General features: G+C 44.0%; 2 long non-coding RNA genes and 1 pseudogene across 2 annotated transcripts; 2 read left to right on the top strand and 1 right to left on the bottom strand.

Moving 5' to 3' along the window:
- Positions 1-28,305: 28,305 nt before the first annotated feature.
- On the bottom strand, positions 28,306-32,696 carry LOC123331548. The gene is made up of 3 exons (XR_006548240.2): positions 31,067-32,696; positions 30,449-30,580; positions 28,306-29,140 (listed from the first exon to the last, which is right to left on the bottom strand). It is a non-coding gene; the product is annotated as an uncharacterized LOC123331548 (long non-coding RNA).
- A 19,064-nt stretch (positions 32,697-51,760) lies between these two features.
- Positions 51,761-51,853, top strand: LOC112581917 (annotated as a pseudogene).
- A 1,051-nt stretch (positions 51,854-52,904) lies between these two features.
- Positions 52,905-67,496, top strand: LOC123465338. Its single transcript, XR_006640565.1, has 4 exons — positions 52,905-53,452; positions 63,543-63,679; positions 66,031-66,163; positions 67,334-67,496. It is a non-coding gene; the product is annotated as an uncharacterized LOC123465338 (long non-coding RNA).
- The last annotated feature ends 4,593 nt before the right edge of the window (positions 67,497-72,089 follow it).

The raw sequence follows: 72,089 nt of genomic DNA, 5'->3' as shown, positions 1-72,089 counted from the left end.
GTCTTCTCCAAAAGCTACCACCTTGGATGCTGTGTCTGCATTCCAGGGATTTACTTGAAGAGTACTTATAAACAGAAGATCTTAAAGAACATTTTACCTGTTTTTGAATTGATGGGAAAATTAGGCTTTCTAGTAAATTATTAGTCAAGTCAATCACTTTATTGAGTTGTAAATGCTGCTATTTATGTTATGCTTCTCCCCTGGCACATACTTGGCCATCATCATTTTATGGAAGTTGGCTCTTATGGTTCTGCTCTTCATGAGAAAAGGAGCTGCCGAAAACAAGGTTCCACACTGTATAATTTCTATGGCTTGTATTAATGCAGACAGTATAGTCACCATAAAGAAGAAAAATTACCAGTGGAAGATAAAACTAAAATACTAGTTGCATTACAATCGCATTCTAGTGCTGCAATAAATTGAGTGAAGCCAATAAAGCAAAACTAACTGAAGATATTTGGCACAAACCAAAAATGAAATGAGAGTCATTACACTGTCTGCTACAGGGACATGCCTCGATGTAGTTAAAGCAATAAACTACCTGGGAGTAATCTTTACTTATTTTAAATTGGATATTCCAATTGCTAAGCTGTTTCTGGCATTTTTGCCACACTTAACTTTACAGAGTTAAGGAAAGAATTACATGTCTGAATAAGTCATGTTCTGCTAAATGTACTTCCTATCTCCAGGAACTCATACCTTACTTGAGTCCTAATATTGTTTATTCTAAGATTAATCATGGTGGTCTTCTCTAAATTAGCTCTTCTCCAACAGACTGGAAGTGAATTGATCCTGAACTCGAATAACTACTTATTTTATCAGTAGCTTCCAGTCTTTCTTACTATGCGCTCAGTTGCTTAGTTGTGTCCGACTCTTTGTGACCCCATGAACCGTAGCCCACCAGGCTCCACTGAATCTGCTTGGAGTGCAGGAGACCCAAGTTTGATCCCTGGGTTGGGAAGATCTCCTGGAGAAGGGAATGGCAACCCACTCCAGTATTCTTGCCTGGAGAATTCTATGGACAGTGGAGCCTGGAAGGTTACAGTCCATGGGGTCACAAAGAGTCAAATATGACTGAGTGACTAGCACTTTAACTTTTCAGGCTCCACTGTCCATGGGATTTTCCAGGCAAGAATACTGGAGTGGGTTGCCATTTCCTTCCTTACTGATCCTGGGCTTTTTAGGTTTTCAGGATCAATGAGCTTTTCTTTGGACTAAAGGAACTCAAATAGGTCAAACCTATTGGGATTTTAGAAGTGAACTTTGGGCTTCCCTAGTAGCTCAGTTGGTAAAGAATCCGCCTGCAATGCAGGAGACCCTGGTTTGATTCCTGGGTTGGCAAGATCTGCTGGAGAATGGATAGGCTACCCACCCCAGTATTCTTGGGCTTCCCTGGTGGCTCAGCTTTTTAAGAATCTGCCTGCAATGAAGGAGACCTGGGTTTGATCCCAGGGTTGGGAAGATCCCCTGGAGAAGAGAAAGGCTACCCATGCCAGTATTCTGGGCTGGAGAATTCCATGGACTGTATAGTCCATGGGGTCGCAAAGAGTCGGACATGACTGAGCGGACCTTTTCACTTTCACTTTTACACAGTTTTAAGTAGTTTCCCTGGGAGACAGACTATCTGAGCAGATGGGTGATTTGCCCAGGTGTACTGTTCTTTTATATGTTAATAGATCTTTTACTTTCAAAGAAATGCTCTCTTAAGTCAGCAACCTAGAAAGTAATCCTGTCTTTTAAAGGATAAGAATTTACAAAGTCAGATAAAATCTGGTCAGTGGATTACCTCAGCAGTAGGAGGTGGGCACCATCCTTTCCTGGATAAACCAATGACAGTTAGGGCAGTTCTCCTGCAGTGCTGAGAATAGAAGGAGCCTGGGGAGTTCCTGAAAGGTGAGCAAGCCCTGTAGAGAGAACAGAATAAACTTATTCTTGCTCTTACTTAGTTATATTTTGACGGTTCAAATGTATTAACAGAACTGTTTGCATTCAGTCATTGAGCAGCTTTTTGTTCTTTGTCTTTGAAGAGAGTGTCCTCATACATTGCTAGTGGGAGTATAAAATCAGTGCATCCTTTGTGGAGGTCATTTTGTCAACATTCATTAAAAGTCTTAAAAATAACATGTGATTTGGCCCAATAGTTACACCTAGGAGTTTATACTAGGGAGATCATCATGACCAGGCTAAATAAGTTTGTACAAAAAGCATGGTTTGTAGCAGCAATAAGTTAAAAACCACCTTGGCATCTCAGAATTGGAGAGTGTTTGAATAAGTTCTCATAAATGCACGAAGGAGAATATCATACCTACAGCCACTAAATGAGCTATCAGGGGACCTGGAGGGGAAAACTCAACTTTGGGAAAAGGTGAGTGAAATATTACCTGAGAAGCAGGTTACAGAATAGCAAGAACAGGATGATGTCTTTTTTTGCTATTAAAATATGCATATTTACATAAAACAAGTTCATGTATCAGACTGTTAAGTGTGGTTGTGTCTGGTGGTGGTATTGTGACTTGCTTTCTTCCCTTGTATGTTTTGCAAGTCTATTACAATGAATATGTATTACTTTTGTAACGAGATAAAAATATGGCTTGAGAAAAATCTTTAATGAAATTCATATATTACAATGATTATTCCAATGTGAAATATTATCCTTCCTTCCATCTTTAGGCTAGAAGTAGACTGAGTCTTGGACAGCCCCGGTTCTCTTCTCCTGGGCTTCCCTTCTTTACCCTGGCCTGGGAAGAACCACTGTCTGTGCATCTTTGGGGTTGAGGGTCATTTGATCTTTGGGGTTGGGAGTCTCTGATTCCGTAGGGATCATATCAGCTGCCTTTGTGGAGTGTATATATGGGGGGTGGGTTCATTGAGAAGTTGTGAAACATCTTTTGATACTCTAATCCTTTCTGAAATTCACTTCTTTGTTGCCTTGGAAGTTTTATGGATGTTGGGGAGCATGTCTTCTGATGACCTTCATGCCCCTTTGAGAGAGGCAGTCTTTGAATAATGTGAAGAACTGCTCTGAAGTCAAAGGCATATGGATTCACTTGTGTCTCTGTGTGCCCTTGGGCAGCTCAACTTCTCTGCACCTTGTTTCCTCATCAGTGAAACAGGTCTAATAAGAGTCCCTACCCCCAAAGCAGCATTTCTCATTTTATCTCCTTTGATTTGGATGGTGCCCCAAGTGTGTAAAGGCGGTTTAGGAGGTTAGAATATGTCACTCCAGAACACACCATTTGGGCATATTGATTACTTTAAAGGCACTTTGAAGAGCAGCAGATGCAAGAAGGGCATTCTGACCTTCCTTTCTTTTCTTGAAAGCAGGAGATAAAACTCCCCAGTGCAAGGTGCCCTCTCTGTACCAGGAGGAAAGAAATATTCTTATCACCAGAGACGGGCAATCAAGGAGAAGAGAAATCTGTACACACAGACCTTGTTAAACTAGCCTTTGTGTTCCTGGTTACTTTTCTGTAATTAACCATGCCAGCCCAAACCTGTTTGTCTTGCCATGTTTTTACCATTTACTACTTTTCTTCCAACCTGGTAAATATGCTTTGGGCCATACCTACTTCATTGGGTCTTCATGTTTCTTGTGAAAGCTCCCAGGTATATGTAAAAATTACTAAATAAATTTGTATGCGTTTATACTGTTGATCTATTTTATGTCAGTTTAATTCTTAAGGTCACCCAGAGACCCTTCATAGGTCTAAGAGAAATGACACCTTTCCAAGTGCAGCCACTGAGAAGTGTTTGCTAATTATTTACAAGAAGGGCTAGTTATTGACGTCCGACATCTTTGCAGGCCCTGTACTGGGTGTAATAGCCGTCCTCTCACCTAATATCCTCTATAGGGAAAGCCTTGCCTTTATTTTTCCACTTTCCAGATAATGAACTTGAGACCAGTCACCCACAACTTCATAGCTATTGAGTGGCTTTTAATCCCTGCTCTGTTTTGTCTTCGGTCTCTGAAATCAATTGCAAGATTTAAAATTGTTTGTTGACACTCAAGATTTAGAATTAATTTCTCTTCTAATTACTCATCTCAAGGTCAAAATTATCAACAGTTCTTAGCTGCCCACAAGGTGCAGGACACCATGCTGGGCATGTGTAAAAAGGACTAGAAGAAAGTGTTCTTTGCTAGGTTCAAGATTCCTGATTTCAATCTGTCACTTAACTAATAACTGAAAATGGATACATTTGCATGAAAAGTATCTTCTGAATTGAACGCAAAAGAGTTCAGTGGTGACACATTGTGTTTTTCGTGCTGTGGTCAGCCGTCACTGGCATTAACTAGTTATATTTTCTTTCTTTCCTTGCAAGGTAACTGCCCTTAAATTTTTGTACAAAGAGAGCTAATTCCATTGTGCTTCCATGAAATGTCATCCTTTAAATAGGTGGGATTTGTTTTTGCTGATGTTTTTACAAACCTTGTAATTTTGCCTAAACATTCCTTTCTGTTTGGCCTGGCATGTTCATCAAGTTTTCTCAGAAAGTCTGTGACATCACAACGGGTATATGTATCACCTTAGCTTCCTTCTCGGAGAAGGCAATGGCACCCCACTCCAGTACTCTTGCCTGGAAAATCCCATGGACAGAGAAGCCTGGTGGGCTGCAGTCCATGGGGTCGCAAAGAGTCGGACACGACTGAGCAACTTCACTTTCATTTTTCCCTTTCATGCACTGGAGAAGGAAATGGCAACCCACTCCAGCATTCTTGCCTGGACAATCCCAGGGATGGCGGAGCCTGGTGGGCTGTCGTCTATGGGGTCGCACAGAGTCGGACACGACTGAAGCAACTTAGCAGCAACAGCAGCAGCACCAGCTTCCTTCTGGAGTCCTTCCAGGTGTTAGGAAAGGCATGTTTTCTGCAAAGATGGGACAAAATCACAGCTGTGAGACTGACTTTTCCTCTCAAAAGGAGGGTTTAAAAATGCCAGCCATCTGAAAAAAACTGTGAATAAAAAGATATAACTGACTCATTTTTCTCCCCCTTTTAAGCCAGCCTCCTTTTTCCTGAAGTCGTAAACCAGTGACAAAATGAATTGATTCAATGTTTTATTACTCATTTACTGTAAAATATTACACAGTCTTGGCAAGTTGATGAGTGACTATATAACTAAAAACATTGCTCCGATAATTCAAGAAACTTAGTTGTATGATACGAAATTACGACATACATGAAACTAAGTACGCGTACATTACTATACTATTACTATAGTATTACCACTACAAGTTAACATTTGTTTGAGGACTTAGTATGTGCCAGGCGTATCATTCATTTCTCATAATTATCCTACTGTGAGGTACTATATCCAAACACTTTTTTTAAAAGCCTCATTTTACGGATGAGGAAATGGAGGTTGTAAGAGGTTGGGTAAATTGTCCAAGATTATACTGCTTGTCAGTATTGAAACCAAGATCCGTACCTCGTGCGTCTGTCATTTGTCAATGCCTGTCTTCATGACCATCTTGTTATACTGCCTCTTCAAATGATTTCTAATTACTTTTCATGTTTCTGCTAACTTATACTACATAGCTTTGTTCAGCCATCATTTAAGAGTAATTATAAAATCGTCACACTCATAGCTCATGGTACCAATTTTACCTAGGACACATGAAGTTCATTTGGAGGGAGCACATTCGTATTTCAAGGCTGAAATGAAAGGTGGGTGGAATTTTTGGAATGTCACGTAATCATTTTTGAAAGGGCTTTGTGTTGAGAGAAATCTATCGTCGTGTTTGATATGTTTTCGAACTGAAAGTAGCAGTGGGGAGATTGCCATTCCAGGGCATTTCAAATACAGCAGCATTGAAGAGCACTTGGATGGCTCACACATACTCGCTTCTGTAAATTCCATCCTCTGCATTCTTACCTTCCAATCCCATAACACACACATTGCTACTCAGATATAATCATTGCTTAGGTTCCCATAGTTCTTTGCTTTTATTCTATTATATAATTTAAATTTCATAATAAAATTCTTACTGTCTTTTTTTTTTTTTTTTTTGTCTTCTTTATGCCATAGTCAGCTCCTTGGGACCAGGGACTATACTTCATTCATTGTTATTTTTCAAGAGCTTGGCTTAACAGTTTGTGTTCATTAAATGTTTGTGGTTTTTTGAATTGGATATGTTATGGCTAATATTCAGATTAACTAGCTAATTAAACTGAACAAGTATTTATTGAGCACCAGATAAGTTCTTGGCAGTTTAATAGGTGCTGACTGTGAGGAATACAAAATGAGTATCCTATTTAAAAATTTCTCTGGGTTTATAATGTCACTGAAACAGTGCTTGGTGGTTATGCTGATGTGTTTGTGGTAGGAGATTGGATCTGGGGGTGGGGAGGGGGTCCTACTTTGGTATTTTGGGCAGGCAACATCAGCAGTCCAGAATTTGGATTAAGGTATCAGGAAAAGAAATATTTGTTCAGAAAAACAAAAAGAAATAAATATTACAGAAACAAAAAGCCAAGGTAACTAACTCTTTCTATGTCTCCTCTTAAAAGGGAAATGACAGGCTCCAAGGCCCTGCAGCTTACCTGCCTTGCTATATTTATGCTGGCAAAGGCAGCTTATGTGTGTTGTATAATAAAGAACTTGTCTGGTCTTTGTCTTAGGTTCCCGGCACAGAGCTTCTAAAACTGGAATTTCCCACATGATGAGTGACTTTTTTTTAACTCATGAACCCCCCATTATACCTGAGCTTGTGCTAATATAATAACTAGGTGACTCCTAGTTAACCCCTAGATAGCTTCAAGATGGGGGCTGATCCCCAGAAAGTCTGGCCATATGATTAGAGCATTCGACTTTGAGCCAGCCTCACCTCTAGGCAGCAAGGGAATTGGAGATGGAGTTCAGTCACATGGCCAGTGATTTAATCAGTTGTGTCAACACAATGAAACCCCAAAGCTCTGCACACCAGCACTCAGTGGAGCATCCTCAGTGTACTTAGAGAGAGAAGTGCCTTGATTCCACAGGGAGAAAGTGTGGAAGCTTTGCACTGGGGACCCTCCCAGACCTTATCCTGTGTGTCTCTTCATTTGACTAGTTGGGATTTGTATCCCTTGTAATAAAGCTGTCATCATAAGCATAACACTTTCTGGAGTTCTGTGAGTCATTCTAACAAATTATCAAGGCTGTCATAGGAACATACAGATTTACAGTCAGTCAAAAGCATAGGTGGTCTGAGAAACCCTGAAGCACAATTGGCATTGGAAGTGAGGACAGCCTTACAGAGGACTGAGCCTTAACTAGTGGGTCTGTACTCACTGCAGGTGGTAACACTAGAATCGAATTGCGGGAGCCAGTTAGAGTTGGAACAGAATATCTGCACCACCAGTGAGTGAATACACGAGTATCAAGGGTTGAATTCCAGACCTGATGTCACAGAAAAATGATATTTGAGGAGCTCATCTCTTAACCTTCTTCAAATCACAGTTTGTGGGTTTCTTGCTACTTATATCATGGGGAAGGCAGGTGGGTGGGTGCTATAGACAGAATGTTTGTGTCTTCCCCCAAATTCATATGCTACCTTCCAGTTAAGCAGTCTGATTGTATTAGGAGGTGTGGGCTTTGGAAGGTGATTAGGTCATGAGGGCAGAACTCTCATGAATGGGATTAGTGAGTGTCCTTATAAAAGAGACCTCAGAGAGCTCCCTTTCCCCTTCCACCATGTGAGGGTACAGTGAGAAGATAGCTCTCTAGACTTGCCTGGTAGTCCTGTGGTTAAGAATCTGCCTTGCAATGCAGTGTATGTGGGTTCGATCCTTGGTCAGGGCACTAAGATCCCACGTGCCACAGAACTAAGAGTGTGTGTGCCACAACAAAAATCCTGAGTGCCACGACAGACCCAACACAGCCAAATAGATATTAAAAAAAAAAAAAAAAGACTAGGACAGTTATCTGTGAACCGGAACGTGGATTCTGGCCAGACCCTGAGTCATTGGATCTGTATTACTCTGTTGATGGACGCCTCAGGCTTTGGGGACTGCAGCCTGTGGGGCCCTCCTATTCAGTGCCTTATATAGGAAGGTTCATAATTCTTAATGGCCATGGTGTATGTGTGCATGCTTGGTCGTGGCCCACTCTGTGGCCCTCTGGACTGTAGACCGCCCAGCGCCTCTGTCCATGGAATTTTTCCGGCAAGAATACTAGAGCAGGTGGCCATTTCCTACTCCAGGGGATCTTCCCAAGCCAGGAATCAAACCTGCGTCTCATGTGTCTCCTGCATTGGCAGGTGGATTCTTTACCACTGAGTCACCTGGGAAGTCGTGGTAGTAGGTGTTTATTTTTTTTCTTCTTTAAAGGTAAATGTTATTGATATTGATACCCAAATGCTGTGTTGCTGAAAATAATTGCATTGCCAAAATCTAGCTTTATGCTGACAGATCTAATTCTGACTGAACGTAATTTCCAAGTCAATAAACTGTTATTATCTAAAGTTCCATGCCAGGATCTGAACACTGCCCTAATTTAATATGACTTAACACAGTTCTATAATACATTTCTACCCTTGTTCTGTCAGCTCAAAGAAAATACAACTGTGTTTGAGGTGGTGACACCCAGGGTTACACAGGTCTGACTCCTTTGGGTGTGATTTTTTTGGAGACAGAGTTGCAGAGTAAGAAAATATGCACATGTAGCCTCTTGGTCTGGTTTTCACTCTGTTTTCCACCTGGGCTTTAGCTCCCATAAGACCTTCCTTTGTCAGGAGAACAGCCACCTTCCAGCCAGAAATAGCCCATAATGGTGGTGCCTTTTCCAAGGGCATCTGCCTTTTAGCAAAAAACCCTTGAACTCCTAAAAGTCATCAAGGTGCAAAGGCAAGTGTTTGTTGGAGTCTGCTGGGTAGAAAAATGCCCCTGGAGCAGAGATACAGCACAGGCCCAACATCAGCAAGGCCTGGGTTCAGGTTTCAGTTCTGCTGCCCTCTTACTTCATAACCTTAGTCAAGTTTTTAACTCTTCTGGGGTGCAGTATCTTTGCCTCTAACACCTTGGGAAGGTAGAACTATCATTTGCTGTGTGTTTATACAATGATCTCATTTAGTCCTGTCCACAGGCTTCCCTGGGGGCTCAGTGGTAAAGAATCCACCTACCAATGCGGGAGAGGAAGGTTGGATTGCTGGGTTGGGAAGATTCCCTGGAGGAGGAAATGTCAACCCACTCTAGTATTCTTGCCTGGCAAATTCCATGCACAGAGAAGCCTGGAGGGCTATAGTCCAGGAGTTGCAAAAGAATTCAGATATAACTTAGTGAGTAAACAAAAACAACAACCTTATATGCTTATTCCCATTTTACAGGAGAGAAAATAGGCTCAGAGTAAATATAGAAATTACCCAAGAACATGGATCTTGCAGTAAATGAGAGAGCTTCTGGATGTTTCTGAAACTAGTTGAGTTGTCCCCATGTCATGATGAACTGTCCTGACTCCCTACACCACACCCTGCCTAAGGGGGCTTGGGTAGCACTGAACGGTTCTGGCAAGAGGTGGGAAGGCAGGCTTCCATCAGCTCCTCAGGGGAAGAAGAGATACAGGAATTGAATGACACCTAATCCAATGTCATTTGTTCACTGACCATTCTTCCTTTCTCCTTGATAACAGGACCCACCCTTGTTCAGATCACAGGAGGCAGCTGTGGTCATCCCATTCGCCTCTGGTAGATGTGTACTTGCCCAGCAGCTCTCCTTACTGGTAGGTATGACCATCGGTCCGAATTCTAGACATTGAGACCCACTAGTCGGTCTGCTGGGGGACTTCTGGTAAGATAATTTCCTCTAATGAAAATAAATATAGGCAGAGGCTCTCTTCCTTCCTGTCTTCTGAGTGGTGTTGTGGGAAGACCTGTGTTTAGAATGACTGTAGTCATATTGTGACCGAGAGATCAAGGCGAGGAGAGTCACAGAGATGCTAAAACATAGGGGTAGAGCTTCTTTCCAGGTCTCTAGTTAGATGAGTATTAAATAATTACATGTCTCTATCATCACTCTTGGTCCCATATTCTCTCTCTTTTTAAAAAATTAACTGATTTATTTTTTTCTGCACTGGGTCTTCATTGTTCCACGCAGGCTTTCTCTAGTTGCAGTGAGCAGGGGCTGCTCTCTAGTTGCAGTGCGCAGGCTTCTCCTTGCGATGCCGTCTCTTTATTTCAGAGCATGGGCTCTAGGCATGCAGGCTTCAATGGTTGCAGGCTGTGGGCTCTAGAGCATGGGCTTCATTAGTTGTGGCACATGGGCTTAGTTGCTCCAAGGCATGTGGATTCTTCCTGGATAATGGATCCACCCTGGGTCCCCTGCATTCGCAGGTGGATTCTTAACCGCTGTACCACCAGAGAAGTTCTCTTGGTCCCATACTCTGTTACCTGCAGCTGAAGGCATCCTCTCTGATAGTCCTGATCTGCAGATGTCAGCGTCCTCCCCAACCTTCTGCCTCTGAGTGTCCTCTCCTAGGGACTTCTGTGTGCTAAGGATGGCACTATCAATATTCAGGCTAGAATTTCCCAGTGGGTGGGACCCTTCGAGATACACATATCTTTTAGCAGATAGGAGTGCCCAGAGAAAAGCTATCCTATCCCTTATCTGTAGGGAATGAAGGACAGGAGAGCAGAGCTACTCTATGGACTGTAGCCCTCCAGGCTCCTCTGTCCATGGGATTTCCCAGGCAAGAATACTGGAGGGTGTTGCCATTTCCTTCTTCAGGAAATCTTCCCAATCCAGGGATCAAACCCACGTCTCCTGCACTGGCAGGTGGATTCTTTACTGCTGACCCACCAGGGCAGGCCAAATGCAAAATAAAAATCTGGCACCTCTTATTCAAAAATTATAGAGAATTTCAAGGCAGTAACAAACAGAGCATTCAACCAAGTGTGAGGCCCTTCTGAGCACAGGGCATTGTATGACTGTTAAGGTCATTTGTTCATGAAGCCGTCCTTGCAAAGAGCGGGAGTTGAGAGTTGCTGGCTCCTGGCCAGAATCCAGCCACATGGCTCTCTACTGGTGAGGAAGGAGGTTTCTAGTGTTTTTCAATTGCCACTGGGTTGTTTGCTACTCGGTTTTCTGGTAAGACTATCTCTTTGGAGCTTAAGTTTTCTTGGCCTGGGTCCCTTAATTTTGGCGTATTTGTTCTGATATGTTCCTACTCCAAATTACTACAGGAGGAAAAGGAACTAAAAAAGTCCCTTTTGTATCAAGCACTTGCATGTGTATTATCTCTTTTATCATCACATCCTTTAGTTGTTGTTCAATGTCCGACTCTTTGTGACTCCATGAATGGCAGCACACCAGGCTCTTCTTTACTTCACTGCCTCCTGGAGTTGGCTCAAATTCAAGTCCATTAAATCCATGATGGTATCTAACCATCTCGTCCTCTGCTGCCCACTTCTTTTGCCTTCAATCTTTCCCAGCATCAAGGTCTTTTCCAATGAGTCAGCTCTTCACATCAGGTGGCCAAAGTATTGGAGCTTCAGCATCAGTCCATCCAATGAATATTCAGGGTTGATTTCCTTTAGAAGTGACTGGTTTGATCTCCCTGCAGTCCAGGGGACTCTCAAGAGTCTTCTCCAGCACTACAGTTCAAAAGCATCAATTCTTCAGTGCTCAGCCTTCCTTATGGTCCAGCTCTCACATTGTACATGACCACTGGAAAATCTATAGCTTTGACTATACGCACCTTTGTCAGCAAAGTCGGCCAAGTGACATCTCTGCTTTTTAATACGCCGTCTAGGTTTGTCATAGCTTTCCTTCCAAGAAGCAAGTGTCTTTTAATTTCATGGCTGCAGTCGCCATCTGAAGTGATTTTGGAGCTCAAGAAAATAAAATCAGTCACTGCTTCCACTTTTCCCCCTTTTGTTTGCCATGAAGTGATGGGACTGGATGCCATGATCACATTTTAGAGGAAAAGTGTTTTACGACCCTGTTTTATAGCTGAACAAATCAAGATTCAGAGGTGTAAAGTGATGGGAGGTGTGGTTGGGGTTTCAGCCTTAGCTACTTTATTTCCAAAATTTGAACTCTTTCTTTCCTATCAGACTGAATCTTTTTCCTCTCTTGGTTACCCCTTCCTACCCCGTAAAACTCCAATAACACTCTTAGTTTCCATGAGCCAGTCCCCTCCCTCCCAAGTGAAGTAGGATCATTGCATCTTGTTCAGCCTTCTCTGTCCACAGCAGGGGATGTTTTAGCAATTACTTTACACTCTGTTTAATCCCATAGGAGTCATTACTGTTGGAGGGTAACAATAAAACAGGCTCATTGGAATTTCCTGAAGGTAAGGCTCTCCTCTAAACAGTTTCATTGTGCTAAACCATAATGGCAGAGGCTGTTCCTCTCCATGACAACTTTGACTGGCAGGGAAATCCAGACTGCAGGCTGGAGCCAAACAGTCTCTTCTTTTGTCACAGGGGTTGGGCCATGTTCTGGGCACCATTCCAGTATGAGAGCCAAAGCTGATAAATGCCCTTGATAATCACCTTCCCACAAATTTCCAATCTATCCCTTTGCGTTTCATAAATATTTCTTGAGTGTCCACTCTAACTGCTGTGCTGCCTTAGGGCTAGAGAGTCAAGACGAATTCTCTGCCTTGACAACGTTCACTATATAGTAAGACAGAAAGACAAGTTAATACATATAGTACAGTACAACAGTGAAAGTGTGTTGAGGAGGAGGGGCAGATTACTTTTCTGTAGGGAATCCAAGAAGGCTTTCCAGAAAAGGGGATACTCAGATTGGATTTTGAGAGATTAGTAACAGTTTCCAAGTAAGATAAGAGAGGGTAGAGGGTTTCCTAATCAGAGGGAACAGCATGTACACAGGCATGAAAGAGCATATATGTGTAATAGTTAGCTATCACTGTGTAACAAATCACCGCAAAACTCAGTGGTTTCAAATGATAATCATTTCTCATGAGTTTGCCAGTATACTGGAAGATTTAGCCTAGATTTAGAACTGGCTCCGTTTCTCTCACTCTCCTTCTGGTACTAAACCTCCAGCATGTTGATCACAGCACCAGAAGAGGTGCAAAAGAACAAGTGGAAACATGTACTCTGTCAATTCTGCTACATTCAGTTGACCAAAGCAGATCACATGACCGAGCTCAGAGTTAAGGGATAGTGAATGAAGCCCTCCCCATGATGGGTGAGCATAGTAAACTTAAAGGGCTGAGGGAATAGAGAGAGGGACAGATGAAAATTTGGGGCCATTAATGCAATTTACCAAGGAGGAGTTTCTCAACAATGACAGTATTGACATTTTGGGCTGGATTAATATTTCCTGTGGGCAACTGCCCTGTGTACAGTAGGATGTTTAGCAGCATCCCAGTTTCTACCTGTAGATGCTTAGAATAGCTCGCTTTGCTTGTGACAATCAAAAATGTCATCAGAGTTTCTGAATGTACAGGTGTGTATGTGTGTATGTGTGTGTGTGTGTGTGTGTATGGCAAAATTGCCCCCATTTGAGAACCACTGTTCAGAAGATTCAAAATATTCTAAAATTGTTGGAATGTGAGGTGTAAAGTAAGGAAATAAGGGGACAGGGAAAGAGGAGTGAAACGGGCTAAAGATGCAGTTGCAGAGGTAGGTAGCGGCTGATTTTGGGGGGATCCCGTGTGCTAAAATTAGGAACTTAGGTTTTATCGAAGGACATCAGATTTGGGTTTTGGGAAGTTGACTCTAGTATGTGGTGACCCCCATCAGCTGACTCCATCATTATCTATGTCAGTCAGTCTTGGCCAGTCTTGGGGCAGGGCTCTTTTTGGGGTACAGATGCTTAGTAGGGACTTCCCAGGGGGCACAGTGCTAAAGAATCTGCCTGCCAATACAGGAGACTCAGGAGGCAGAAGTTTGATCCCTGAGTTGGGAAAATCCCCTGGAGGAGGAAATGGCAACCCGCTCCAGTATTCTTGCCTGAGAAATCCCATGGACAGAGGAGCCTGGTGGGCTATGGTCCATAGGATCACAAAGAGTTAGACACGACTGAGTGACTGAGCACAGCACAGCACATGCTTAGCACTGGCAGCTCTCTTGGCCCCTGAGGGGTGTCAAGAGGGAAAGCATTCATAGGAAGGCTCACAGCTCTGTGTGCTTCACGTGGCACAGAGCAGTGGTTTATCTCCACAATCTCCTAAAGGTTAATGACAGCCTTTTTCTGAAACATTTTGCTCCTGGGTCTCAAGGAATACATTGTTCCAATAATTTCTTTGATTTTTCTCATCAGGGGATGATGCAGCTGAGTAATAGCGTTCATATAAATACTTTTTGCCTTTCAGAGAGCATACACCCTTCTGAATTACACACTGCAATTTAGAAATTACACTTACATGTGGAATAATATGGTTTGGTATACTTATTAGGGAGGCTGGCATCCGTCCTTCAGTTGTTAAAGATCCCTGGGTATTTCTATTATGGTGTAAATTAGCTAGTATTTTTCTGAGTTCATTATTGCTATTTTTATGTCCATTATTTATTTATAAGGTATTAGAGGTACACCCAGGTTCATGGCCTTACAAGAGAAATGCCTTCTGGTTAACTTGGCATTGCAGGGCTTAGCACAGCAGCACAATTTCTGTGGGATCAAAATTCTTTCAAGTTGATTTGATGGTGATGGTTCAGAGCACAAACACATAGAGAGTGTGTCTTCTTTCTTTTTGAATTTTTGTTAAAAGGGGCAGAATCCTGTGAGAAGGTAATGCTTCCCAAATGGTATAGACAACTGGTTTCATTTTATAGTGAAGTGAAAGTCGCTCAGTCGTGTCCGACTCTTTGCAGCCCCATGGACTATACAGTCCATGGAATTCTCCAGGTTAGAACACTGGAGTAGGTAGCCTTTCCCTTTTCCAGGGGATCTTCCCAACCCAGGGATCAAACCCAGGTCTCCCACATTGCAGGCAGATTCTTTACCAGCTGAGCCATCAGGGAAGCCTAAGAATACTGGAGTGGGTAGTCTATCCCTTCTCCAGCAGATCTTTGCAACCCAGGAATTGAACTGGGGTCTCTTGCATTGCAGGCAGATTCTTTACCAACTAAGCTATCAGGGAAGCCCTACATTTTATAGTGGGGGCTTCATAATGCCTTGTAGGACTGTACTGTTTCTGTGTGAAATGATTAGTTCTTGGGAGGTATGAGATTTGGGTTGTGTAGAGTTTCTAAGCCTTCCAGGGCATTGTTTCCCAAACTTGTTGGATCCCATGAAATACCTGACAGACTTGTTCAACATTCTGATAGTAGGGTTCCATCTTAGGATAGAGAGCCCTGGGAATCTGAACGTTCACGAAGTCCTACAAGTACCTCTTCCGACTTTGTCTGCTATTATATCATTTTTTTCTGTGGCCATGCCTCACTCAGTTCTCCAACCGGGAATTGAACCCATGGCCCCTGCAGTGAAAGTGCAGTTTTAACCACTGGACTGCCAAGGAAGTCCCAAATTTGCCTAGAACCATGCTTGGGGTGTAGTAGATGCTCAATAAATTTTAGTTTAATGAAAGAAATCTTAATATAGCATGCTTCTGAGAGCTTCTTGTCTATTGCCTTGTTTTCTTCTGCTCTTTCTCAGATGCTGTAAGCATCAGATTGAGCATACTTCCTCCCCTGGGGTTTTTCTTAAGGAAGAAATGTGCATTTAACTGAGCTAATATGCATTTGTTCAGCTAGGGACTTAGGAGGGTCAACGTTTCCATATATGATGGGAAAATATTGGACTAGCGATACAGGGTTTCCAAAAATAAAGCAAACCCCAAACAAAGGCTTTCTTCTTTTCTCCTCCATATGCTTGATCTAGAAAGATCTCCTAGGACCTACCCTATTTCTGTTTATTATCTAATTACTCTGCATGGAAACTGCTCTCAGGGGAAGAAGAGGAACAGACTCTCAGGATCCAGCCAGTAACTTTGGGCAAAACACCTTATTTCGCCTCATCTGTGAAATGGAGATGGCACCTACTCCACAGGGTTGTGATGAGAATAAAGGGAAAGGGTTTGAAAGCCTTTAGTAAAGTGTAAAATGTACACAAAGTATGTGTATACTTATAAAAAAATTAATATCACTGCTGTTAGGAGATAGTGTATGATTATAGAGCTCAGGTTTTAGTGTCAGACCGTATTCAAATCTGGCTATGCCACCCACTTCCAAGCTCTGAGATGCTCTGAGCCTTGGCTTCCTGTATGGGCAGTTTAAAAGATGAAAAGATTGAATGAGGTAATGCAAGTGGAGAATCAGATTATAGAGGAGATACCCTCATGGGGATATAGGCAATCAGTCTGCTTCTAAGATGCTTAGACACCAGTAACTCCAGACTGAAGGACACTTCCTGTTATCACTGACTTCCTCATGTCTGCATGAGGGGAGAGGGTGGAGGCAAGTTATTGTTAATTGCAGTTTAAAAAATTGTGGTAAAATGCACATATGAAATTCACTGTTTTAAAGTACTGGGAGTTCCTGGTGGTCTGGCAGTTCGGATATGGCACTTTCACTGCTGAGGGCCTGGGTTCAGTCCCTGGTCGGGGAACTGAGGTTGTGCAAGCTGTGTGGCAGAGCCAAAAACAAACAAACAAACAAAAGTGTACAATTCACTGGAATTTAGTACATTCACAGGGCTGTGCAACCAAGCACCGCTATCCAGTTCTGGGACATCTTCATTACCCTTAAAGGAAACCCTGTACCCATTAAAGCAATCACTCCCATTCTTCACAGCCCCTGGTACCACTAATCTGCTCTATGTCTCTGTGGATTGCCTACCCTGGACATTCATACAAAAGGAATCATGTAATATGTAGTCTTTTGTGAATGGCTGCTTTCCTATAAGGTTTTCAAGGTTTATCTGTGCTGTGTATTAAACGCTCTTTACTGCTGAGGAAATCGAGGCTCTAAGGAGGTGGGTAGCTTGTCTGAGGTCATGGAGCCCAAGCTCTTTGGTTTGGCCCACTCCTCATTTTTATGCTCTCCTGACTACTGTATAGACTGCCCTATAGAAAAAGCATCTCATCATGGCCCTACTTCGGTGATCACTGCCATTCAGCGTTCTCAGTTGAATTCAGTTCTATGTACTATGAGATAAGTCAGGCTCTGGGCTTGTCCAAACTTCTAAAAATAATCCATATTTCTGGGTCAGCAGCTGTGAGAGTGACACTGAACAATGACGATGCCTTGGACACATTTAGCCCCAAAGCTTTCATCCTGTCCTCTATGGCGTCCTTAGTTAAAACATTATTTTCCCAAGGCTCTGATCCTGGGCCCATTTTAGACCTATGATGTATGGACCTGGGGATCTGACTGTTTAAGTGTGCCAGCTGATCGTTAGGTAAGAAGGCATGATCAGGGAATACGAATTCTTTACTGCAGATAGGGAAACCGAGACCCAGCAGAGGGCTGACCTCCCCATGGCTTTTGGATTTGGTCTGTTTGGCTTCTAATGAAGAATAGAGGTCTGAGACATTAGAGTATGAGTCTCAATATATATTTATGTTTTATTACCTACTTGGCTCTTTGAGAAATGGTTCCATCAAAGGTCTATTAATCTATGAGCTCCTGGAGGACAAGGACAGATTGTTGGAGTGCCCTCCTAGCATGTTAAAAATTAGTGACGACGATAATGATGCTGATGACAATGATGATTAGACTCAGTGCTCGGGCCTGGATCCAGTCCCTTAACTTCTCAGGATGAAGTGTCTTCCTTTGTTAAATCAGGATAATGAGACTCTCCTGCTGTTGTTTTGTGAGGCCAATTAACTACTGTCTTGGAAGGACTCAGACCTATAAACACTTTGTAATCTATTCAAATGTAAAAAGCTTGTTGATGAGGACTTTAGTTTGTGAACTTAAGCATACAAAAGCCAGAAAATGCAAATATTCAGGTCTGTCTGGTGAAGTCAGTCTGCCAACCCTATTTGCCGGTAATAGCTTTTCTAGTAATTCAAACCCTAGTAATTCAGAGTATAAAACAAGCAACTAATGGTCTGTACTACAAATAAACAAACAAAACCCTGTATGGAATTAGTATGAATTGGACTTCATCAGGAAATTTTTTCCAGTTATAAATAATGGTTTGAGGGAGGTGTGTGTGTGTGTGTGTTTATGTTATGACTGTTACTGTTTTGGAGCTTTTTTCCCCCATGATATCAAGGCTAAAATAGTTATACAGCAGATCTGCTTTTGGAAATTATGTAAATTCAAAATAATTTGTAACAAAAAGTCCTTTCTTAGTTTATTGGGGCTGCTAAAACAGAATACCATAGACTGTGTGACTTGTCAACAACAGAAATTTGTTTCTCAGGATTTTGGAGGCTGGCAAGTCCCAAATCAAGGCACTGATAGAATCAGTGTCTTATGCAGGCCCACTTCCTGATTCATAGATGGCTGTCTTCTTGCTACAGTTTTGCATGGTGGAGCGCATAAATGAGCTCTCTGGGTCCCCCTCATAAGGACACTAATCCCATTCATGAGGATTCATCTCTCCTGATCTAATCACCTTCCAAAATCACCACCTCCTACTATCACACTGGAGACTAGAATGTAGTATACAAATTTTTCTTGGGAGTGGAGGGACACAAGACTTCAGTCTATAGCAATTCCCAAAACAGAAATTCTGTTTTGTTTGTACTTAGCAATAGACCTGTGTATGTATGTGTGTGTATATTAGTTGCTCAGTCGTGTCTGACTCTTTGGGACCTCATGGACTCTAACCCACCAGGCTCCTCTATTCATGGGATTCTCCAGGCAAGAATACTGGAGTGGATAGCCATTCCTTCTCTAGGCAATCTTCCTGACCCAGGGATGGAACCTGGGTCTCCTGCATTGTAGGCAGATTCTTTACCATCTGAGCCATCAGGGAAGCCCGATTCTTTGGCCGCCTGATGCAAAGCGCTGACTCATTGGAGAAGATCCTGATGCTGGGAAAAATTGAAGGCAAAAGGAGAAGGGGGATACAGAGGATGAGATGATTGGATGGCATCATGGATTCAGTGGACATGAGTTTGAGCAAACTCCGGGAGATAGTGAAGGACAGGGAAGCCTGGCGTGCTGCAGCCTGTGGGATCACAAAGAGTTGGACCTGACTTAACTACTGATCAACAACAACAAGACACACTTCCTGCATGTCTGTCCTTGTGCTAAGCTACTGATGTGCTAGTAAAGCCTAGGGGTTGAGTGTGAGGTTTGAAATCCTGTTTTTCCTACTTACCAAGTTATTTAATGGTTCTCATGCCTTAGTTTTCTCTTCTGTTAAAAAAAATAAATAACCACAACAGTGTGTTCCTCATAGAGGGATTGTGAGGATTAAATGAGTTAATACATAGACAATTCTTACAAGCACTTACACCAGGGGTAGTCCCAAGGTCACACATGTTTGAAATATGCATCCAAGTCCCTCCAGAGCCTGTGCTCTTAAACCACTGACCTTTTCGCCCTTGAGACTACATACTTGTAAGTGCCAGCACACCAAGGCTCTGATATCATCCATCTGTTCCTTCAAACATTTCCGTGTGTGCCAAGCCAAGCAAAATGCCTGGAATAAGGTCTCGCCATAAGTAAGATGCTACCCTGGCTGTGGGGCATGCAATGTGGGGTTTGATGGCTTCAGTAGGAAAGGGCATTGTGGCAATACTGTGTGATTGGTACCATGATGGCAGGAAGCCTAGGAGACGGGGGGCCCTGAGAGAGGCCCACGACCCAGCCTTGAGCTGAGTCCTGAGGATGGGCCAAAGGCCAGGAGTGGAGAGAGGCCTCGTGGAGAGAGCAGGGAAAGGAGAGAGGGGAGCAGGGGATGCTGCTGAGAGCAGAGACTGGAGAGGGTACGAAGGCCGGATTTGGAGGGCCTGGCACCCCATCCTTGGACTGTCAGCCGAAGGCAGTGTGCTTCTGTCAGATACATGTCTAGGGTGGATTGGTGTCTGTCGTCTGGAGAGCAGAGGAAATGGGCCGAGGGGTGCCAAACAGAAGCAGGGAGACGAGCTGCCTCTGCCTCTTTGTTACAGAAACGGGGCAGTGGGGAAGATGAAGGGGTCTGAGTGGAGGGGATAGTATTGATGGTGGGGGCTGGAGAGAGGGGCTTGGATTCCAGCACCCTCTCATGTGGCTAGAACACTCCACTTAACGTGTGTGCGTGTGTGTGCTTAGTCGCTCAGTCGTGTCTGACTCGTGACCCCATGGACTGTACCCTACCAGGCTCCTCTGTCCATGGGGAACCAGGCCTGGGGAACCAGGCAAGAATACTGGAGTGGGTTGAAAAGGCCTAGTCAGCTCCCTTTCGGTGACTTCCTCTGTCCTTATATTATAGTTAGCCAGGTGTCTTGACAGAAACCTGTTTGATGTGAACTGATGAGGCATGGGTTGGGGATTGTCCATAGGATTCTGGCAGACCCTGACAACATATCTCTGGGAACTTCATTTAACCCCGAAGCTAACATCTTTGTAGGTGCCTGGGTAACAGCAGAAGATGTACTGCTGCCCTAAAGAAGGCTCTTCTTTTTTTTTTGGACTGCAAGGTGTGGCATGGCATGTGGGATCCTTGTTCCCAGACTAGGGATCAAACCCATGTCCCTTGCAATGGATGTGCAGAGTCTTAACCACTGGACCAGCAGGGAAGTCTCAAGAAGACTCCTCAAACAACCAGAGTTGGATAGAGTTTGGAGATCCCGAGGACACCAAGAGCTTTAATGCAGGGCATTTGAGGTCTAGGTGCCATCCCAGGCCTAGCATCACAAAAGCCAGAGGTGGTAAGGAAGATGGATGGAAGAGACTTTTACGGCCTGAGTATCGCCTTGGTGAGGGAGGCACTTCAAAGTCAAGTGGCCCTACTTGAAGGAGAGAGGCCAGCTCTCAGCTTAGCAGGCGGCTGCTTTCCAGAGTCCTGACCTGGAAGAGCTGATCCATAGAGAGCACTTGCCAGTTTCCATGGCACAAATAATCCCACCATGTATGACTGCAGAGTGCTCATGTGACATGACCAAACCCAGAGTTGGGCGGAGATGTGCAGTAGCCCACCATCCATAGCATCTCTACACTGTTGGTCTAACACACGCCAGTGGCCTCAGGGGCATAGATTGAGGTAACAGCCATGATGCTCAGTCTTGTCCGACTCTTTGCGGCCCCACGGACTGCAGCCCGCCAGGCTCGTCTGTCCATGGGATTTTCCAGGCAAGAATACTGGAGTGGGTTGCCATTTCCTCCTCCACGGGATCTTCCTGACCCAGGAATTGAACCTACATCTCTTGTATCTCCTGCATTGGCAGGCAGACTCTTTCCACTGCACAATCTGGGAACCCCATAGTAACAGTAAAATGTAGTAAAATAATTAGCATGTGATAAGTTTTAAATAGTCTTCACCTTTGTTTTTAATATAGTTTGTCTACTTGTAAGTTTATATAATTTATTTTTTAATAAAGCCTGGGCAACATTCCTGTTAAGAGCTGGCTTCAGGACCCCAATAGCTGTAAGGCAAGCCTTGGTCACATTTATCCATTTTTTGTTCTGTCACCTTGTGGGCTGTGTTTATATCCTGGGGTTGGGCTGGATTTGCTGCTCCAGACTTCAGCATAATACTGTTTTCCCATAGGCCTGTGTTCAGAGAGCTTCTGTGCTGCTTTCCTCTCATGTCAGGCTTTACCCTTCCATTCGCTTGTTTTCTGGGAGCCTGGATTTGGGCCCTAGCACTGTCATTTTCTTTTTCCTCCTGGGTCACATCTGGCAGTTCTGACTCCGATTCCGGGGACTTCACCCCCAGGTTCAGACAATCATCAAATCCCCATCCTCCCTGCAGTTTCTCCTCTGCAGATTCCCGGCCCCACCTGCACCTCTTCCTGCTGTAGCCCGACATCCGTCAGGCTCCGGCTGCTTCTCAGCTGTCGGTGGCAGTGTCTGCCCTGGTTGTCCTTCCTTCTTCTTCGCTCCTTCTCCACTCCGCCAGCCCATGCAGCGGAGTCCCCATCACTATTCTGATCATGTTCCCTCTCTGTTTAAGATTCCGCGGTGGGCCCGGCTCCTTATCAGATCACTTTGGGCTCCCTGTTCTTTTTTCGGCCACTGTACTTTATGCCCTACTGCCATGTGGCAGGGGTGGGGGGGGGTGGGGGGAAGAACAACACCCCCAGGCCCAAGGTCCTCTGTTCTTATTGCACCAAGGCCACCCTGATGTGTTCACTGGCACACGGCATTTTTGGTTGGTCAGACTGCTTGACAGACTCCCCGCCCTAAACCATTTTGGTAACATGTCTTCTCCTACTGATTTGACTTACCTCTTGGGGAAATTTTAAAATTGTAATCAGCAGCACAGAAGGAGAGAGAGCGAGGGAGAGAGAGAGGTGTGGAAACCACGGTTTCAGCCAAGATGAGCCCAGGCGGATTCAAGTTTGAATTGAAGGTCTCTTTTGGGACACAAGCTGAGTCCTTGTTCTGAGAGGCAGGGGTGGGGTAACCGTCAGGACCACTGGCTGAGAGAAAAACATTGAACCAGGCCGATGGTTTGGGCATTTCTTAGGCAAACAAGTGAGGAGGATCAGCGTTGCTGATGGATGAAATTAAACACTGTACTATGAAGTGCACATGGGTGGTGCATGGATGTCGTGCAAGAGGTGAGAAAAATTTCTCACTGAAAAAACAACCAACCAACCAAACCACTAACTGTAACTGCTTAAAAAGCTGAAGCAAAATCAGTGAGTTCTAAATTGTTTTAATTTTTCATATTTTTTCCCCTGGGTGTAGACAGTGACCAAACTAGAACAGAAAGCTAAGGAGAAATCAGTTATGTTCATGGGAGGAGCGGAGCCCTTTGAGTGAAGATGTTGAGCTGCTCGTGCCCCCCTCTTCCTCCACCATCCCCTCCCACCCCCTGTCCCCCAGGGCCTCCCACCACCTGGCAGAATCCCCATCAGCTGGCTTCCAACAAATCCTTTCTCTCATTGCAGAGGAGGCTGATGTCTCAGATGGGGAACAACTTGCCTGAAGTTGAGCTGATGTAAACAGTTTTTTGGACAGAATGTTTTCCCCAAAACTTCTTTCAAAAAGTGATATATGGAGCATAAGTGTCATAATAATTTTAATTTAAAAAGAGTGAAAATACTTACTATTTACCAGGTCCTCGGCATTAGGTTAGGCTTCCCTAGTGACTCAGACAGTAAAGAATCTGCCTGCAATACAAGAGACCCGAGTTCAACCCCTGGGTCAGCAAGATCCCCTGGAGAAGGGTATGGCTAGCCACTTCAGGATTCTTGCCTGGAGAATCCCATGGACAGAGGAGCCTGATGGGCTACAGTCTATAGGGTTGCAAAGAGTCAGGCACAATTGAGCGACTAACACACACACACAGGCACTAGGCGAAGTATTTTATAATGTCTCAGTTAATTATCACAAGTTTTGGGATAGAAGTAGGGTAGATAGGGGAATTCCTTGGTTGGCTAGTGGTTAGGACTCGTTGCTTCTCCTGCAGGGGGCCTGGGTTTGATCCCTGGTCAGGGAACTAAGATCCCACATCCCACTTGCCATGTGGCACGACCAAAAAAAAAAAGAGTAGCGTGGATATTAAAAGCATTTAACAACTAGTCCAGCAATAACCATTTCATTACAAGGTGATGGTGGAGTTCTGAGGGATTAAGGGGGAGGCAGGGCCACTCGGGGGGTTGAGGTAACTTCTATTTATTGATTGGTATAGAAGTATGTTAACAAGTGGTATGATTACACAGTTACATACTGTCTGATTATCAGCCCTCAGAGGTAGGTACCATGAATGTACTCATCTGAAAAATGAGGTATATTATTAAAGATTAGGTTTGACTTTGATTAATAGAAAATGCAGAATCTCAGTAGCCTAAAACAGATACTTACTTCTCACAGAGATGGTGGATATACTGAGAAAGTTTACTGAGGGCTACATTGTTGTGGTTATGGGAGAAAGCATTATTTTGGGGACATAAAAATAGGTAGGACTTTATGTCAGTGGATGAACAGATAAATAAAATATGATGCATACATAGAGCAGAAAATTATTCAGTCTTAAAAAGCAAGGAGATTCTGACACATCCTACAACATGGACATTATGCTCAGTGAAATATGCCAGATGCAAAAAGACACTACTTATCTTCACCATGAAGCCTAAAAGTTGTGACTTTCTTGGCTTCTCTGAAGCTAGGGTAGCCATGTAGCAAGGTCTGGCCAAAGAGTGAGCGAAACCTGCTGAGGGATTTGGCAGGGAAAGATCTTCTTTAAAAAGAGAAGCCAAAATGATGGCATGCTTTACATTCTTTTTGTGCTCTGGTGGTAGAGGTGATGTCTAGAGCTATGGAAACCATCTTGTGACCGTGCAGGAAAGAGTAAGAGAATGACAGAGATGTCATTTCTGAAGTCATTGAGATGCTGGACCAATACCAACTGCCACCTGTCTTGGGATGTCTTTTTTTTTTAATTGGAGGATAATTGCTTTACAACGTTGTGTTGGTCTCTGGTGTACAAGGCGATCAGCCCTCCGTGTACATATATCCCCGCCTCCTGAGCCTTCCTCCTGCCTACGCCCCATCCACTCCTGTAGACCATCAGAGCACTGAGCTGAGCTCCCTGTGCTATACACAAGCTTCCTGCTAACTGTCTATTTTACACATTTATGTTAATGCTACTCTTTCAGTTCATCCCACCCTCCCCTTCTCCCAGTGTCCACAAGTCCATTTTCAACTTCTGCATCTCTATTCCTGCAAATAGGATCATCAGTACCATTTTTGTAGATTCCGTATAAATGCATTAATATACAATATTTGTTTTTCTCTTTCTGACTCACTTCACCCTGTATAACAGACTCTGGGTTCATCCACCTTACTTCAACTGACTCAAATTTGTTCTTTTTTATGGCTGAGTAATATTCTATTATGTACCACAACTTTGGATTTCTTATTATATGAAAAAAAATAGACCCCCTAGTTAAGCTATTTAATGTAGGTGAAAGCATTCCTAGCTGATACAGATATGCCTAGGTAATTCTTAATAGGTTTTCAGGGAGTCAGTGTAGAGATACTTTCAGTCAATGTAGAAGACACCTTATTTGATCTAAAAATATTTGTTGAATGCATATATTGTGCCAGGGTCTGTGCATCTGAGGCTTTGATGACTTTCAGGAAGTCTTCCTGACCTCCTAAGACTGAGTGAGACGTTCCCTCTCTGTGGTTATGTAGCAGCTTGTCCTGATGCCTCTCACAGCATTGACTACCTGTCTTGTCATTGACATGTATAAATGCTCTTTTTGTTGGTAATTTCCTCAAGGACCAAGATCCCGTGTCTGAGTCATTTCTACATCTCCAGTGCAGAGGGCAGTGTCTGACACACACAAGAGCACCCAATTAGTTGGATATATTCCTGAATTTCAGGCCAATCCAGGATCTGAAAAGCACGAGAGCTTCATTTGTTATCAATTGCTTCTTGGTATATTGAGGACTATGTCTCTCTCATACACACAAACACATAAACACACATGCACACTTGCAGGCACTGCACATACTTATTCCAGTGGATAGAGCTTTGGCAGTGATTACTGTCATGATCTCACCTGAATCAGGCACATGGAATGGGGATGGGGAGCCAAGGCCCTTTATAAAATTAATTATGAACAGGCTCTGAGAAGCCGCTGCAGAGATGCTGGCAGCCGGGTTCTTAGCCTTTTGGCTGCAGGGATTGGACCCTGCTGGGAGGAGCAGCGTAGGTAAAAATAAGCTAATTAGGCCTGGCGTGTGGCTGTGCTTTGAGAGTGTCCCGTGTTCCCCGGGTATGTTTGCTGTCTCTGCAAACTGGAGAGAGGTCATGCCCCTGGACTGGGCAGCCCTGAGCTGTTGCCACACAGGGGAGGGAATCACGGAGTAGGACAGGGATTTGGGTAGTTCTAGTGGAACACATTGGTTGAAAGCACAGACTGGCGGCTCAAGCAAGGAGAAATGCCCCTCTCTCTGAACTGAAGCTTGCTTAACAGTTTTTCCATAAGACCCAGCATCTGGGAAACAGGAGGCCGCACTGGACAGACCTCTCCTACTTATGAGTGAGTGAGTGAGTGAAAGTTGCTGAGTTGTGTCTGACTCTTTGCAACCCCATGGACTATACAATCCATGGAATTCTCTAGGCCAGAACACTGGAGTGGGTAGCCTTTCCCTTCTCCAGGGGATCTTGCCAACCCAGGGATCAAACCCAGGCCTCCCACACTGCAGGCAGATTCTTTACCAGCTGAGCCATGAGGAAAGCCCAAGAATACTGGAGTGAGTAGCCTATCCCGTTTCCAGTGGATCTTCCCAACCCAGGAATTGAACCGGGGTCTCCTGTATTGCGGGCAGATTCTTCGCCAACTGAGCTATCAGGGAAGCCCCAAATGTGAAGTGAAAGTGAAAGTTGCTCAGTCGTGTCCGACTCTATGTGACCCCATGGACTATATAATCCATAGAATTCTCTAGGCCAGAATACTGGAGTGGGTAGCCTTTCCCTTCTCCAGGGGATCTTCCCAACCTAGGGATCGAACCCAGGTCTCCCATTCCTACTTACACTTAGCAGGTTTTCTCTCTAAGAAGAAAGGTCATACAGCGTAGTGATAAGAACCTGGACATGGGCGTGAGGCAGCCCAGATAGTGAACTCTGGGGTCTGCCAATAACTGCTATGTACTCAGAGGTCAGTTGCTTCTCTTCTCAAATCTGAACTAGGACCCTGTCATCCCCTCAAAGGCTGCTGTGAACCTGAAAAGAGTGTAGATAAAATGCTTAGAACAGTGCCTGACATGTAGTAAGGGCTCAATTTGTGGTAGCCGTATTACCATTATCATGGTTGTTGTTCAGTCACTCAGTTTTTTCTGACCCCATGGACTGCACGCCAAGCCTCCCTGTCGTTCACCATCTCCTGGAGTTTGCTGAAACTCATGTCCATTGAGTCAGTGATGTCATCCAACCATCTCATCCTCTGTCATCCCCTTCTCCTGCCCTCAATCTTTCCCAGCATCAGGGTCTTTTCCAATGAGTCAGCTCTTCGCATCAGGTGGCCAGAGTATTGGAGCTTCAGCTTCAGCATCCGTTCTTCTAATGAATATTCAGGATTGATTTCCTTCAGGATTGACTGGTTTGGTTATTATGGTAATCTTTGTTTATTCCAAGGAATACAAAAAGAATACAGGCTAACTGTGTGTGTGTGTGTGTATGTGTGTGTGTGTAGAAAACATACGCACATGCATCCCTTTTTGAACATCCAGATTTGAAGTACCTGCAGATGGAGATTTAGTCTGGATAATCTTCAGGTCTCCCCTCAGCTGTGTGTTTTAGTTACTAATCTGAGTTTACAGTTACTGAGGCAAGCACATGCCTCCTCTCATTAAATCTTCACAAACAACCCTATCAAACTGGTACAATCTCTTTGTTCTTGAGGACACCAAGATCTAGGGATTCTCACATTTGTCCGAGGCCCTGCAGGACTCATTTCCCAGCAAGGATTCATTCCCCCCACCCCTCCCCGCAGGCATCCTGCCTCCCCAAAAGATAGTACGTCTTGTTGACTAGGCAGCCTTCTTCCTTTGTAACTTCATCTGAACTGTTGACTCTGCTGGCTTGTTATGTTGCTCTCTTTCGTTGAGATCAGCTTGTTCTTTTTCCAACGCCACAGACCTATTTGCACAAAAGCACTAAGGAGCCCAAAGATTGCTGAATATTTAACATTTGCAGGCAATGTGCCACAGTAACCAAAAACACTTGAAACGCGACCCACACGAGGGGGTGGGAGAAGGAGAGGGTTGGAAGAAGAGGCCCCACAGATTTCTGGCCAGTGAAGGTGTCATTCAGGCACTTTTCATAATCAGGAGGAATCCACAGATTGGTTAGGTCAGAGAAACGCTAGCCAACTCTGCTGTCATTCACATCTGCCAACGGTAACTGCCTTGACAGCAGAGTTTGCAAAACTCCAAACAAAAGAACTATTGATGGAGATCAGCCTCCGGGTAAATGTGTAAATGGCAGTAACGTGTTTGGACAGGTAGTGTCTTGGAGTTAGGGCTCAGGGTTGCAATTCAACTACTTAACTAGTGGCCCTTGAATTTCCCCTTCATAAGAAAGTATGAAATCCCCCAATGTGAGGGGCAAGGGAGAAGGAATACTTGGCTGGGGCAGAAAACACTCAGAGAAGGGCAGCTCTTTCCTTCTGATCTGACTTTTGAATCTTCGCTTGCTGGGAGTTTTCATTTAATCCAGCTACATACATTTTTCTTCCTGCTGTAAGATGTAGGGGGTACATGGACCATATTTCCTTCTTAATTGAGAACTGAGAGGTACAAATGCACTGAATGGAAATGTAATGCTTGGGGATTGAATCGAATTGGGTTGTCAAGTTACATTGAAGAAAGTGTTCTTTAGTGGGGAGCAGGTACAGAAGGCCAGAGTTCTTGGCTGGAAAGGCGAAAACACGGGGGAGTGGAAATGCCAGGTGTATGACATTGCTGAGGCTGGCAGCTGTGTAAGCCAGACAAATAAAATAGCTTGTGTGCTGGGGAGGGAAATGCTATTTAGAAATAGAGCACCATTCAGGTGACAACTCAAACCTATGAGGGAATGAAAAGAATAAAGACCAATCTTGGTATAATTTAATTTTGCGTATTTTAATATAGGAAAGAAGAGTACCTTTGATTAACTCTAAGAAACACTTCCATGATTATTTCCTCTAACTAGGAAGCACTCCAGCTCTTTTCTACTTTGGAGTGAGAAGTAGTATATCCAAAATTAACTTAAAGTTAGACTTGAAATCAGTAACCAGATTTGATGAATTAGATTGTAGGGGGGATGGAGTGAGGGCAGAGGGTCAGGAGTCCTCTCTGTGAGACTTCTCAGCTCTGTGTGTGATTCATTCATAAGCTCAGGCTCTGGTTTATGAATGGGATGGGGTCATGGAGCCTCTGAGAAGAGGAGGTTCTTCCACTGTGGGAGGAAGCCTTGAGCTGAACACAATTCACAGTACACTTATCAATGAGGTAGGTCCCATGGCACCTGTATGAGTCACGCATTTTCACCACCATTGATCTGTTTTGCGATGTCACAAGAATTCTGTCGTTGGCTTCTCTTAGGTTTAGGATTTTGGAATGGGTGATGGTGACTTCACAGCTTCTTCAGCTTCTCAAGTGTGATGATGCCAGAGATTATCTTGTACAGAGATTGTACCTCCCAGCTTCCCTGCTTGGAGAGAAACAAGTGTAGAAATGGAGCAGCAGAAGGTAGGCATATGGTCTGGGGCTGGAGAGACCTTGTCATGGAGATACTTTCTCCCCAGATCAGCTTTTGGTCTTTACACAAGGTCAGACTGGGTAAGATTTTTCTGAGTGGTATTTTAAGACATTCATCCTAAAGAGCATCCTGGAGATACAGGACAGGAGCAGTGGCCATCAGCCTGATCTGATTTCTGCACTGGGTGGAACTGTTTAACTCCATCCACACACAGATTTTGGAGCTCTGGGTTGATAGCTAAGCTCACAAATTGCAAGTTGCCTGAAGGATTGGGGATGGGTGGGAACCTATTGCTGTGTGACATTGCCCCTTGGTATAGGTGAGCGACTGAATGATTGGTCTCCCAGAAATCACCATTGCAAGAGTTTTTAAAATAATGTTGGACCAGCCAGCCATTACTTGTATGAATGAGCTCTGAGTTAGCAGGGTTGATGGCTTGTCCACAAGAAACAAGTGCAGAGATGGCTCAATATCTCTAGTTTCTCCAATAAGAAAGAAAGGTTTGAAGGTCAGAATCAAAAGTTCAAGGCCCTGCTTTTAACAGGCATTCCAGTAACTGCTCTCAATTTTTAACCAAATACTTATGCCTGGCAAAGAACCAGTTCATGGGAACATGAGGCAGTGTTTCCATCAACCCGAAGGAAGGTATGGGCAGCTGGAGGACAGGCATCCTTGGTGAGGACGCCTTGTCTTATTTTGCAGTGCCTCTTCGAGGATCTAGAAGAGATCTAAGCAGATGCTTCTGGAGAAATCTCTTAGAGATAGAAGCCGGCAGAGTTGAGACTGTATACCCAGCTGGAGACCAGCTTCGTGCTAGGTAATACATAACATGCATCTCTTTCAGGCCAAGTGAATTGAGTGGTGGGAAGACACACCAGGTAGACAGGTTTGGCTTGTGGACTGAGCCAAGGTGAGGTGCTGGTCTGACTCAGAACTCCTGGACAGCCCGCTCTGCTTCTGTCATGGCTGAACTTCACCTTCTGGTGGGCAGATAGACCCTGGACAAGGACACATGTGGGTGACAGTAATTCCAGACTGTCAAAGGGAAGAGGAGAAACTGCGAGTGTGTTGTGATAGAGGGGAGGACGGGGGGTTGGGGTGGAGAGCACTAGGTAGGGACCCGAAGGAAGCCCGTCAGCACAGGGTGAAACTTCACATAAATGCTCAAATAAGGGGTGGCTTCAGTTCCACTTGCCTTGGGCGTGTGGAGATGGTTCTGCCCTTAATCCCCACCCACCATGGATCTTTAGCTCTGACCTTGTGAAAAACACATGCACGCATGCGGGTATTGAGTCAGTTCCCCTGATGTTGAGAAGCCACAGCGGGTGTAGACCTGCTCCATCAAGCGGAAAGTGGGGAGAGTGACTGGATGTCAAGCAAAGCTTGAACCTGTTGGAGATTTGGGAAAAGCCCAAAGGAAGGGAGAGACGGGTCAGTGCCGCAGAGAGCATGTTAGAATCACAGTCAGACACATTGGCTTATATTTCAGCCCCATCACTTGCTGGCTGTTTACCCTTGGGCACCTCACAGCGCTTGCCTAAGCCTCAGTGCCCTCTGCTTTAAAACAGGAATAATACCAACCTCAGAGGGCTGTCTTCATGGTTCAGGGAGAGGACACGTGCAAAGCCCTTGGCACAGTGCCTGGCCTGTGGTAGCTGCCGATTGCATGTGTCCTCCCTGGCTTCCTCCCTCCCTTCCTCCCTCTCCTTCCTTCCTTCTGCCCTCCCTCTTTCCTTCCTTCCCTCCCTCCCTTTCTTCTTTCCTTCCTTCCCTCCCTCCCTCCTTCCTTCCTTCCTCCCCAGCCTGCCCAGGAAGCCCTGATGACACTCCTGTTTATCAGATGTAGTTGCTCTAAGCCCATGAGACAAGACCCACCTTCTTCCCTATGTTCTAAGTCCTATTAGGGGGAAAAAAAAATCTTCTGGAGGTGGGAAAGCCTGGGTAATTTTGCTTGTGGTTGTCTCTGAAAGAGAAAAGGCATTCTTTTAATTCTGTTTTCTCTCCTTTAAAAACACACAGCACCATGCAGCTGGAACGAGCCCCTTCTTTGAGCTCCTCCTTTATCTTCCTCTAGCTTGGCTTTGGGTTGCCTTATTTGGGATCTCCACGGAGGGCAAGAGGAACAGCTCCTGGGGTGGGGGAGGAGGGCCTGGCAAACTGCTCCTGCTCTACGAGGCAGAGCTGGAGTGAGCAGTTCTTGGCCTGCCAGCTGTACGGACGAGTGTGCTTAGCTGTTTTTGGCAGCTTATTCCTGGTTTACTCGGCCCCAGCTGGGTCTCTTGATTTCAGCTAAGAAGTGCTGTTATGTCCTCATTTTGGAGGGAGGAGATACATGCATATCAGCCTTCGAGTTTTTATTGAATACCTACTACGTGCTTAGCTCCACACAAAGCAAGCTCTGGGGAGGCTCTAGATGTGTGAAAATCTGGAACTGTGTGTAGGAGGGAAGGTGGGCAGCTGTGAGGAGGTGGGGCTTTTCTAAATTGCTGGAAGACTGACTGAACCAAACACATACTGAGCATCTATTCCATGAATGAGACGTGGCTGTGGCTCCCATGGAGCTGTTGGTTGAGTGGGAAAGAGAGAGAGAAGAAATCACAGTGTAACAGGGCAGGTTGTATAACAGAAGCACAAAGAAGGCTCCATGGGAAGACAGAGGAGGGACTGACACAGTGAGACTGAAGGAGTCTCCTGCCTCTCCCCGGGGGTGGGGGATGAGATATCATAGGGGGAGAAGCAGGGGATACCAGGGGTGGGGTTCAGAGGGGTCCAGGCAGAGGGTACATGCATAGGCCCCCAGGGAAGGGTGAGAGCCAAGAGAAGTCCCTTGGTCAGATTTAAAAACACATACTTTAGTCCTGAAGTTCTGAAGTACCAAAGAGTAACATGAGACTTGCAGCCTCTCATTCCGCATATATTTATCTTGTGCCCTGTGTTATGCACCGTATAGAACGCAAAGCCCAGCCCCTTCTCTAAAGGACCATATGGGTTAGAAACACAGGAGCAGCTACAACTCAAACACTAGTGAAGTGTAGTAAGGGACAGTCTGGGTAAAGGCACAGGGGCTCGAGTTAAGGAGGTGACATGTGTCACCTCCAAAACCTGCCAGCCAAGGATGGCTCAAGTATGACAGAAAGTTCCAGAATCAGAACTCCCTATGGGGCCCCATGGAGCAGGTAGAACGCTATGGACTCTGAATTTCCAGCTTGTTATAGAAGGAAAAAGGAAGTCCTGGAAGGGGAGGACCAGGAAGGGGGAATTGCTAGCAGGCGTCACACGGGGTTCAGTTTGTGAATTGATGAGAAAACAAGAACTAGGAAGAGAATGAAGTTGATGTGTTGAAGACGGTGGGAAGAACAGGATACAAGACTGAAGGCAGGAGGGCCGGGTCGGACCTTGGTGAGCTGGATATACTAGACGAATTACCTTGCTGCCTTGTTGTTAGTCGCTCGGTCGTATCCGACTTTGCGAACCCATGGACTGCAGCATGCCAGGCTTCCCTGTTTATCACTATCTCCCAGAGGTTGCTCAGTCTCATGTGCATTGAGTCAGTGATGCCACTGAACCATCTCATCTTCTGTCATCCCCTTGTCCTGCTGCCTTCAATCTTTCCCAGCATCACAGTCTTTTCCAATGAGTCGGCTCTTCACATCAGGAGGCTAAAGTTTTGGAGCTTCAGCATCAGTCCTTCCAGTGAGTATTCAGGATTGATTTCCTTTAGGATTGGCTAGTTTTATCTTCTGGAGAAGGCAATGGCACCCCACTCCAGTACTCTTGCCTGGAAAATCCCATGGACGGAGGACCCTGGTGGGCCACAGTCCATGGGGTCGCTAAGAGTCGGACACGACTGAGCAACTTCACTTTGACTTTTCACTTTCATGCATTGGAGAAGGAAATGGCAACCCACTCCAGTGTTCTTGCCTGGAGAGTCCCAGGGATGGGGGAGCCTGGTGGGCTGCCGTCTATGGGGTCGCACAGAGTCGGACACGACTGAAGCGACTTAGCAGCAGTTTTATCTTCTTTCTGTCCAAAGGAGAAGACCAGTACTTTGCTGCCTTGGTTTCCCTGATTACAACAAGGGAGTATGCCTTGGTCTCCGAGGCATGCTGCCTTTCTTCTTCCAGAGTCCACAGCAGATGTAAGAAGTTTGATCACAGCCTTTTTTTTCCTCCTTTGGGCTCAGTTATAACTTCATTTCTCCCCAGCACCCCAAGCAGTCACTCTTCTCAGATGATGCCTATACATGCAGTGAAACCAATCGGTGAGCCCTGGACTGGATAATCCAAAAGAGCACTTTAATAACTGACATCTTAGGGTTCTGTAACTTTACCAACAGCTGTGAACTTAGGAAGGGTCAGTATGTTCGCTCTGGAATGCCATTCCCCCTCCCTTGTCACTATGACTGGGAAGAGGTGAAACATCCATCTGAATTTTAAACTTAGGTTCTAGCACAACACAGACCAAAAGCTTTAGGAATCTTTTGAGCTTTGAAGTCATGTTTTATGAATTTAGCACATTCATCTGCACAGAGAGAATCAATGAATTGTCTTTCTATTTATGAAACCTCTTGCACTCCCCACCAAAGATTGATTGAGATATAATTGACATCTAATATTGTGTGAATTTAAGGTGTACAGTGTGATGGCTTGATACATTTATGTGCTATAAAACATTTACCACAATAGGGTTGGTTAACAACTCTGTCATCTCATATAACTATCATTTCTTTTTTGTGTTGAGAACATTTAAGATTTACTCCCTTAGCAACTTTCAAGTATGTAATACAGTATTGTAACTATAGACATGCATGCAGTACATTAGCACCCCAAACTTGTATCTGTTATCAAGTTTATACCCTGTGACAAACATCTCCCCATTTTACCCACCCCTCAGCCCCTGGCAACCACCATTCTATCCTGTTTCTATGGGTTAATTAAATTAATTAATCTTTATGTCTTTTTTTTTTTTGGCTGGACTGCACAGCTTGCAAGATATTAGTTCCCTATCAGAGTCTACCCAGATCCCCTTCAGTGAAAGCACAGTCCTAGCCACACCCAGTACGTTCTTAGGAATTGCTTCTCAGCAGCATCCTCCCCGTGAGGATGAGCAGGAAAGAGGAGGCACGCATCACTGGGGGCATTTGTTGTTAACACCTTTGGAAAGAGGTCCACTGCCAGACGTCTCTCCCAGCTTCCCTCTGTGGCCAAGGAATCGCTTATACATTTTGGATCATGTTACCTTTAAAAATCTTCAGTGGCTCCCTGTTGCCTACAGGATGAATTCTAAATGCCTGTGCATGGCATTCAAGGTCCTTCAGTGTCTGATGCCCAACTGCCATATCAACCTTGCCTCCAGCATTCCTTGTCATGGAGTCTATGCTCCATGCCTGCACTCCACGCACCTGCTCTGCACTTCCAAGCCACTGAAAATGTCCAGTTTCAAGCCTCCTGACCTTTGCACGTGCTGTGTCCTCCGCCTTGCTTGCCTTTCTTCCACTCACCACCTGGAGAATTCTTAGTTTTAAGGACTTGCTGATGTGTTGCCCCATTTAAGGTACCAGCCCTGACACCACTTGGGCAGACTCCCCCCTAGAGCTTCAGTCCCCAATCTTTTTGGCACCTGGGGCCAGTTTCGTGGGTGATAATTTTTCCATTGACCTGACGTGGAGGGCGGGAGATGGTTTCAGGATGATCCAAGTGCGTTACATTTAGTGTGCTAATGATAATCTATATTTGCAGCTCCTCCCCAGAGCTAGCATCACTGCTTCAGCTCTACCTTAGATCATTAGGCATTAGATTCTCATAAGAAGTGTGCAAACTGGATCCCTCACTTGCATTGTTCACAGTTGTGTTTGCGCTTCTAAGAGAATCTAATGCCGCTGCTGATCTGATCGGCTCAGGCAGTAATGTAAATACCGATGACGCTTCACTGGCTCACCCACCATTCACCTTCTGCTGTGAAGCCTGGTTCCTAATGGGCCACGGACCGTACCAGTCCATGGCCCAGGGACTGGGGACTGCCCTAGAGTGCTCTGTGCAGTCTTTAGATGACTCTGTTGGAACATTGACCACAGTACGTAATAATATTACATAAATGTTTGTCTATTTATGAGTTCCTTGAGGGGACAAGGAACAGTTCATATTTGTTTTGTCCCTCTCACCCAGCGCTCTGCCTGGCACATAGTAGGTGCTCAACAAACACGCATTAAATGGCTAAGCAGAGAGACAATTGTACTTTGTCTCTTTCCACTTACTGTTTGTGATTCAACTGCATAATTAGGAATTGGCAGCACTTTCAATTCTTCCCTCCCCACCTGGGCTTAAACCAACACTAAACAGTTTTATTTGTTTGACTGTTGTCCTTCCAGGCAGATGAAAGTGGCAATTCAACTCTTTCTTTCTTATCAAACCCTGCATGTGTCGGAGCATTTGAAGATGGCGTGTGTGGGAGCTCTGGCTCTCTGGTGACTTCTCTCGATTTAATTAGTCTGACCTTCTGTGATAATCCCCCTCGGATGTCCCTGGCTCCCCCCTCTACTTCTGTATCATATTCAGGCTTCTGCCATCATCAGCAAAAGACCAACTGCTCAGCTCAGCCTGTAGCATAATTCACAGCTTGGCTCTCAAAAATGAACTTTTCCTCTGATGGAGCTGCTCTTAGCATTAAAATTGGCCTGAGAGAACTAGGAAAGTTTATCTTGGAGCCAGCATGGGGTCCATCCCTCCAAGTCAAATATTTCTCTTCAAAACTAGAATGAGTTTTAGTGTGGCAGTACCAGTGGCTTCCTGAAATATTGGTATATCTTTAAACATTAACATTTAGTTACAGTGCTGAAGGCTTTCTGGAGAGTTTTTAAGTCTTTCCTTGCCCTCCTCAGAATAACATGGGCTTTCATACCTGCTTTCCTTTCATTCAGGGCATGGGGCAATGCATTGAAATAGCTCAATATGGGACTAATCAAACAGCTATTCATTCTCAGCCCATCCTTATAGGATTTCCCAAATGAAGTACAGAGGCCACCTTAGAACAATCCAGAAAGTCAAAGTCGTACCCCTGGAGCTTCTGGTCTTGAGGAGGCTGGAATTCCTGGGAGTTTAATGCCCTCCTTTCAAACCTCTAACCCAGGCAGTCAGCTAGAAAATTGTTATTTTCTCCATTTCCTATTTTTGAATAAAAATGTAGCAGTATATGAAGGAATTACTTCTTTCTCAGCAGTATTAGATAGAGTGGGGCAATTTGTAGCATGAGCTTACTCAGCATTGGCTGATACATACCCTGGGCCAGGAAACATTCTACCCCCTGGATATACAGGGATGAACAAGGCATGGCTACTGCCAATAAGAAATCTACCAGGTAGAAGAGAGGAACATACCAATGGAGAAGTATAATTGAGGCACATTAACAGGATATCTGGAACTCAGGGTGGGAAGTAGCTAGCTCTCTGGGAAGAACTGGAGATGTTGCATAGAGGGTGGGCTACTTGAGCTGGGTATTGTAGGGTCCATAGCACTTTAGCTCTGCTGACTCAGACAGTAAAGAATGTGCCTCCAATGCAGGAGACCTGAGTTCCATCCCTGGGTCAGGAAGATCCTCTGGAGAAGGGAAAGGCTACTCACTCCAGTATTCTTGCCTGGAGAATTCCATGACAGGCTACAGTCCATGGGATTGCAAAGAGTTGGACACAACTGAGTGACTAACACATAGAACTTCTTCAGCTGCTTCAGATTGGAAGGGGCATTTGGACCATGCTGTGGCACCTAGGAGAGTGGGCGTGAGTTTGGGGTGGCTTGAACATAGGGAACACAGGAGTGAGACACTGGGTGCTGAGGCTGAAAGAGTCCTTGGGACCAGTCTATGCAAGTTTGTTTTCATTCAGTTCTTGGGAAATTGTATATATCCTGTTGGCACAGTGGCTATGATAAGATTTGAAGCAGAATAAAGATATACTCAGATTAGAATTTTAAAAGGATAATAGAGGGTGGTTTGGCAGAGGAGGAATGGAAAGTAGTTAACAGCCCTATGATGATGGGTTCAGAGAAGAATTGATGAGGGCCTCAAGGAATTCAGTGGCAGCAGAGAGAGATGAGAGGGAGTTGTCTGTAGCTGCCAATTAAAATCAGCATGCAGTGGCTCAGAGGGAGACGCTGGTGACAGCAGCCATCAAACACCATGGCTGCCGAGGAGCCTGTGAGTCATCAGGGAGGGATGTGGGAAAGCTTGGTGTACGATGATTCACCCTGATGTGGGGGAGATGTTTCAGGGTCACAGGACCACTAAGACTGTGTGGCAGGATACTTAACCGCTCCTTGAACATCCATGTGCCCACCCACATTTCCCAGTTCCCTTGCAGTTGGGTTGAGCCATGCGACTAGTTCTGGCCCATGGGCTATAAGCAGAAGTGATCTATGCTGCTTCTGGCTGATCAGTAGCTAAGCTGTGTCTTAGAGACCCCATCCACTGCAGCACCCCAGGGTCCTCTGACCTCCACTATCTCCCAGAGTTTGCTCTAATTCATGTCCCTTGAGTTGGTGAGGCTATCTAACCATCCTATCCTCTGCCACCCCCATCTCCTTTTGCCTTCAATCTTTCCCAGCATCAGAGTCTTTTCCAATGAGTGGGCTCTTCCCTTGCTGGTTTTAGGTTGAAGCAATTAAGAGCTGGCTGTTCCCTTATCACAGTGTCCTGAAAGCCATGTCTTCCAGATGTGCAGCTATAAAATGCAAACCTTCTGGATCCATGAGTCACTGCTTAAAAGGAAACTGCTTTGGGGTGTTGCCAGATCCACAGTGAACTTTGCCTGAGTACAAATAGATTTTTATTGCTTAAGCCATAGAGATTTTAGGGCTCTTTGTTACTGTAGCGTAACCTAGCCTATCCTGACAAAGATGCTTTCCTTCTCTCTAAGGCTGTTGAGGCCCTGGGAGCTGGGATGAGGTCAGTATCTATGACTGCAGATTATTGTAGATCTTTTACCACAAACTGATGCATCAGAAAAGTGTTAGAAAGAAACCCCATGGCAGAGGTGTGCTTATCTGCCTCAGAACACTTTGGCTCCTCTTGGCTGAAGAATATGACAGTTTTCTCAAGCAGGCAGCCCCTTAGGAGGAAAAGAAAAAAGATTATATGGTGAAATGCCAGAATCCTTCATGATGCCAGAGAGATTGACAGCAATTCTTAGTACTCCTAGAGTATGTGTCATCCTGAGAAAGCATAAATGTATTACAAGCCTCGAGGGGCAGGATGAAAGCTTCTCCATCATCAATAGTCTATGCCTCTTGTCAGGCCTGAGGCAGAGAAGAAGGCCCTGGTGGGAAGGGGATTTGTCATCATGTGCTGGAGGAGGAATGGCTAAAGAACCTGGGGATGTTGGGCTGGAGAAAGAGAATTTGGTGGGAGTTACAATATTGAATCTTTGGAAATTCAAGGGCTGTTATGTGAAAGAGCAGATTTGATCCTGGTAGCCCTTCAGGGCAGAGTTAGACCAATGGATGGATATGCATGCAGATAGATTCCAGCTCAATAGGATAAACATGCTACAGCTGTTGGAAGGTGGATTATTAGGGCTGCCTCAGTGGGTAGTGAGTTCTCCACCATTGAAAGTGCTTAATCATAGGCTGGAAAGACACCAGCCTGGCAGAGGGATTGCTGTGGTGAAAGGGAGAAGTGAACGAGAAGACAGTCCCCGAGCTGTGTGATCTTGGGCAAATCAAGTGACCTTTCTGAACTGATTTCTTTAATTATGAAAAATAAGAAGTCCTAATTCTCAGGATTATGGCAGGTATATGATGTGAAGTGTATTTACAGGCTGCTTTTGAAAAGTATCTTGATAATATCTCCATCAACCATCTATTGTGATGGGACCTCACATTTATTGGACACTTATTTTGTGCTAGGTACCATGCTTAGCACATGGCATCTCATTTGACACTTATAATGACTACATAAGTACTATTTTTAACCCATTTTACACATGAGAAAACAGAGAAATGGAGTGACTTGACCACATTCACACAGCTAAAAAGTAGCAAAGTTGGGACTTCAATCCAGGTCTGTCTGGCTTTGGAGTCTAAACTCTTAATTATTATACTTGTTATAACTCTTCAAGGTCAAAACAGAAGATGCATATGTGGTTTGTACTACCAAGGACCAAGGTCTTATTTGAAAAGTCTCATTATTGAATGGACAACTGGTCTTGAATTTTCTTCTAATACTGTCATTGTGCTGCTAAGTCACTTCAGTCGTGTCCGACTCTGTGCGACCCCACAGACGGCAGCCCACCAGGCTCCCCCGTCCCTGGGATTCTCCAGGCAAGAACACTGGAGTGGGTTGCCATTTCCTTCTCCAATGCATGAAAGTGAAAAGTGAAAGGGAAGTCACTCAGTCGTGTCCGACCCTCAGCGACCCCATGGACTGCAGCCTACCAGGCTCCTCCGTCCATGGGATTTTCCAGGCAGGAGGACTGGAGTGGGGTGCCATCGCCTTCTCCAAATACTGTCATTGTGTGCATACTATTCAGTTGTGTTATGGCTGATGTTTTATAAGATATGTTACAGTTATCTACTGCTACATGATAAACTACCTGAAAACTTGGTGACTTAAAAGACAAGGATTATTTTATTATTATCTCTCATATTGCTGGAGGTTGGCTGGGCTCAGGTAGGTGGTTCTTGCTCAGGGTCTTCCCTGTGGACTCAGCTGGGGCTGTAGTCATCTCAAAGTCTCCTTCATGACATGTCTGTGTCCTGGAACACCCACATGTGACCTCTGCATGTGGCCTGGGCTTCCCCCCAGCATGGGGGACTCAGTTTCAAGAGTTAGATTATTGGGACTTACCTGGTGGTCCAGTGGTTAAAACTTTGCCTTCCGTTGTAGGAGGTGGTGGTTTGATCCCTGGTCAAGGAGCTAAGATCTTTTTGGGCCAAAAAACCAAAGCATAAATCAGAGGCATTATCGTAACAAATTTAATAAAGACTTTTAAAGTGGTCCACATAAAAAAAAAATCTTTAAAAAAATGAGCATGTTAAGAGAACCATATGTCTTTTGACCTAGCCTTGGAAGTTGTAATATATTATTTATTCCATAGTCACAAGTCCTCCCAGATTCAACAGGAGAAACCACAGACCCCCACATCTCAGTGAGAGGAGCATTGAAGTCCTACTGTAAGAAGTGTGTGAGAAATAAGCATTATTGTCAAGGCAATTTTTAGACAAAACAATTTGCCACAGGCTGATGGGAGGCATTAATTCAAAAGCATCCTCTTGAGAGAGTAGTAAATAAAGAGAAAGACAGAACTGAGAATTTCCACTTTGTTTTCATTTTAAAGAAAACTATCTCAGTTGGTATTTTCTATAATTTTTCTTAACTCAGATATTAGTCAACCCCTCATATAATTTTTTATCAGCTTAAACTTTGGCCTTTAACCAAGCCAGTGGTGGATATCTACCCTTCACGGAATAAACTGTTATGTATTTGTATATAAAAATGATCATCCGTAGCTTATAACTTCAACATTTATAGTTATATCTTTTCCTGCTAGAAAGATTTTGCTAGAAATTATTTTATGAGCGTTTGTTGACTAATTAAAAAAAATATTTATTTGGCTGCACCAGGTCTTTAGTTGCAGACATGGGATCTTCAGTCTTTGTTGCAGCATGTGGGATCTTTAATTGCAGCATGCAGGATCTAGTTCCCTGACCAGGGATTGAACCCAGGCCCCTGCATTGGGAGCGTGGAGACTTAGCCACTGGACCAACCAGGAAGTCCTTGTTGTCTGATTTCTTTCTTTTTTTTTTTTTTTTTAAAGTTTCCTTATTTTGATATTGAAGAATGGGAGGAAGGATGTGATGATACCAGTCATGATAATATTTGGTGGAAAAGAGAAATGTGAAGAAAAAGACTAAGAGACTGTGGCAAGTTCACATGCTATTTGGAAAATCAGCAGTGTCTCCTTTGAAGGGTGTGCAAGCAGCAAAAGAGCCCTGGATTCTCTTTGAAGTGTATTCTGAGGAAAATATGTTTAGGGGCCAAAGATTTAGCATCACCTTTGGTTCACGCTCTTGATGGAAAGAATTCCTGTCACAGGAACCAAGATGAGGACTTGGGGAATCATGTCGTCTGCAGTTGAAGTTTGATGACTGGACTTTTAAGTCTCTGCCAGGCTATGTGCGGCAGAGAGAAAGAAAGAAATAAAAATGTAACTGCAGGGGTGAGATGTTACCTGGGCCCTTAAGATTGTTCTCTGTGGCTTCCCGAGGCTCCGTCTTGCCCTAGTTTCTGACACTGGGCATGCTCCTCCTTCTGGGGCTGTACTCACCAAACCATCTTTGAGCTTCTAATGGCTTCTCCCTGTTGTCTGTCAAATCCCTTAGAATCCATGTGGCTGAGTGCCTTGTAAGCACTTTGATCTGCAAACCAGTGCTTTTCAGAGTTCATGTCAGTGAATGGGGCATCAAGGGAGACTTGATGAACTCTGTGTCATGGACTGGAGTGGGACTAGGAATTTAGAGAGGAACAACCCAGGCAGATGAAAGGGCAGGTGGGAGAAGTGATTGCAGATACATGGAATGTCACTGTCCACTAAAGAGTGACTGTGTCTAACAGTATATGAAAAAAAGGTGAAAGTCTCAGTCACTCAGTCTAATCTGACTCTTTGTGATCCCATGGACTGTAGCTTGCCAGGCTCCTCTGTCCATGGAATTCCCCAGGCAAGAATACTGGAGCAGGTAGTCATTCCCTTTTCCAGGGGCTCTTCCTGACCCAGGGATCGAACCTGGGTCTCCTGCATCGCAGGCAGATTCTTTATACCGTCTAACCCTATGCTATACTATGCTATGCTAAGTCACTTCAGTCGTGTCTGACTCTGTGCGACCCCATAGATGGCAGCCCACCAGGCTCCCCCGTCCCTGGGATTCTCCAGGCAAGAACACTGGAGTGGGTTACCATTTCCTTCTCCAATGCATGAAAGTGAAAAGTGAAAGTGAAGTCACTCAGTCATGTTGGACTCTTCGCGACCCCATGGACTGCAGCCTACCAGGCTCCTCCATCCATGGGATTTTCCAGGCAAGAGTACTGGAGTGGGGTGCCATTGCCTTCTCCGGTCTAACCCTATACGCATATATAAAGCAGATAGAACTCTTGTAAGCCAGAATGGTTGTGAGTCTCTCACTTGCCCAGTAGTGAGACCTAAATAGAGGGAGAGAAAAAAGGAGACTGATCGAAATGAATACTTGAAACGAATAATTATTTTAGGACTCCTCTGGTGGTCCACTGGTTAAGAATTTGCTTGCCAATGCAAGAGACACAGGTTCGATCTCTGGTCAGGGAAGATCCCACATGCCATGGAGCAACTAAGCCTGTGTACTGCCACTGCTGAGCCCGTGCTCTAGAGCCTGTGCTCTGCACCAGGGGAAGCCACAGAAATGAGAAGCCGGTACAGCGCAACCAGAGAGTAGTTCCATGCGTGCCGCAACAAGAGAAAGCCCTGAGGGCAGTGACGAAGCCCCATAACAGCTGAAAAAAAAAAAAAAAAAAAAAATATATATATATATATATATATATAATTATTTTAGGTTTTAGACTAGAGAAATCTGAATTTATAAAACATACATGATATATACTATATATATCAGTCATATGTATGTCTTATATATGTTGATATATACAACTTGAAGACACACATATACCTACACACAGAAGTAATAAATGCAGGTTTTTTGGGGTTTGTTTCTTTGGGCAGAGAGGGTGTTATTTGCATTATCTTGCACAGAAATTTGTTTGCTTCCGCAGAGAATCCCCAGAGGTTGACCAGCCCTCCTCCCTCCCTCTCTAACTCCCTTTTTCCCTTCCTCTCTCTCTCTCTCCCTTCCTTTTTAATCTTATTATGGAAAATTTCAAGCAAACACAAAATTAGAGATAGTGGTATAATGATCCTTGATAAAGAGTTCCTTTAAATGCCTCTTCTTTGGAACATTTACAATATGGTTCAATTTACAAAAAAGAATTGCCTGGGAAGTTTAGCAAGGTTCATCTTTGTGTAAAGTGAAGAGTAAATATATTTTATGAAATTATTCTCAGGAGATATGTACACATGATAAAACTGTAGAGATTGTGTCCTGACCTAGTATGAATCAGTAAATCCAGGAGAATTGCAGTATCAGAAAGGCTCTTTCTCCACTGGTGTGTTCTTTTAAAATTCAGCCTCATGAGAATCTAAGTCTGAAAAGAAACACTGAAAACATTTGTTTAGGCCAATGCTTCTGGCCGGTTTGTTATAATGCATGACATATGATGCAACTGGCCAATTATTTCAGTGAAATATTCAAGCTGATAGTTTTTGTTTCCCAGCAAATTGACCAGTGGTTTGACAAAATCAACCTTTTAAAGGATGATTTAGGCAGCACTTTTACTGCAATGCTATATGGCTCAATAGGAGGAAGGAAGGCATGTTTGAAGCTGGAAGGGGCTCCAAATATGGGCTTTGCGGTCATCCAGAGGGCAGGGTGGATTGAGCAGGAGAACCTGGCCTTTGGGTCACCACTGTTGGGTCCCAAAGGTAGAACTGAATTCCTAGAGTTGACAGATCATAGCCAAGAGGTGGGCTTCCCTGGTGGCTCAGTGGTAAAAAATCCACCTGCAATACGGGAGACTTGGGTTCAATCCCTGGGCTGGGAAGATCCTGTGGAGGAGGCCATGGCAACCCACTCCAGTATTCTTGCCTGGAGAATCCCCATGGACTGAGGAGCCTGGTGGGCTGCTGTCTAGGTTGTCTCAAAGAGTTGGACACGACTGAAGGACTAAGCACAGCACAGCCAAGAGGTGGACTTGACTCATGTTGAAAAGTTGAGTGTTAAAGAAGGCTGGTTTCTGAGGGGCACCTGGGAGGTGAGCAAGGGAAGGGGCCAAGGAGAAGCATCTCAAAAGCGAGAATGGTTCAGGATGGAGTCTGTGATCCAGGTGAAGGTGTCAGAAATCTGTTCTTAGGAGGGCTTGTCCCTGTGGCAGGCTAGGACCTCTGCGAATGCTGAGCCATGATGAAACAGTGGCCCTTGTCACCTGCACAGAACCGTCTTGGGTGTACAGAGTGTGACTCTCACACTGCTGCACATTACAGATCCTTGGGGAGCTTTTTACACATTTCCATCGAAGAAGGCAATGGCAACCCACTCCAGTACTCTTGCCTGGAAAATCCCATGGGTGGAGGAGCCTGGTAGGCTGCAGTCCATGGGGTCACTAAGAGTTGGACACGACTGAGAGACTCCACTTTCACTTTTCACTTTCATGCATTGGAGAAGGAAATGGCAACCCACTCCAGTGTTCTTGCCTGGAGAATCCTGGGGACGGGGGAGCCTGGTGGGCTGCCGTCTATGGGGTCGCACAGAGTCGGACACGACTGAAGCGACTTAGCAGCAGCAGCAGCAGCATACCTTCCAAATAAGTTGTACTTCAAACAAATTAGGAGCTTTGTAGATGAGACCTAGGCATGAGCATTTCTAAAAGTATCCCAGGTGACTCCAAGGTGCAGCCAGGTGAGAAGCAGTGGCCTAGAGTAGGAGACAAGGCACAAGGCCCTAGGGTCCTGTCTGCCACTCACACTTATAGGTTATGTGGTCTTGGACACATCACCTAACTTCTGAGCTTCAGCTCTTCAGCCTGAACTTGAACAGCTTGGACTAATGATCTCACTGATAGTTAAAAAAAAACTCCATGATTCTTTGAGGGCTGAGGTCTGTGTCCCCTCCCCTTCAACATGGACTTTGTGACTTCCTGCCCAATAAAGTATGGTGGAATTGAAATGGTGCCAGTTTCGGGGTCTTGGTCTTAAAAAGCAGACAGCTCTACTTTCTCTCCTAGCCATCATGCTGATAGGAAGCCCAGGCTGCATGGAAAGGCCGCATGTAGGTGCTGAGAGACTCATCTGAGGTCCCAGAGGATCTCAAGCATTACCTGTCAGGCATGAAGATGCCTTCAGATGATATTGATCCCCAGCTGTTGATCACTCTTAGCTTCAGATCTCTTTAGCTGATGCCCCAGAGAGACTTTGTGGATGGAGACACGCTGTCCATACCCACGCTCCCAACTGCCCCACTGCCCCATCCCCTGCGATTTCCTGTGCAAATTCCTGACTCACATAATAAAATGGATGTTTTACTTTGTGAAGTTTGGGGTGTTTGTTGTGTAGTAATGATAGCTAGAACAATCAGCATCACCATTTAGGCAATATTGGAGATTGATAGTACAGCCAAATGTTTAAGGAAATGGATTCTGGAGGCAGACTGTCTGGGTTCAAATCCTGACTTTCCCTTTCTCACGCTATGTAAATTAGGGTAAATTACTTACCTTTTCTATGTCTCTATTTTCTCATCTGAAATGGAATACTAATAGTACCTACCTCATTGTCTTGTTGTGACCATTAAATAACTCAATACATTTACAAAGTGAGTCCCAGAGTGTAATACGAGTATTACAAATACTTGTAAGTGCAAGTATTTACAAAGATTATAATGATGATGGTGATAAAGGGCGTGGCTACATGTCATCTGCAGTTTGTAAAATTCTGGGATGGGCAGGGTACGTTGCATAAGCTGGATGTGACCTGCCTTTGCCCAGCACACTTCCCGTGTTTCTAAGTACATCCGGGGACGCACATTGTTCTTAGCTATTCAGCAGGCACCTTGGAATTGTGTGTCATGTCTCTGGACCTGTCACTGTCACACTGCTCAGAAATTGGATTCTGCAGAGTGGAAACATGTGGCTTGTTGGCAAGGCAACTGGTTCAGAGCAGGGACATTTCCAGGCTGAGAGAGCTCGCCTTTGTCAATTGGGTTACAGCCCTCATAGAAACTGTTTGTTTGTGTTCTTTTCTGGATGCTCAGAGGTGTCAGGCCACCTTGAGTGGTGAGGGGAAGATGTCATCTTCGCATGGGTGGCTCCAGCTGCACCTCTTTGTACATCCTGGCTGCTAAACCAAACCCCGGACCTCCCAACTGTGCAGAGTACCTGGGCCAGTGATGGGGGATAAGCTCTCCAGTGGGGAGGGCTTGCAGCTCTAAGTACTTCTGCCTTTTCTATTTTTGCTTCCAGGTAGATGGCGAGTTTGGGGCTCCTGTGCTCCTGCATATGGTGTCATCAATTTCCATTTAAAAACCAGAAGGGTAGCCTTCTAAAATATCGAGTTTTGGAGGTGACAAATAGAAATTTATGGCACTAAGGTTAACTGCTGAACTAGGATCTGTCAGCAATGCCATTATGAATGAAACGAAAGGATATGAAAGTTGAAAAAAATTTAGGTGCTCAGGGTGGCATGGTGAGACTTGGTAGCTGATGACAAATTCTTGGTTTAAATGCTGGCTCTGGGATTTCTCTGATGGTCCAGTGGTTAAGACTCTGTGCTTCCAATGCAGGGGTCGCAGGTTCGATCTCTGGTCAGGGAACTAAGATCCCATATGCTGAGGGAGGCGACCCCACCCCCAAAATACTGGCTCTGCCATTCATGGCCCATGTGATCTTGAGCCTCCCCTGATAATGTTAGAAAGGGAATGCTGATGACATCGAATCAGAGCACTTTGAAGGAAAAGCTTGATAGACAATGTGACTATTCAGAGTGGATTGGAGTATCTTCATAAAGGATCCCTCTGGGTGTCACGGTCACATAATGTTCTTTCCTTATTCATTCACTCACTCATTCATTTATTCAACAAATATTTATCAAGCACCTCCTATCTTCCAGGCACTGTACCTGTTGCTGGGGATATAATTAATGAACAAAACAATAAGATTCCTGTGTTTCTGAGTTTAATTCTAGTGGTTACAAACAGACAAATAAAATGTGGTATATTCAGCTCAGTCGTGTCCGACTCTTTGAGACCCAATGAATCGCAGCACTCCAGGCCTCCCTGTCCATCACCAACTCCCAGAGTTTACCCAAACTCATGTCCATCGAGTCGGTGATGCCATCCAGCCATCTTATCCTCTGTCGTCCCCTTCTGCCCCCAGTCCCTCCCAGCATCAGGGTCTTTTCCAATGAGTCAACTCTTCGCATGAGGTGGCCAAAGTATTGGAGTTTCAACTTCAGCATCAGTCCTTCCAAAGAACACCCAGGACTATCTCCTTTAGGATGGACTGGTTGTATCTCCTTGCAGTCCAAGGGACTCTCAAGAGTCTTCTCCAACACCTCAGTTCAAAAGCTTAGACCACGATAAATGGTATGTAGGTAAAAAAGCAGGTGAGGGAGGGACTCATGAAGTGGGAAAGCATTTCGGTTTTAAATCCCACATCAGGAACGGCCCCTTTGAGAGGGTGACATTTGTGTAAAGATTTGGAAGAGGCAAGGAAGTGAGCCACAGAATTACCTGGGGGAAAAGCTTTCTAGGCAAAGCAGAAAGGATGTGCAAATGCCCCCAGAGGCCATCTGATGTGTTTGAGAAACAGCGAAGAGGCCAGTGAGGCTGGAGTGGGGTGAGTGGGAGAGAAATGGCAAGGAGGGCATGCTGGTTTCAGAATCAGACCATGTAGGGCCTCATAGGTCATTCCAAGAACTTCGGCTTTTTCTCTGAAAAAGATGGGAAGCCCATGGAGCCTATGTATGTAGCCGAGGAGGGATATGATTCTACTTGAATGTGAAAGTGCAAATTACTCAGTTGTGTCTGACTCTTTGTGACCCCATGGTCTGTATAGTTCTTGAAATTCTCCAGGCCAGAACACTGGAGTGGGTAGCCTTTCCTTTCTCCAGTGGATCTTCCTGCCCCAGGAATTGAACCGGGGTCTCCTGCATTGCAGGCAGATTCTTTACCAACTGAGCTATCAGGGAACTTCTTAGTTTTTAAACTGTAATTTAAAAATTTTAAAACAACTTTGTTGAGTTGCAACAGTCAACTGTACATATTTAAAATGTGCAATTTGAGAATTAAATTATGGTGAAATAGACATAACGTAAAATTTACCATCTTAACCATTTTTATTTATTTTTACCATTTCTAAGTGTACAGTTCATTAATATTAAGACTATTCTCATTGTTGAGTGACCAGTCTTGCCATGCAAAACAAAAACTTTCTACCCATTAAGCAAAAACTCTGCATTTTCCTCTCCTGTCCTGCCCCTGGCAACCAGCATTCTACTTTCTGACGACTGTAGGTATCTCATAGCAGTGGAATAATACAGTATTTTGTCTTTTTGTGATGGGCTTATTTCACTTAGCAAGGTTCATTCATGTTGTAGTACTCTTCTGAAAAGAACTGTTAATTTTGATGAAAACCAATTTATTAGTTCTTTTATGGGCTTGTTCTTTAAGGTTATCTTCCAACTTTGATTTTAAGAGGATTCCTCTGGCTGCTGTGTTGAGAAGACAGTGAATGGTAGGCAAAGGTGGAAGTGGGGAGACCAGTTAAGAGGCTGCAACAAGAAGACCAACAAAAGATGATGATGGTTTGAACTGGGCAGGGGTGATGAGAAGAGGAGGGATTTGGGCATGTCTTTTAAAAAATTTAATTAATTTATTTTTGGCTGCATTCGGTCTTTGCTGCTTCACATTGGCTTTCTCTAGTTGCAGTGCAAATGTTTCTTATTGTGGTGGCTTCCCTTGTTGCTGAGCATGGGCTCTACAGCGCAGGCTCAGTGGTTGTGGCTCTTGGGCTTAGTTGCTCCATGGCACGTGGGATCTTCCCAGACCAGGGATCGAACCCATGTCTCCTGCATTGGCAGGCAGATTCTTTACCACTGAGCCACCAGGGAAGCCTGGGTAATATCTAAAAGACAATAAAGCCCTTGGGATCTTCTGATGGATTGGATGTGAGATATGAAAGAGAGGATTTAGTGAGGCTCCAGCTGAGGACTTGGGAGGTTGGTATTGCTGTTACCTGAGACAGGAAGGGTGTGGGCAGAGCAGGTGAGGGTGAAGACTTGGAGCTTGGTGTCTGACATATTAAATTTGAGATGGCTGTTAATGTTAATCTGAGATCCCAAGTAGGGGAGTGTTTGGACCTGAGTCTGAGCTCAGTGTGATTCAGTCTTTGGTCGTGCTGGGTTCTGTGTCATCCCCTGACATTTCTCTTCTGAATTCATATCTTTTGCTGAACTTGTCACTTCCTTTATTGGAGCTCAAATACCAACTGCCTAAGTTCTGACTCATGTAGGCAGTTGCTCATGATTCAAGCTTGAGACCTCAGCCTGGATCAACTTCATTTCTATGCCTCATCTATACCGATTCCCACTTGTCCTTCACAAGCTTGTCACAGTGCAGGCACCGAGACTGGAGTTACTTTCTACCTATGCCTTTGTAGTGGAGATTTTTCAGGCCTTGCTGACTCTGGGGAGGGAAAGCCAAGGAATCCTCTAACTTCTCCCCTTGTTACTCTGAAGCCTGTATCTCCCATGGTTTGAGTTGTTCCCAGTTTGTAGGTTTAAAAACCTGGGGAGCTAACACCTGCTAAGTCTTTGCTGAACACGGATGGTAGATTCTAGTCACATGACCAAAGGGAGAAGTAACCATGCTTTCCTTGGTTCTGCAGATGAACTTCTTCACTGCAGAGTGTCTTACCTGGGATGTTGCTGTTCATCGGGAGCAGACTTGGATCTATTTACCAACTACCTGGAGATTTGCTTGAGAAGCTTCTGAGTCTCAGTTTTAAGATGGAAGAAAAAAGAAAAGGAGTAATCTTTAAGGAAGACTGAGCAACAAGCACTAGAATATCATTGCTGTACTGTGCTTTGTCGCTCAGTTATGTTTGACTCTTTGCAATGCCAAAGGACTATAGCCTGCCAGGCTCCTCTGTCCATGTGATTCTCTAGGCAAGAATACTGGAGTGGGTTGCCATTTCCTTCTCCAGAGGATCTTTCCATCCCAGGGGCCAAACCCAGGTCTCCTGCATTGCAGGTGGATTCTTTACCGTCTGAGCTATCAGGGAAGCCCAAGAGTACTGGAGTGGGTAGCCTATCCCTTCTCCAGGCGAACTTCCCCACACAGGAATCAAACCAGGATCTCCTGAATTGAAGGTGGATTCTTTTACCAGCTGAGCTACTGGGGGAAGCCCAGTATGTTATTGAGGCCAATAAATGCCTTCTCGGTCCCTTGGGCAAGTGAAATAGCGCCATCCACTGGCTGGTTCCCCACAACATAAGATGTCTCCAGGGGGCGCATATGCTGAGTTTATTATTTCAAAGTATCCCAGAGGTAGTGATCCCAGATTTAATATGGGGCTCCCCCAGAGAAACCAGTTCCTTTTAGGAGAATTTTGCGTATTCTAATTTTGTTTCCCCCCAGATTTCTACTTACTGTACTAAAGCCAAATTAATTCCAAAAAGGGAGAAGGTTCTTTTGCTCTCGCCTTACTCATGCAGCATACATTTTCATTATTCCTTCCTCTTTCTGGTCCTTATCGACTTGCAGACATGTTTATATTGCTGAAGGTGTATTGAACTGATAAAACTTTGTATGATCTTTATTCTTAAAACACAGAGTGCTACTGTGAACCATACCCTGTGCTAAGAGCTGACAGCCACTTAAAAGTTTCATTGGATTCTCATAACCACTATTTAGGTATTCTGATTAGTCTTGTTTTCTAGATGAGGAAACTGAGGCTCAGAGCAGATATTCACAACCACCTACTTTAACATCAAGAAAGTCTGGAATTTGGTAGCAGGTGTTTGAGAGCCACAAAATTTGTGAGATTTTTGTGCAAATCACTTAATATTTCTGAATCTCGGATAGTGATTCCTTGCTATATCCTGGGATCATTGAGAACTGAAAGGAGTTGTGTATGTGAAGGTGCTTGATAAACTATAGGCTGTATTATAGTTCTAAACAATAATTTATATCTCTTCATTAATAATCTTCCTGTTTTTGGATTTAAATGGCCTTTTATTTATTTATTTGTTTTGGTTGCTAGACCTAACATTGCAGTGAATATCTCATATAGTTTTTTTTTTTTGGTCATGTGGTACATGGATATTAGCCCCCTGACCAGGGGTGGAACCTATGTCCCCTGCCTTGGAAGCATGGAGTTTTAACCACTGGACTCCTAGGAAAGTCCCTCATATAGTTTTAATTTTTATTCTTGGAAAGTTCCTTAGGATAAAGGGATATTATGGAATTTTAAGATGGTTCGTGATATGTATTGCCAAGAGGTGATACCAGTTTGTATGAATACCCACAGTGTGTGCGGGGACTGCTGTACCACCGTGCTGTAATACTGGGTAGTTTCTGAAGTTCCTCTAAGGATATGAGTGTAAGATGCATTGTTTGAGAGGGCATTTCTTTGATTACAAGCAAAGTGGGATGTTTTCCAACATGCTTGTTTACTAGCAGTATCTCTGTTTTTATGAATTGTCTTATCCACTTCTCTGTTAGTTTACTGGGGACTTCATGTTTTGGTATCAATATGTATAAGCAAGCATATTGATAATAATAAGCACAACATAGGCATGAAAATTTGCTGCAAAGATTTTCTCTAGATGATATTTGCCCTTTGATTTTAGTTATACTAATTCTGTCCGATGGTTGTTTATTTCTATAATGTACAAAGTGACCATCTATCATAATTTCTTTCAACATAACTTATAAAGTGATCATCCCCTGTGCTCTCTTCATTAGGACATCTGCTAAAATGGGAACGACATAGAGAAGAGCGGCCCCTGTGCAAGGATAAATTCATAAAGTATTTTATATTTTTTGTGGCAAAGATTCAGACATGACTTAAGAGACTGAACAACAACAAATGGCATAAGAATTATATCTCAGTGAAGCTGTTACCAAACCCCCCCACAAAAACCAAAAAACCAAACATGTTTTTCCCTCTAAAGCATTATGGTAAAACAAGTTTCATAGGGAGAATTTTATTTAAGCTTTTCATATCCATATTTACCTGTGATGTGTGATTGTGTGCTCAGTTTAACTCTGCAATCCCATGGACTGTAGCCCTGCTAGGCTCCTTTGTCCATAGGATTTCCCAGGCAAGAATACTGGAGTGGGTTGCCATTTGCTTCTCCAGGGGATCTTCTCTAACCAGGGATTGAACCCGTGTCTCTTGCATTGGCAGACAGATTCTTTACCACTGAGCCACCAGGGAAGCCCCTCATTTGTGATATGTGCTTATAATTTTCTTTTTGTGTGTTTTATTATTATCAGACTTTAGGAAGAAGATCATGCTTGCTTAATGGACCTTAACGTAGTCTTACCTCTTTTTGCATTCTGGATGTTTTATACAATATCAAAACCATCTGTTTCTTAAAAGGATGAAAATTGTTCTGGTGGAAACATTGGGACAAGCTGCATTTTTTTATTGTTATCAAATAATTTCTTCATTTTCTTCCTTATTATTCTTTTCTGATGTATATTTCTTGAGTTATTTTTAGTAATCTGTATCTTTCTAGAAATTATTCATTTTATGGAACATTTCAGCTTGTTTGCCTACAAGTGTGCATAACATTCTCTTTGGGTTTAGAGAAAAAAATCTATTTTCTGTATTTTGTCCTATCTCCTTTCTCATTTCTAATTAAAAATGTTCCCCTTAATTATATTTGTCAGAGGTTTGTTTATTTTAGTAGACTTATCAAAAAACCAACATTTGAACTAATTTATCATTCTACAGCTTTATGTTTTACAATGTATTTATTTCAGCTTTTATCTTCATCTATTGCCTCTTTTGAAATTACTTTCCCCTGTAATTTTTAAATTGAAGGCTTTGTTAACATCAGTTTGGATAATCCCAGCCTGAATAGGATTCTGAAGCCCAAAATAAGTTATGGGGAGAGAAAAGGATGTATTATCAGTATGTGTTTATCAATCAGGGATCCGCAAGAAGCGAAGAGCCTGCACCAGTGATTTCAATAGTGGGAATCCATTCGGGAACTAGTTAGGAGGTGCTGAAAGCACTGAAAACCCAAGTGGGCTGGTGAGATGACATAGAGATGAGCAACAGCAGCAAGCTGCTCCTTCCCACCCACACACAGCTGGAGGGACTGAAGAAATAGGAGCGAACGTTCCCAGACTTGAGGGAACCAGCAGCACAGATCTGCTGAAAAGCCCCAGAAGGCAGAGCTGGGGTCCGGGGTGGACAAGAAAAGTGAAGAGGACAACCTGAAGTTTACTGTCCTCCTCTTCCCAGTCTCCGCCTGGGTGCCTGTCTTTGCCAGAAATTAACAGGAAGCCAGCTGGCAAAGGAGCCTGGGAAATGTAATTTGCCAGGGTCAGGCTGAACCGGGAAGGGCAGCCGATGGACCCAGGAGTGGACGGTGACCAGCACAGCCACGTTCTCTTCAGTGCAGATGAGGTCAGACGGGTTTGTGATGCCAGCGCCAGGGCGGTGTCATATCTGTGAGGTCCTGTGAGTCTCAGCTTCTATACCCCTTTCTCATGCTCCCTGTCTCTCCTCTTGCTTTGGATCACTGAGCCCATATTAAAAAGTTAAGGCAACTTCTGTCCTGGCTCTTTCCCTAGTCGGGTCTCGCTCTGGCCACCTTACTACTTAAAGCCTTGATTCTAACCTGGACCTGCGTGCAGGGGTACCCACCCAGCTCTTTATCTCCGTTTGTGATTTCGCTGCTCAACTCTGGACCTGGGCTTCTAGCTGCCTATTGGAGGAGGAAATGGCAACCCACTCCAGTATTCTTGCCTGGAGAATTCGAGGGATAGAGGAGCCTGTGGGCTACCGTCCCCAGGGAAACAGAGTCTACACGACCGCACGACTAACACACACACACTCAGTCACACACACTGGGCATTACGGATGCCTCCGAATCCTTGTAAATGGGATTTATTATGTTCTCCTCCCCGCAGATCTCTTCTGTCCCCTGCATTCCTCTCTCAGTTGATAGCACCTCCTCCATCCCGGCATCAGAGCTGGCCAGCTGGGAGTAACCCCTTAAGCCTTCCGTCTTTCTCCCATCCCAAACAGGCCTTCACGCGTCTGCTCAATCCTGCGCCCTGAGATTGCTGTTTCTTTCCTCTTATCTCGTTGCACCTGCACCAGCTCTGGCCTCATTATTTCTCCTCTGGCTTCTTCCAGTTGTCACTTCCTCTATTCTCCGCCTGCTCCAGTCCATTCTTCATATTAATGAGAAAATGATGGTTTTGGGAGTACAGACTGGCTGTGTTACTCAAGCTGTAAACTGCTGAAGGGCCTCCAGGTGTGCGAGATTGGCCCCAGGTGTCTTTGCCCTGGGATTGGCTCCTGCCTCCTCAGCCCACCTCATCTTTTACCATTTTTCGTCACTGCTGTCTGGAATATTTTATGTCTTTGAATTCTATTCCTTGAATCTTACTCAGTTTCAAATTCCTGCTTTGAGTAGCCTTTCCTGTTGGGCCACCCCCCAACAGAGTCAGTCACCCCCCTCCTCTGTGTTTCCCAGCACTTTGCTAATATCTCTCTTAGAGCTGTTAAATCTATTCAATAAACCGAGTTTCGCAAAAGGAAGGCCTGAGTTCTGTTCATCTTTGTCTTCCCAGTTCCTAGAAATTTCCTAGAAATGCTCAATGCACATACATATGTACACACATAAATAAGTACAATTAAAAATTATTGAACAAACACTTGCTTAATGTTTACAACCAGGCATTGTTCTGAACACTGTAGCAAGTTAAAACCTTTTAATGCTTATAGCCACCAGAAGACTCAGGCTGTTATAGGTACCACTTGCCAGATGAAGAAACAGAGGCACAGATTGGGTAAAGCAGCTTGAAGCTACACAGGGAGTGAGCAGCCGAGCTGGGGTTTGGATTCCAGGGGTCTGGCTGCTGACTCTGGCTCTCTGTCCCAGTCTCTACCGCATCTCAGCAGTGTTAGCTGTATGAAAAGGATGTGCCAAGAAGCTGCTTGATGGGCAAACCAGTCTGCTCTACATTGTAGAGTTCCCAGTGGTTCCACGTGTGGCCGTTTCTTCATCTTAGTGTGTGTGCTCAGTTGCTTCAGTCGTGTCTGACTCTTTGCAACCCTCCTCTGTCCATGGGATTCTCCAGGCAAGAATGCTGGACTGGGTTGCTGTGCCCTCCTCCAGAGGGTCTTCCCGACCCAGGGGTTGAACCACGTCTCTTAGGTCTCCTGTGTTGGCAGGTGGGTTCTTCATCACTAGTGCCACCTGGGAAGCCCTCTTCATCTTAGGGAATCCTCCAAAGCCACGGATAGTGGGTTCAGTGCAGGGTAACTTCTCTGCAGGCTCACAGTTCTGCTTAAAGGTTTTGTCTCTCTAGCTGGGGAGGCCATGGGCTAATGATCTGAAGGAGCCCATATCTTTTGAGAGCCAGGTACCTCAGCTGGCCCAGGAGGCCTGAGGCTCAGGTTACTGTTGGGTTTTTTAATCTTGAATAAATCAGACTATTTCTTAAAATATTTTGGAGACCTTTTAGAAGCTAATACGTGACTGTATTCTCCCCAGGATAGCGTAGGTCCTGCCCAGAGAAAAGCTGGTTTAACTAGAGATTTATATGTCAGTTCCCCTGAAGCTTGTTTCCACTTCTCTTTGGGTCCTCAATGCACAGGATTTCTAGAGTTCTCCCACTGAAAGGATCCTAGTACTTAGGGCATCTTTATTGTGTGTCCAGCACCACCCTCTCTACTGTGAAGATGTGAGACAAGTATAAATTGGCATATGGGGGTGTCTCCTAGTATATATAGTTGCAGAGAAGAGTTAAGGCACATTCAAGAAGAATTAGGACAAGGCATGATTTTATATATTAGCATACAGTAATTAGTGTGGATGCAAGTGCCAGAGTGAATGATACCAACAATTAGAGAACAGAACGGCATGTTGTAAGATGCAGATCATATTAGTAAATAAAAAACAAATTCGAGAAAGTAGATGAAGGCTGGGGTATGGAGGAGAGGTTTTAGGGGAGAGTGAGTTTTGACCTGAATAAAGATGATAAATAATAAATAATAAAGATGATAAATAATAAATAAATGATAAATAATAACATGTAATTGAGAGCTTTCCTGGAGGAAGGCACGGCAACCCACTCCAGTGTTCTTGCCTGGAGAATTCCATGGATGGGAGCAGCCTGGTGGGCTACAGTCCACGGGGTCACAAGGAGTCAGACAAAACTGAGCAACTAACAACACGACAGGTGGTGTTGGTGGTAAAGAACCCGTCTGCCAGTGCAGGACACATAAGAAATGTGGGTTTGATCCCTGAGTCGAGAAGATCCCCTGGAGGAGGGCATGGCAGCTTACTCCAGCATTCTTGCTGGCAGAATCCCATGAACGAGGAGCTTGGAGGGCTATAGTCCACAGGGCCACAAAGAGTCAGACACGAATGAAGTGACTTTAGCATGCAATCTTATTTTACATGAGGGAAACTAGACCTCTGATTTGCTTCAGTTGGTATTATTTGGGTTTTCTGCTGTGCTCAGCTAAACCTATTCCTAACAAACTTACTTATAATCTTCTTTGACTAGAATATAACCTTCATGAGTCCAAGGACTTTACTTGGTTGTTTTCTGCTGGTAACTTTACTGTTACTACTAAATCCTGGGTACCTGTAATATTATCTGGCACATAGTAGGTGCTCAATAAATATTTACTGAATAATGAATATATGGTAATAGAGAAAGTCAGATGAGATTTCCTGAGGTGCTATTTGTGGAGTATGGATCAGCCAGGGTAGGCTAGGTTTTGTTGAAATAATAACACCAGAATATCAGTGGTTTATACAATAGGAACTTATTCCTACTTAATTATAGTCATCTTCAGGTCTCAGCAGGTAGCTGTCTTCTGTGTCCACCATTCTTGGCTGCTTTGACCTTGTAGCATCTTTCCTCAAGTTCACTGTGCTCCAGAGTTCACCTTGGCAAGAGAAGGGATCATGGGAAAACCATGATTCAGTTTTGAAATGCTCCTGCCTGGAAGTGACACATACCATTTTTGCTTATGTTTCATTGACCACAGTGGGTCATATTGCTGTGATGAACTTCACGGGGGCCAGATGAGGGAGAAATGGAAGTATTGGTGAGCACAGGGAGCGTCTGTCATAGGCTTATCCAGCCTCTGAAACCACTGGGGAGGGAGTGGGTAGGAGGCCTGAGCACACTCAGACAGGGAAGAAATGATAAGGAAATCCAACCAAGAATGCCAGTCCAAGTGGGGAGAAATGAAGCCATATGCACATTGATGATGCTTCTTTTTTGAATTGGGGTATAGTTGGTTTTGCCAACAAAGGTCTGTCTAGTCAAGGCTATGGTTTTTCCAGTGGTCATGTATGGATGTAAGTTGGACTATAAAGAAAGCTGAGCGCTGAAGATGCTTTTGAATTGTGGTGTTGGAGAAGACTCTTGAGAGTCCCTTGGACTGCAAGGAGATCCAACCAGTCCATCCTAAAGGAGATCAGTCCTGAGTGTTCATTGGAAGGACTGATGTTGAAGCTGAAACTCTAATACTTTGGCCACCTGGTGCGAAGAACTGACTCACTGGAGAAGACCCTGATGCTGGGAAAGATTGAGGGCAGGAGAAGAAGGGGATGACAGAGGACGAGATGGTTGGATGGCATCACCAACTCAATGGACATGAGTTTGAGTGAACTCTGGGAGTTGGTGATGGACAGGGAGGCCTGGCGTGCTGCAGTCCATGGGGTTGCAAAGAGTCGGACACGACTGAGCAACTGAACTGAACTGATAGTTGCTTTATAATGTTGTGTTGGTTTCTGCACAACAGAGTGAATCAGCTCTATGTGTACATACATCCCCTCCCTCGGGGACCTCCCTCCCGCAGTCCCCTCATCCCACCCCTCTGGGTTCTCAGCGCCCGAGCTGAGTTCCCTGTGCCATCCAGCAGGTTCTCACTAGCTCTCTGTCTCACACATGGTAGTGCATATATGTCGATCCCAATCTCCCGACCTGTCCTGCCCAACTTTACCCCCGCTCCCAGTGTCCACACATCCTTTCTCTCTGAAAGTGACTCTTGTGTTTATCGTTTTGAAGTTTGAGGCCGGCAGCTTCTTGCCCACGTGGGATTGCTGAGAGCGCCCGCCCGTGTGTGCTCACGCCCGTGTGTGCTCACGCGGGGCCTCACCGTTGGTGCCTTCAGATTACTCGGCCCCCCTGCTTTGTGCCGCTGGCCCGGGCTTGCTCCCTGGGCCACCCATTATAAGTCCCGAACTCCCGTAGCGTCTTTGCTCTCATCCAAACTGTGTCCCATCCCTTCAGGATTTTGAATTAAGCCGTAAACTAATTCAAGCTAAGATGTGATAGTTTGATAAAATAACTCACCTAACATATTTGCATTTTAATGGAGGCTCTCAGTGCCTTAAAGCAGAAGGGTTGTAATTTCAGGCACCCTGGTAAGCAGGTTGGGAAAATATTTTTCTCCAGAGGAGCCTTTTAGTGCTCCTTAAATCTTATCACACTGCTCTGCAGACAGAACAGGACTGAGTTTTCTTGGCTGGTTTCTGTCGTGTTCCAAGCCAGATACCACCTGGGGAGAGGGTGCGGCGCTGACCACACAGGTCCTATTTCATTAAGTATATTGGCAAGAGAAGAAAGGGAACCTATTCAGAGGGGATGGACTCAGGTGTGCAGAGAAAGACAAATACAGCATCCCGCTACTCTGTCCCCTGATAAAACATCCGTTGCCATTCGAATTATGCTGCTTTTCCATAAAAGACAACTCGCGCTTTTTGTGTGGTTGTGGAAACAGCTAGGTTTCTTCCCCACTGTTTGACATTTTCCATGCTTGTTGCTAAATCTTTGACAGAAGCATTAGCTGGGCTGAAGAATAATAGTGTTGTAAGAAAGCTGATAATGGCCTAGGAAAAAAAAAGTATGTATAATACATACCTTGACATCGAATCGCTGAATACTTTAATAAGTAATGCACACAAACGGAGGCCTTTTGTGTTGACATAAAATGTAAGCTCTACCTTTCTTCTCATCGAGAAGCATAAAGAACAGGAGAGGAAAATAGATGGAAGAAATTCAAATATTTTCCTTTGGGGACTTTGATGTGCCAATGTACTATACACCAACAGGTTCTTTTAATTTCCTCAAGTGTTAGTGAGAGAATGAGAGTGGAGAGAGAGAGGATATAGTGTGTGTCTTGCATTTAAAAAAAAAAATTATTTATTTATTTGGCTGCACTGGGTCTTTAGTTGTGGCACTACGGATCTTTAGCTATAGCATGCAAACTCTTAGTTGTGGTGTGTGGGATCCAGTTCCCTGACCAGGGATGGAACCCCTGCATTGGGAACACAAAGTCGCAGCCACTGGACCACCAAGGAAGTCCCTGTCTCTTGCATTTCTTGATACTTCCCAGAAACCAGTTCCAGATGTGAGAACTTATACTGAAGTGGTTTTCAGAATCCCAAGGGACTCGAAAGACTGACTAGCAGCAAGCACCACTGAAGTCAAAGGGACCCAGACTCCAGTAACCAGGAGCCAGCCTCGGTGCCAGAATGAGTGCATATGATCTGAGATGAAGCATCTTCTGGGTTAGAGCAACTGGCAGGACACGCGATCACAGGGAGAGCCCTCAGGAAAGGGAGTGAGTGAGAACAATGAATGTTGTTGAATGCGTAAAGCAGGCTCTGGTGACTCCTGCAATTTTTTGACTTAGATTTTTTTCTTTTTTTGAAAAAAGAATTCTCATACATTTTCATCTTCAAGACTAGCCTGCTATAGTACCAGATGATAAATGTGAAACCTTCTCATTCTTTTCTCTCATTTTCAAGATTTCTCCTCAAAAACTACAACTGCCTTCACCTTTCCCTCCCACCTTTTGGCCAACCTTAGGCAGTTATTGAAATACCTGTTTTTTGGTAACAGCTATTTCCCTACACTGTGATGTCATGGAATTCAGATTCCAAATATGCCTGGTAGCCTCCTATAGATTATTCTTAACTCTGCCTAGAAACTGAGTTAAGACGTATGTTGCAAGTTCTCAAAACTGAGGCTCACAGTGGCTTGAACAACAAAGATAGTTGTCTCACATCACAAGAAGCCTGCTGTTAGGAGTTCTGTGGTTAGAGTTGCTACTGTTGTTATTAGTCACTAAGTCATGGCTGACTCTTTGGGACACCATGGACTGTGCCATGTTCCTCTGTCCATGGGATTTCCCAGGCAAGAATACTGGAGTGGGTTGCCATTTCCTTCTCCAGGGGATCTTCCCAACCCAGAGAGGAAGCCCGCATCTCCTGCATTAGCAGGAGGATTCTTTAACACTGAGCACCAGGGAAGCCCATGCTTAGAGTGGTGGCTTTCAAATGACATCAAGGCTCTTTCTGATTTTCCATTCTGCCATCTCTGGGTATGGACACTGGGGCCTCATGCTTAATGCCTCATGGTCACCATATGGCTGTTGTAGCCCCTAGGGATTTGATTGACAAAAAGGATCATCTTTTTATAGAGGAGCAAAATAATTTTTCTGTGAAGTCCACGAACTCACTGGCTCTCAAATCTCATTGTGTAGTCTAGATCACATAGCTGTTCCTAGCTGCAAGAGGGCCTGCAAAAATCAGTATCTTGACAAGGCAAATAATAGGATTGTCCACAACTGACCTAGACTCATCCTGATTTACTGCCTGGAAATGGATAGGTTCTGCTAATGAGAAAAGTGTGAGGGTTGGCAGGCAACTACAGTGTGTGTCTGTGGGTAGATGGTACCCCCCCCCCTTATTTATTGTTAATTGAAGGATAATTACAATATTGTATTGGTTTCTGCTATACTTCAACATGGATCAGTCATAGGTACATATGTCCCCTCCTTCTCGAGCCTCCCTTCCACCTCCCACCCCACCTGGGTTGTCATAGAGCCCCAATTTGAGTTTTCTGAGTCAAAAAGCAAATTTCATCAGTATAGATGGTACATTTTATCCAGCTCTTGGTTTGTGCCACAGAGGTATATCTTACCCTGAAGTTCTGTACAGGTATTTCCCTGGGTAGTGGCTGTAAATATTTTTATATGAAATAATTATTTTTTCACTGATTTCCATTAAAAAAAAAACTAAAGTTTCTATGGAAAGCATTTTTTGCCAAGATTATACCAAATCACATGCTTAAAATGGTGGTACTATGAGATACTGAAATAAAAAACTCTGTAGATAATTTCCATATTTGAGCAATAGATATGTTCCAGCAAAGTGCCCCTAAGGTGACTTTATGTAAAATAAACCCTCAATCCCCTTTAACCATGTTTATGAAGTTGGAGACATATTCCCATTGGAAAATATGTTTCTGTAGGTGGTATATGAAACTAAATAGCAGATGAAGTTTCTGTAGGGTAGCTCAGCTCCCAAATGGGGCTTTGCATCAGAACTACCTTTTGGGGTTTTCTAAAACTATAACATTCCTAGATTTCTCTTCAGATTTGTGGGAAGGAGGCCTGGGAGCTGTGGATTTATAAAGCTTCCCAAGTGACGCTGATGCACAGGCAGGTTTAGGAATTATATGTAATAGACATAGAGTCACAGAACTTAATAGGATTTTGAAATAATGTGGTCCAATTGCCTTATTTTACGGATGAGGAAAGAAGTCATGGGCCTTGCTAGTAGACATAGAAGGACTTAAGGACATAGAGGGACTTGGATTCAACCCTTGTGACTCTAATGTTTATGTCTTTGCCAGGACATCACCCTGCTGGGGAAGGGATTTAGAATATTCCATATATGTGTGATGAAATTTGCATAGGCAAGAGAGACCTTCAGAGTTTGATGCTATTTTCCTTAATCAAGACTCTATTACTGGGACTGCCCTGGTGGTCCAGTGGTTAAGACTCTGCACTTCCACTGCAGGGGGCATGGGTTTGATCCCTGGTTGGGGAACTAAGACCTCAATTCTGTGAGACTTGGCCAAAAGAAAATGATAAATAAAAGGAGAATGCTTAAAAAAGAGTCTACTGCTTGCCTTCATGTCTTTTTCTCATTTCTTTGATTAGAACCTCCCTCTGAATGTAAGATTTTCTTTAGAGGTCATCAAACTCTTTATTCTTAGAACTTCTTTCTTTGGGCCAAAGGTGTACATTGCCTTAGAGAGCCAGGGTACATAATTATAATTCACCAGGACTACTAATGAATTCATTCATGATGTGAATGTATGCATTTCCTAGGTTGAGTAAGGAGACATATAAGATCATAAACCAGGAGCTCCTAACACTTAGGGGATGCATTTGTCAGCTTTTTTTGTGTACCAAACCACTCCAAAGGCAAAGATGTAGGACCACCAGCATGTGTTAGTTCTCACGATTCGTGGTTTGACTGAGTGGGGCTTCTGAAGGGGGGCTGGCCTGGCTGAGGCTGGATGGTCTGTGATGGCCGTTCCCACGTTTGGTGGTTGGCTCATTGTCAGCTGAGATAACAAGATGATTTGGCCACACATCTCTCACCATTTCCAGGACCCAGACTTGATCTCTGTGCTCCATTGCTTCAGTCATGTCTAACTCTTTTGGGACCCTGTGAACTGTAACCCACCAGGCTCCTCTGTCCATGGGATTCTTCAGGCAAGAATACTGGAGTGGGTTGCCATTTCCTTCTTCAGGGGGTCTTTCCCACACAGGGATCGAACCTGCATCTCCTACAGCTTCTGCATTGTCAGGTGGATTCTTTACCAGTGAGCCACCTGGGAAGCCTGCTTGTTCATATGGTGGTGGTTAGAAGATCCCAGGAAAAAAGGGGAAAACTCCAATGCACAATACTTTTCAGGTTTCTTCTTGTGTTACCTCTGTCAAAACAAGTCACCTGGCAAATCCTGAGTTCATGTGGGAAGGGATATAGACTCAGAAAGGGGGATTACTGTGGCTATTTTGGCCAACAAGTCTCCTTCAGGGGCATGGCAGGTGACAAGGGAGCCCATGAAGACCTGAGCACTTACTTTGTGCCTGGCAGTGTGCCTAGCAAGGTAGAGAGGCTTATCAGCTCAAAGTCATCCTTACTACGTGAATGAGCTGTTATTCAACCCTTGCTCCAATGTAGATCCAAAGTTCGTGCTTGACTGTACTCCAACTCTATCTAATTACTCTAAGTTTCTTACATTTACAGACCTTCACAGAGCACCGAGAACTCCCTTTCCTGCTGCTGAAACATACAAACAAAAAAGAATGACCCTTTGAGATTAGAGGTTATATGCTTTTACTTGACCATTTGTTCTCGATTATGTCTAAGGCTAATTGTTTATCTTATGGATGGTTAAGGCTATTAGGACCTTAAATGCTGCTAGCACATTCTGAGGTTTGGCACATCTGGCTTGGATGACTCATGGGGAGTGTTCAGATTGCCTTTGAAAGGTGTTTATTTTTCCTCATTAAGTCTGCATGCAATCTATTCTTTCTGAACATGATGATTTCTTCCTTCAGGCTTGCTTTCAAGAGGAGTGCCCTGGAGCAGGTGCCTTGTTGCCTCCTTACTCCCCACATGCCACTGAGTCTGTTTTACATCATTATCTCTTAGCAGAGACTCCGTGTGGGGAATTTTTATTGCATGAGAAGGTATAATGTGGAAGACATCTGAAGGCCCTGAGCAAGTTGCATCCTCTGCCTGTAAATCCCTTCCTGGCTTAAGAATTGAGTGGACCGAGGAGATGATGTGTAAGTCCATATCCACATCTAATTGTTTGCAGTTTGTACCTTTTGCTTCTTGGGTTGCAGGAGACGGGCAGAGTCTGGATTAGCTTGATGTGAAAGTTTGGCATGATCATGGACCCGAATGCCTCTCTGGCATAATTTCCTGCCACTGCTCTTCACAGCCAGGCTGTAACACTAATATTTCCTAAGAACCCATGTTTCCTCCTGCCCTCACAAATCTGACCCTATGGTTTCTCTTCCTGGAAGGACCCTTCTAACTTAAGGCACTTTTTCCTTATCTTTATCCTAGACCCCAGCTCAACTCTCAGAGGTAGCACCCTCTGCGAAGTCTTCTACAATATCTACCATTTCACACAAACTCCCAACAGTGTTGAGAGTTCTTTTCTCTGCCATCCAGTGTCCCATGTATATCTCTAATGAAGCAAGATCACTCTGTGTTGCAATTTTATGTCTCTCCTTTGGGCTGGGAATTCCTTGAAAGAGCATGGCTTGGTTCTCAGTGTGTCTAGCTCCCTAGTATAGTCCTTGGCATGTAAATGATGCTATATGTGATGAGATTGAATAGCTGCCCCTTTCCTATCTTGGAAAGTCTACAATTCCTCACTCTTTCTCTTTCTTTCTTTCTTTCTTTTTTTTTTTTTGGCTGCACTGAAATATTAATTCCCTGACCAGGCATTGAACCTGGGCCCTTGGCAGTGAAAGCCCAGAATCCTCACCCCTGGACTGTTCGGGAATTCTGTCTTCCAGCTTTTTTCTGATATTAGCACTGACTTCCATCTCATAATGCTGGAAGTATGTATTGTGATTGCCACTCTCCTTACAAGTCATAGGAGTAATGACTTCAGGTTTGGCAGAAAAGTGGGGTGTCTCCAGCTTCTGGGTCCCTATTATTGAATTCTGGGAAATTCCCAGCTGCTTGTATTAGTGTTTTCACTAACCTCTGGCTTGCAGTGATTTCAGATCCTTGAAACTGTCTGGTACTTGCAGAGACTGATCAACTATCATTTTGGGTTCTGATACTTTAGATGAGTCAAGGGGTGATTTTATCAGGAAATGTGCCAGATGGATTGAAGGAAGGGAAACCAGAGGTAGGGGGAAACTTAGAGGGAATCATAGAAGTCAGGGAGATTCTGTGCTTGGGTTAGTAGGAGGAGGATGGTGGTGCATTTGTAGACTTGTCTAGGATGGAAAGAGGACCAGGTTTAGGAGATAAGACAGTACATGTTTGATCATGCTGAGTTTGATGTGTTTGTGGGACATCATTGCAGAACTGTCCAGCAGGCAGTCAAAAGCTTAAGGTTATAGGGAAATAAAGGTCAGAATCACAGCGAGAAAGACTAGGCTCGCTGAAGTTGAGGGGCAGATGGAGTTGCCAAAAGAAAATATACAGAGACAAGGAGATGCTGGCAAATGGGTACTTGCAAAACATCTAGTCTAACAATGAGCCAGAGGGATGGAAGAGCCCCAGAAGAATATAAAACCATTGAAATTTATGGGGAAGAATTTGTTGAGAAATTGTTTGGAGACTCTCAAAGGGAACTCTTACTTATATATCCTAAATGAAAAATGGAATTCATCTTTATGTAATGATACCCTCTTGAGCTATGTGCCGGGTGTTTTCAAGTTTGCATTTGAAGGTTGGTGGTTTCACCCAGACAACCTGATCAGCTGAGTCAGACTGAACAATAGACAACGAGAAAGACTTTGATGTGGGAGGGGGTGTGGATTTCAATAAGATGGGATGGTTAGGAGTGTCAAATGACACAGAGAATCCTAAGGTTTTAATAGAAACCTTGTAGGTAGAATTCCTGACTGCTTTTTAAAAATAGCCTAGTTTTTATTCCCTAGTCCTTCTCTATGAGCAAAAGGTATATTTCTAGTTTTCAAGTATGATAACTGGATCCAAGTGGGATAACCATTATGCTTTAATTATCTAATTTATTTTTGGTGTTCATCCAGCCTCAGAAAGAGGCTGCTTTATTGACAGCTCTTCTGTTTTTGTTTTTTTTTTTTTAAACAAGCAATTAGTGCTTAGAAAATACATTGGGAAATCTTCTTTATTATGGTAAAATATATAAAAATTCATAATTTTTACCTTTTTAAAGTACACAATCCAGTGGTATTAAGTACATTCACAATGTCATGCCGTTATCACCACCATCCATTTCCAGAACTTTTTCGTCATCCCAAACAGAAAGTCTTTCTCCATTAAATATTAACTCCCCATCTCCTCTTCCTCTGACCCCTGGCAACCATTCTACTTTTCTATCCCTATGAGTTTACCTAGTCTTAGGTACCTCATATAAGTGGGATCACACATATTTATCCTTTTGTGTCTGGCTTATTTCACTTAGCATATCCTTAGGAATTCTTGACAGCTCCCTGGAATTTGGCAATCCCGATGTCTAGGCTACAGATTTCTGGAGTATGTGATGTAATTCTTCAAATATTTTCTCAGAGGTTTTTGCTCTACCCGCTCTTGAAATGGTAAGTAGAAGTTTCTCTCCAAAGAAGCCACCTTACACACTTTTAATACAACTTTGGATTACAGCAGTTGTGTGATGGTGATCCTGGTGATGGTTTCACCTTTTGAATTGTGGTACACAGCTATGCTGATCCACCATGAAGGCACCCTATGTCATGTACTCCTGGCCAGAGAGGGGCTTCTGAGAATCCTTCATTATGTGATGGAATGCTTGGGCTTCCTTATCCTGAGTAATTGTGACCTGGTCCTGTGAACACATGTCACATGTTGAAACACTTCTTCATTTTAATGGCTTTAATAAAATTTTGTTACAAGCCCCAGTTTTTTATTATTAGATTCACAGACATAAAACTGCTCTGCCAAAATGCCTTAAAAAGTTTCTGAATGCTTATTCCCGATTTCCGTAATTATCTCCTTGTGGCCCAGGAATACATGGTCCCCAGACCACCCTGAGTAACACCCCTGTAGGAGATATCACGTGTGGGGGCAGGTTTCTTGGAAACACACTGAAATAGATTTTTTTGAAAGGTATTTTCTCTCAAGAAAACTTTCCTTCTTACTGACTTTTGACTGTGGGAGGGGATGAGATTGCTTGAATTAATCTCCAGCTATTACCCAGCTTCTGGATAAGAGGCTGCCTTCCTATTGTTCTGAATCATGTTTGTGTTAAGAACACTGCTATGGAGACTTCCCTGGTGGTCCAGTGGCTAAGGCTTCATGCTCCCTATGCAGGGGGCCTGGGTTTGATCCTTGGTCAGGGAATTAGATCCCACATGTTGCAATGAAAATTGACGATCCCAAGTGCCTCAACTAAGACCTGGCACAGCCAAATAAATAAAAGTAAATATTAAAAAAAGAGCTCTGTGAAGTAATAAAATATTTCACAATTCAATTGGCTAGAATAATCATTGGAGCTTTGCAGTTGTCAAATTTGTATATCTCAATATACTGTGAGTTTTGTTGTATCAATTCCCAAGACGGGTCATGCTACCTAAAAAATATCCTCTGGACCATGTAGCTGAACTAAATGGGGCAGTTTTATAATATATATGCCAGTTTCCAGCCCACTTTTGGGGTCTTATTTACAATATTTAAATCTTTGCATGATTCCTGGTGCTGATGGCTGGATATCTTCAATAACTCTACAAGTTAATTCAATGCTGAGTCTTAAGTTGCAGGTAAATAATCTCCGATATGCAGCTAACACCACCTTTTGGCAGAAAGCAAAGAACTAAAGAGCCTCTTGATGATCTTCAGATGAAAGAGGAGAGTGAAAAAGGTAGCTTAAAACTCAGTATTCCAAAAACTAAGATCATGGCATCCGGCTCCATCACTTTATGGCAAATAGATGGGGAAATAATGAAAATAGTGACAGACTTCATTTTCTTCAGCTTCAAAATCACTGCAGATGGTGACTGCCGCCACAGAATTAAAAGATGTTTGAAAGAAAAGCTATGATAAACCTAGGCAGCATATTAAAAAGCAGAGACATTACTTTGCTGACAAAGGTCCATCTAGTCAAAGCTATGGTTTTTCCAGTAGTCATATATGGATGTGAGAGTTGGACTAGGAAGAAAGCTGAGTGCTGAAGAATTGATGCTTTGAGCTGTGGTGTTGGAGAAGATTCTTGTGAGTCCCTCTGTCTGCAAGGAGATCAAACCAGTCAATCCTAAAGGAAATCAATCCTGAATATTCATTAGAAGGACTGATGCTAAAGCTGAAGCTCCAATACTTTGGCCACCTGATGCAAAGTGCTGACTCATTAGAAAAGACTGTGATGCTGGGAAAGATTGAAGGCAGGAGGAGAAGGGGACAGACAGAGGATGAGATGGTTGGATGGCATCACCGACTCAATGGATATGAGTTTGAGCAAGCTCTGGGAGATGATGCAGGACAGGGAAGCCTGGCATGCTGCAGTCCATGGGTTGCAAAGAGTTGGACATGACTGAGCAACTGAACAACAACAACAACAAATCTTAAGTCCAAGCTGTGGTTTTTCCAATGGTCATGTACAGATGTGAGAGTTGGATTGTAAAGAAAGCTGAGGGTGGAAGAATGGATGCTTTTGAATTGTAGTGCTGGAGAAGACTCTTGAGAATCCCTGGGGCTGCAAGGAGATGAAACCAGTCAGTCCTAAAGGAAATCAACCCTGATATTCATTGGAAGGACTCATGCTGAAGCTCCAGGAATTTGGCCATCTGATATGAAGAGCCGACTCATTGGAAAATACCCTGATGCTGGGAAGGATTGAGGGCAGGAGAAGGGGGCAACAGAGGATGAGATGGATGGATGGCATCACTGACTCAATGGACATGAGTTTGAGCAAAGTCCAGGAGATACTGAAGGACAGGGAAGCCTGGCATGCTGCAGTCCATGGGGTTGCAAAGAGTCTTACACAACTTAGCAACTGAACAGCAAAGTCTTAAGGGAAGCTGGGATCATGAGAAATATTATCAAGACCTTTATTGGGACTCCACAACTAGGTAATACTATAGTATATTCCTGCTTACAGGGTCATGATTAAAATCAGCCTCTTAGCATATGAATCTTAAGATTCAGGCCCATGGGCTTCAGACATCTCAACATAGCAGGAAGTCATGTGGTGTAATGTGTAAAATATGGATGTTGGAATTTAGATCTGGGTTCAGTTTCTCTTCTGCCATTTATAATCTATGTGAATTTGAGCAGGTACTTAACCTCTCAGAGCCTCATGGATTAAGAATGGTAGGAGGATTAAATGAGAGTATATAAAGATTGGTGCCTGTGTATAGCAAGCACTCACATGTTGATTTCTCTGCTGTGGTCTTGAAAGCAGCTTTTGAATGCTCAGGTTATAAGGTGGAAAGCACAGTCAATTGCTTCACAGTAGTGGTTGAGAACAGATTTATACTGCCTGCTGTTGCTTTTTTTTCCCCCCCTAGATAGTTTGTAGTCCTTGTCTCTTAAAGAGATTGTGTTTGGTAGCAATAAATAGGCTTTTAGCAAAATGGCTCTTTAATCCTGTTCAACCATATTCTGCACTCACAATAGAAATGCAGATGAAAACTAAAATGAAATATGATTTCTTATCTCTCTGTTGGGCAAAGATCAAGCATTTGATACCATACTGGGTTCAGGAGGATGCTGGACAGCACTGTGGAGGATGGGGTGGGGAGAGTAAATTGGAACAGTGTTTATGGAGAGGAAATTAGTAATATCTATCAAAATTCTGAATGTACATTTTACTTTTAGAAATACATTTATGCTTGCTTATATGCAAAATAAAGTGTTTACTGATATCATGTCATTTCCAAGATACATTTTTAAGTAAAAAATGCAAGTGGAGAGGAATGTGTATAAGTTGCATGGTATGCATAGTATTTTTCTTAAATAAAAAATCATTCACATATATGTTAAAGAGTATTTTGGGCAACCCAGATATACTTAACTGTGGAAACACAAAGGGAGAAAAATGGGACCACAGGGACCTCCCTGGTGCGCCAGTCACTAAGGCTCTGAGCTCTCAAAGCAGGGGGCCCAGGATCCACCCCTGGTCAGGGAACTAGATCCCACATACTGCAACTAAGAGTTCTCATAGCACAGCCAAAGATTCCGTATGCCACAATGAAGACCTGGTATGGCCAAACAAAGAAATAAAAATAAATATTTAAAGAAATGGGAGCACAGTGTTAGCAGGAATGTGTAATAATATGTAGCCTTCACAGTAGATGTGAACCATGGGTCTTCCATAGCTCTCTTCTCCAGTAAGTTATATGAGGTCAGGTTGAGTCTGTTGCTGTTAGACTCTCAGCACCTAGGACAGGGCCTGTCTCTGTAAACACTGTTGAATGAATACATGAATGAATGAATTAAGCTTGACTTTTTTCCTGAGCTTGCAACTGGATAAATACTGCCAGTGGGAACCAGGGAGTTACTGTGTTGCTGTGTTCACCTAATGTTCACTGCAAATGTTTTCAAAGATCACAGTTGGATGGAGGAGAAGTAGAACTAGGACCCATATGGGACTTCCCTGGTGGTTCAGTGGCTAAGACTCCATGCTCCCAATGCAAGGGGCCCAGGTTCTATCCCCAGTCAAGGAACTAGATCCCACATGCTCCAACTAAGGGTCTGCATAATGCAAATTAAAAGATCCCTCAGCCACAGGAAAGTTCGAAGATCCCACATGCTGCAGCCAAGACCTGGTGCACAAAACAAAACAAAGCAAAACAGAACTAGGACCCATATAACCTGGGGCTATTGGCTTGATTATTGATTGCTGGAAAAAGCCAGCAATATTATACAAGAGAACTTATTACTTGGCACCACTTGAAAGGGTCATATACATAGAAAACCTCGTGACCATGTCAGCTTTATTAGTTATTTCAGAAAAAATAGATAAATGTTTATAATAAAGAATACAGATAAGCAGTAATAATTAGTACTCCCACTAGCCAGATAGAGCCACTGTTGACATTTTTAGATACATCCTTCCAGTTTTTATACACACACACAAACACACACTCACTGCTTTTAAAAATAACCCCCTTTCTGTTTCACTTAAAATAGAAAATTTCTATCCTTGTTTGGTCTTACTTCTGCTTTTGTCCTTTGCCACATGTGAACAACGATTGACTGTTCACCTTCTCTGATTTATTCCCGTACTCTGGATATTCTCACCCTGACACTCTGCCCTGTTGTTTTAGGCTGTGATGCTCTCTTCTGATTGTCCTCCATAACACTGAGATGAGTTCTTCTATACAACATGACTTTCAGTTCTTCTCTGAACTGTCCCATCCTTTTCCTTTGTGCCATCTTCTGGACTTCTGTCTGCCTTGAAGGTCACCCCAAACCCTGATTTCTATTACCATTTAGTTGTTTTGTGTTCTTCAAACCTCAGCTGTCACATATCATTTCCGCAAAGAAGGCGTACATAGCCATTCGTCCAGTTAGATGTCCCTGCTCTGCATATTCGTTAGATACTGGACATACTTGTCCAGTATCTTTATGTGTTCATTGTATACCGTAATCTTTTGCTTACTTATCTGTTTCTCCTACTTAGACTTTAAACTAAAGTAAGGGAACAGTGTCTTATTCAACCTAAATTTCCTGGAAGTGAGCGGCAGGACTGACCACACAGTAGGTGTTCAGCAAATGCAGGTGGATGGAACATAAGCATGACATGCATACAACCCTTCATAGTGTCCCCAAGGGCTTTCAAACGCTTTATCTTGTTCAACCGGCTTTTCCTGGTATTTCCATCTAGGTGGAGAGAGCACATCTTATGAGCCACCTTTGGCTATTCTCTCCCCATTCATAACTCCCCCTCATGGGAGCAGGGGAGGGGACATCTGTCTGATTGGTAGTCTGAAAAGAGTAATCTGGACATGCTCAGCTCAACATAGCTCTCCTGTGTTCTTCTGGGAGTGAGCTATCCACCCAGAGTCTGAGGTCTCCTTTACTCCTTAAGCCCTAAGACTTTATCTGACATCGTCTTCTGGCACTTGGCTGCCTGTCCCAGCCCAGCCTGGCCTGGAACTGAATGAGTCATCTGCCTCATTCTGAGCTTCAGGTGGCAGACTTGTTTATTTCTCATTTTACTCTGTCTTCCAAGCTGCCCTCTCTCAGAAGTAAAGGTAACAATTCTGGTCTCTACCTTTTATTTTGTCTTTTTTTTTCCCCTTATTTAGGGCTTGGGTGGTGAAGAGACATAATGTTTATTGAGGTGCCCTTGGCAACCTCGATAGGCAGTTTAATTATTATTCTCATTTAACTGATGAGGAAACAGATTCTCAGGGGTCCAAGGACAGGCCTACAGTCATGGCCTTGCAGAGACTGAATATCAGGTCCTCTGACTCTCCAAATTGTTCTCGCTTGCTTTGAGCTCAGTATTTTTTGTTTCCCTTCCACTATCTGGACCACAAACTATAGCCAGAATTCCCACACAGGATG

The sequence above is a fragment of the Bubalus bubalis genome, chromosome 24 (assembly GCF_019923935.1).
Source record: "Bubalus bubalis isolate 160015118507 breed Murrah chromosome 24, NDDB_SH_1, whole genome shotgun sequence".
In the NCBI taxonomy this organism is placed as follows: Eukaryota; Metazoa; Chordata; class Mammalia; order Artiodactyla; family Bovidae; genus Bubalus; species Bubalus bubalis.
This window is presented reverse-complemented; position numbering and strand designations above follow the sequence as displayed.